The sequence below is a fragment of the Pistacia vera genome, unplaced genomic scaffold, assembly GCF_008641045.1.
Source record: "Pistacia vera cultivar Batoury unplaced genomic scaffold, PisVer_v2 Contig43, whole genome shotgun sequence".
NCBI classification, from domain to species: domain Eukaryota; kingdom Viridiplantae; phylum Streptophyta; class Magnoliopsida; order Sapindales; family Anacardiaceae; genus Pistacia; species Pistacia vera.
This window is the reverse complement of record NW_022196257.1, coordinates 582483-653951: the sequence shown is the minus strand read 5'-3', so window position 1 is coordinate 653951 and position 71469 is coordinate 582483. Positions and strand designations below refer to the sequence as shown.

The 71469-nt window shown below is 33.8% G+C and overlaps 6 protein-coding genes across 6 annotated transcripts; 3 read left to right on the top strand and 3 right to left on the bottom strand.

The window, feature by feature from the left end:
- Positions 1 to 3247: 3247 nt before the first annotated feature.
- LOC116143361 (ubiquitin carboxyl-terminal hydrolase MINDY-3) lies at positions 3248 to 10972 on the bottom strand. The gene is made up of 7 exons (XM_031428807.1): positions 10323 to 10972; positions 9473 to 9551; positions 8082 to 8233; positions 5925 to 6048; positions 5619 to 5804; positions 4633 to 4704; positions 3248 to 4531 (listed from the first exon to the last, which is right to left on the bottom strand). The coding sequence occupies exons 1-7, from the start codon at positions 10751 to 10753 to the stop codon at positions 3707 to 3709; spliced, it is 1869 nt and encodes a 622-aa protein (XP_031284667.1). The 5' UTR covers positions 10754 to 10972; the 3' UTR covers positions 3248 to 3706.
- A 6389-nt stretch (positions 10973 to 17361) lies between these two features.
- Positions 17362 to 21733, top strand: LOC116143386 (fructose-1,6-bisphosphatase, cytosolic). Its single transcript, XM_031428838.1, has 12 exons — positions 17362 to 17860; positions 18855 to 18902; positions 19033 to 19107; positions 19202 to 19263; positions 19379 to 19445; positions 19574 to 19687; positions 19937 to 20023; positions 20233 to 20303; positions 20383 to 20448; positions 20786 to 20872; positions 20989 to 21064; positions 21437 to 21733. The coding sequence occupies exons 1-12, from the start codon at positions 17702 to 17704 to the stop codon at positions 21542 to 21544; spliced, it is 1020 nt and encodes a 339-aa protein (XP_031284698.1). The 5' UTR covers positions 17362 to 17701; the 3' UTR covers positions 21545 to 21733.
- Positions 21734 to 22727: 994 nt separating this feature from the next.
- LOC116143388 (exocyst complex component SEC5A-like) lies at positions 22728 to 37468 on the top strand. The gene is made up of 21 exons (XM_031428839.1): positions 22728 to 23201; positions 24052 to 24203; positions 24596 to 24690; positions 26198 to 26392; positions 26626 to 26753; positions 26849 to 27007; positions 27530 to 27634; positions 28437 to 28511; positions 28848 to 28985; positions 29121 to 29312; positions 30127 to 30270; positions 31289 to 31415; positions 31490 to 31700; positions 32348 to 32463; positions 32556 to 32790; positions 34322 to 34415; positions 35834 to 35911; positions 36013 to 36069; positions 36148 to 36297; positions 36617 to 36832; positions 36978 to 37468. The coding sequence occupies exons 1-21, from the start codon at positions 22851 to 22853 to the stop codon at positions 37227 to 37229; spliced, it is 3270 nt and encodes a 1089-aa protein (XP_031284699.1). The 5' UTR covers positions 22728 to 22850; the 3' UTR covers positions 37230 to 37468.
- Positions 37469 to 37703: 235 nt separating this feature from the next.
- On the bottom strand, positions 37704 to 39864 carry LOC116143379 (sm-like protein LSM3A). The gene is made up of 3 exons (XM_031428827.1): positions 39667 to 39864; positions 38376 to 38471; positions 37704 to 38028 (listed from the first exon to the last, which is right to left on the bottom strand). Exons 1-3 carry the CDS (start codon positions 39781 to 39783, stop codon positions 37948 to 37950), a joined length of 294 nt encoding a protein of 97 aa, XP_031284687.1. The 5' UTR covers positions 39784 to 39864; the 3' UTR covers positions 37704 to 37947.
- A 2306-nt stretch (positions 39865 to 42170) lies between these two features.
- On the top strand, positions 42171 to 43946 carry LOC116143340 (beta-amyrin 28-monooxygenase-like). Its single transcript, XM_031428790.1, has 3 exons — positions 42171 to 43143; positions 43243 to 43430; positions 43548 to 43946. The coding sequence occupies exons 1-3, from the start codon at positions 42171 to 42173 to the stop codon at positions 43845 to 43847; spliced, it is 1461 nt and encodes a 486-aa protein (XP_031284650.1). The 3' UTR covers positions 43848 to 43946.
- A 250-nt stretch (positions 43947 to 44196) lies between these two features.
- Positions 44197 to 46608, bottom strand: LOC116143382 (WAT1-related protein At1g43650). The gene is made up of 7 exons (XM_031428831.1): positions 46312 to 46608; positions 46143 to 46205; positions 45939 to 46055; positions 45622 to 45859; positions 45380 to 45538; positions 44755 to 44906; positions 44197 to 44376 (listed from the first exon to the last, which is right to left on the bottom strand). The coding sequence occupies exons 1-7, from the start codon at positions 46518 to 46520 to the stop codon at positions 44226 to 44228; spliced, it is 1089 nt and encodes a 362-aa protein (XP_031284691.1). The 5' UTR covers positions 46521 to 46608; the 3' UTR covers positions 44197 to 44225.
- Between the last annotated feature and the right edge of the window lie 24861 nt (positions 46609 to 71469).

The following is a 71469-nucleotide window of genomic DNA, read 5'->3' as shown; positions in this document are numbered from 1 at the left end:
TTCGATTAAGCGAGGTGAATAGGTGGGGCTTGTTTTGAGAAATTTCAAATTTTAAAAACTTTCATTATTTATGATTCGGCCCACATATGTTTTAATCTTTTCATTTTAACCTATTTTACGTGTTTAATTAATCCTAACTATGCCACGTCATCTTCTCTAAATTAAAAAAAATGAAAAACATTTTCAAGGCCATTTTCTTAAATCGAAACTTCGGATGGCCGAGCAACTAAATTTTCTCCTTCTTAAGATCTCCTACTACCCTTAAAGAGACGAAAATTTATTTCATGTCAAATAAAATACACGACAGCTCCAAAAAGCAGTCTACTGATAACAACTCATATATTTCGATCTTTAACCCTAGTTAGTAAATACAGGTACGGCAAAAAAACGGTACGAGAATTATACAGGTATAATACGGTAAACGGTGAAAAATACGTTTATAAAAATTCGGCCATAAAATTCGGATACGGGAAAAATATAGTACGGGTATATACGGGTTTAATACGGTGCATTGTCAATAATATGTTTTGAAAAATACGGCAATATCAATCTTAGTTTTAGCATTTTTATGGACTACCTGGTTAAAATCAACATAACATTTCAAATGCAAAGTATTCAATTAACCAATAACACAAATACACAATATATAACTGATATTCAAATTATAGTCTCCAGACTCAAACACAATATTTAGCCAAGATTCAACTATAGTGTCAAATTAAACACATAAGTCATAACAGAATTGGGTTATGAGATGTGATAATTTTAACGCTACTGATGCGTGATTAAGCCCTCTTCTGCTTTTCAGGCCTTGGGATAAGAGGATTAAATTAATCTAGTACATAATCAAACTATTTTGAAGTATATTTATTATTGGTTAGAATTGGATTATATATTATATTGTTTATTTGAATATAGAAATAATTTTATTTACAAAAATAATAGAGAGTCACATATTTTAATAGGCTGATGACATTTTCTCAATCCAAAGGTGGCGAATCTACATTTTCCCACCATATATTAAAATTCTTACGTTAGTTTTAATGGTTAAAAACATTCTTGTCAGTCTAGTCTGCACAAATTTTATTATAAAGTTAATATTACTTAGCCCTAAAATACAAATAGATGGTAATTACCTCATTAACTTAGAAATTAGTCACTTAAACTTATCTTCATTTCTTATAAAATTTATTTTTATTAAAAATAGGTTATTAAATAAAAGAAAAGTTAAGTTTTATAAAAATAAAAATAAATAAAATGCATAAATTAATAAATAACCATTTTTTATAATTAAGAAAAAAATCAAATTTTAAAAAAAATATAAAAAAAAAAATTTGCCCCACCCCTTTTATCCTTCTCTCACACCCCATCACCACAAAATCCTCCACCCCCAATACTCTTTCATAATTCACACATGCTACGCACCTTCTCATCCAAATCTAACAACCCTAGCGCCCCACTATCTCGAAACCACTACGAACTCTAGCAGGGCCATCACCTCTAATTTCTTTTCTTCTTTCTCTTCTTTTGTTTTCCCTCTCTCATATTAGTTAATGTTTTCATGGATTTTGTCATTTTCAAGGTGAATTTGATGGTTGTTTGGGGCGCACTGCTGACTGCCAAAGAACTGAAGAAGAAGGACTGAACCAGATCTGTTTTAATTTTTTGTATAAACCCACCAAAACGACGTCGTTTTGGGGTGTGTGGATTTGTTTTTTTTTTTTTCAAAAATTCGCGAATAATTCGCGAATTATACGACAGATTTACAAAATACGTATACAGTGTTTTATACGTGAATTATACGGCTGTCTGTACAATCGCGTATAACAAGCGTTTTACTAATAGGCTTTAACAACGCAAAGCATCCAGAAACAAATTACCCCGCCCACACATGAAAGTGAAGCACTTCGGCTTGAACCTCCTCCAAATCGCACGTAAGACTTTTCTTCGAAGCTTTATAGTTGCGGTTATCAAAATTAAAAGTAAATTTACATCAACAAGAATTAAAGCATGAACAAATTATTTGGTCTCACATTTTATTATTAATTTTGATAACTGTAAATATAAAGTTTTGAAAAAAACAATACGGAAGAAGACAGAAATAGTAGGACTAAAAATCAACTCCCTCTATTAATGATGTATTACCCCTTTTTTTTTTTTTTAATCTTTGATGGCTTAATTTGCAATTATTCTAATGTTTTTTAATCATGTTTTTATAATAAATAACCTTAATTTCCCAATGGTATGAACTCATTTCAGTACAATGCGTGCATTCGTCGAATCATGATTCAACAATTCAATTTATAGAATAACATTATCTCAATAATGTAACTAAATTTCACGAGAAAAACCTGAAAATAAGCTTGAAAGAAATAATGGGTGCGTTTGGTTTATTATTTTGGATAGGATTTTGGGAATAATATTGGGTAGTTGAATAAGAGAGTATTACGAGGTAAAATTTAAAAATTTATAAAAAAACCCCTAGATTTACTAATTTAATTAAACATCCAACATATAAAATGACAAAAACACTCCCACCACCCGCAGTATCTGGCCGAAAATTGCGTTACAACACAGTCCGGTCGAATCTGCGTTGTAACGCGTCGCTATGGCCTTTTCCGGCCAGATCTACAGCCAAATGTGGTCGTCGACGGCCGGAAAAGGCCAAAGAAGTCCATCTTTAGCCGTCAGCGACGGCCAAAGATATGGCCGTCATTTTCAGTCAACGATGGCCAAGATGACCGTCAACGACTGCCATTTCTGGCATTTTCTGGCCAGATTCACTGTGGATCTGGCCGAAAAAGGTCAGATCAGTGAACTACCGACCAGTGGTCGTCGTGGTGTAGGCCGTTGTATAGATTCCGGCCACCACCGATGGTGGTTTCCGGAATCTGGCAAGTATAGATTAATGGGGGTGTTTTTGTTAATATTTAAACTTTTTTTTTGAGGGTATTTAATGAAATTAATGAACTTAAGAGGTCTAAATGTAATTAAAAAAATATAATAATATTTCTGAAATAATGTGTCAAACAATATTTGAAAAATAGGATTGAAAATATGGATAGAAATATTGAACCAAACGTACCCAATATTTGCTAAGAAAGCCTCGTGTAATTTAGAAAAGATAAACACCGAGGCAGTGGAGGCCGATTTCATGCCTGTGCCGACCTCATTCAAACACCCAAGTAAATTTTCAATGGCAAAGAATTGCAACAGAGAACGGATGCAATGTTTACAATATCCAGAGTTCAGGACCTCAAAAACTTCCTTAAAAAACAGAAACGGCTAAAGGGGGAAAAGTGCCTTACTGTTACAGCAATTTCAAAGAGGAAGACATGTTCTTAAGTTTATATTATTGACATTTCCCAACCGATTAACTTCACTTCCCTCACCGACAACAAAGGTAAGTAGTATGAATGAATTTTACACTAGCTATGACAGAAATCTTTTTTTTTTTTTTCTTTTTAGTATTTGACAAATCAAAATCGAATTAGAATGTGAAAGCTACAGCAATACACAGAGATATTGGTTCATGGCATACTTGACACCAGAAATGCCAGGGAAACAAACTCTTCTCATGCACCCGAAGGAGTGAATACGAACTAAAGAGGCACGCACGCCAACAGCTGCTTCATTTGTGGCTGCTTTTGTATTGGACTGTGTTTCAAGAGCATATGAAGGGATCCCAAGGAGGAATAACAACCATTCAGACTATACTAGGAGGATCGCCAACCCAATTGCAGATGGCACGCGGCCAGCGAGTTCTAATGCAGTCCACCAAAGGTGCATGTTGCGGAGGCTCGGGTTTAGCCACTTCAGTTTCTTTTCCACTTGATTCATTCCCACCAGATCCAGAGGGCACAACCACATCTGCCAGGAACTCCTCGGGAGTCCACCTTGGGGGAACTGAAACCCTCAATTTTGTGAGCCTAGGCCTTTGCACAGGAGTCTCACCTCCAGAGCTCAGTTGGCTGCCATTCAAATCTGATTTTGCAATTCCATTAAAATGATAAAGATCAAAAACCTTCTTGCCCATCAATCCAGTTGAATCCTTAAGGCCTCCCAAGTTCTTGTCTAAATCCAAAATAACCTGCCAGAACTCGCTCCACACAATGAAACCTGTGCTGCAAAGGTTATCAAATTTCTCACGTGGAAGTTTGACATTTGCCTCGCTGAGGACTTGATGGAAACCTTCCACACTAATAAAACCACCACCTCCACTCTGATCTTGTGCGTCAAAAGCTTTACGAATCTGTGATTCTCTTTCTTCCAGTTCATTCTCGTCTTGGACACTGGTATCAAGTGCAAATAGAACTGTATAATGAGACTCACTCCCAACAACCCATATTGGCCATTTTGGGCATTTCAGATTCTGGCCAACCTTACAGAAATTGAGGGATTCCAGCAGAGTAAGGAACCCAACTTCTACTCTCGTGGATATGCCTTTCAAAAACATGCCACCACCCAAATCCATCCTCCCATCAAATACGTTAGGAACAGCCTGACCACAGAGCAGTAGGTTCACAATTTCCTGTTCCATGACATAAATTTGGTTATTGATAAAGAAAAGAATACAATAGGGCTAATAACAGAAGCACTAGAAGAATTGACGCTTTATTGATTGTGTGATACCTGAGAAGCATGCCCAAATGGTGCAGTGACAAGAGGTAGGCTAGGGTCATCCCTGTCAGCTTGAACAGCATCCTACACAATAATTTTTTTTGAATGCTTTAGTAAACTCATATCCCCGTCACAAAACTTAGAGTAACCAAGCTTTGACTACTTTATCATGTCATATAGATTGAACTTAGAACATGAACACCTTTTGCCATACTTAGGCAAACCTCTCCCTACAGCCAAAACCTCAACTTTCCAACCCCACAAAACTTAAGATACAATTTGCCAAAACCATCTGTCACTCTCTCTCTCTAACAGATATCAAAATGTTGATTACAATCAACAAAAATAGCTCGCCTCTGCAGCAATCACTCAGCTAACTGTCTAGCCATGAGGATCAATGCTATCATTGGACATCAGTCTTGAATTTTAAGCAACACTATTTTTCAAATGCATGCACCCAATACCTTACATAAATGCATTCGAATACAAATTGATAAATAAGCATGAGTTTTTGTGGCTCTAACGCTTCGAAATTTCTACAGCCAAAAAAATCTGCCAATAAAATGTCTCAAAAATCTAATGCCCAAGAAGTCCAAATATTTGACATGAAGAATGAAGTCTATGTTCACATCTCCATTACTTCTCCCCCATATTGCCAGCTGTACTTACAGATTTATCTCAAAATTAACATCAATAAACTCATACTTTGCAGTTGGTGATTCAACTGCATGAAGACAGAAAGCTTCGCCTCCCCTCTTGCCTTTTGAGAATAAATCATTCTCATTATCATTTAGGAAAAATATCCAACAATTAATCACTTGGATACCTATGAAAAATTAAGAGTTTCATAATTGTCTACTCATGCATAGAAAATTTCATTCCAGCAAATGATCCCCCATTAACAATTAACCACCTTTAAGGTGAGGTCACTTGTGGCTAACAGGACATCATTAAAAATATTTAAAAAAAAAAAATGAGCTTTCAAGCTACAAGCATACCAGTCCTCTAGAGAGTAATGCAGAAATAAGGAATAGCATTGCCCCCATACGACTTTGGAAAGCAGGAATCATTGCTTCAAGCCTCTGAAGCACGCTTGCTTGCGATGTGTATGCATCCACTCTCAATACTTTCTGCAGATCAGAACCCGATTCAATTAAGAGACCTTCTAGTGCCTTTGTAATGACCTGTAAGATAAAACATAGAATCAATCAGCACAAATAAACACACAAAGTACCGCAAAAGCACACTGATATCAGCAAATTCTGCCATAAAGCACATTGATATCAGCCCAAGTTCAAACTGACCTCATCCTTCTGACTGTCTTCAGACCCCTCAATGTCATGTCCTAGCGTAGTCAAAGTTGCAATCACAGCCCTTTTATTATTTCCGCATAAAAACAATATCTCACTCATACTTTTTACCAGGGCTCTGAAAATTAAAAAAAAGAAAAAGTTTAGGAAATACAGCTCATTCCAGGATTGAATTGAAGAATGGCAGATATGGTTGTTAAAATAAAATAAGTAACCGCAATTAAAATCTCCTAAACAAACCAGATTGCTTTTAACTAATTTGTTAAAAATGGAAGTACATAATAATGGATATTTGTACAAGTTCACAGGGTAAACAACCATCAAGTTTGATTGAGATAATAGCAAACTTTCAAACTAGTACTCCACCATTGATATACCTTAAGTGCAGGCACATAAGGTATCACAATTCAAGTTTAACCTGAACCGTTTAAGATACCAGTGTCATTCATTTAAATGGAAAATCCACTACAAGAGTCCTAGTTACCCTATCAATATTAAATAACATAAAATGCAAGAAATATCTAACAAGATATTATAATATGCAAGTTATATGAGCATTTTATTTAAGTGAATTTTAAAGTAACGAAGATCACAGAAATTAAGAACATTTAGCACAGCCTAGACAAATTTATCATAATTCATATCACCAATATATCATGATAATAATAGATCAACAAGTGATAACTGATAAACAAGTGAACCACAATAACTGGGGGGGTCAAAAAACAGTGAGAAGCTGCAATTAATATGGACAACCTTTTTATTCTTAAGGGGTTGTTTGGTTGGGGGTTATCCCCCATTACTGAGGTAATGTCATCTTATATTACTTAGATTACCACGTTTGGTTGTTAAGTAATATAAAATTCCAATAATCTTCTAAAACTAATAGTAATTACTATTGGTTATATAGATGGTAATCTAATTCCCTCTATTTTCTTAGATATTTTAAGATTACTTGGTAATATTAATTTTGTTACAATTTTATCCCTTATTAATAAAATTGTTGGACAAAGATGCCCTTATTCTGAAATTAATTTACATGAACCTGCCTTTACAATTTTACCCCTAATTAATTAAGTTTTTGGACAGTAATGCCCTTATATTTCAAACAAATTGCAAGCCACCAAGGACCACCGTGCCCGCCAGCCAACCATCGCCGACAATCACCGAAATGGTGCACGACCGGCCGGATTTGATAGGCCATGCGTCGATCTGGCTATTTCCGACCAAATCGATGTTCGTAGATTTGGCAGAAAACAATCCATAGCCGTTAACGGCCAAATCCGTGGTGCACAACAGCCACAGATCTGGTCGTTAATGGCCATTGATCTGGCCGAAAACGGCCAAAATAGATCTAGCCGTTTTCAGCCAAATCAATGGCCGTTAACGACCAAATCTGTGGCCGTTGTGCACCACGGATTTGGCCGTTAACGGATATGGATTGTTTTCGGCCAAATCTACAGCCATCGATTTGGTCAGAAATAGCCAAATTGACGCATGGCCTATCAAATCCGACCGGTCGTGGGCCAAATCCACGGCCATATTGGCTCACAGCCTGCCAGATTCAGCCGGTCGTGTGTCGCTCCAACGACTACCGATGGCGGCTGGCAATGGCTTGGGGTGGATGAATGTGATTTTGTTATAAATTAAACTTTTCTATGGTTGGGGTGCTTTAGCAAAATTTCAAATATAGGAGATTAAAAGAAATGATTAAAAAAATAATACTAAAAATAATATTATATTAATATTTTAAAATGAGGGCAATTTAGTAATTTATATAACATACCCACCAATTTATCCTCTCAACCAAACATATCAATATAACATACCCATTAATTTATTCCAACCTAACCAAACACATTTTCCTAAACATTCCATGTAATCTTCAAGGTAATTTATCTTTCCATTAATATAACATTCCCAGTAATACAATATTTCCTGAACCAAACACACCCTAAGAGGAAACTATATTACCATCACTCTCTCGAAGTAGAAATACAAAGCACAAATGCAGTTTCTAGCTTACTTTATTAAGGGTCTATGGCTTTTCCCTTGAAAAACTAGAGTAATGGAACTTAAAATGTTAAATTTAACTATTAAATATCTTTACACAATCTAATGACGTAAAAGTCCTCATGAAAAGATAATCACCTCAATTTAGCATGTTCAGAAAGAGAAGCAAAATCACTCGTTGCGATGTATCGATTTTTTGAGAAACTCTTGGGACCCAAATTTTGCCGTGCGTTGGGTGCAACTTTACCTAATTCATCTGTGAAGAAAAGAAGGTATTTAAGAACAAATGCCTGCAAAACCAGAGAAAAGATATTGTCAACAATATCATTACGGAGATTATGACATGCTTCAAGAAATAAACATAAAAACATCAACCAAAAATAAAATGCATAAAAGAAGACATATCACAATACTGCAATATAATAACACATAAAGCCATTTTCAAAGCATAATGAATCTGCCAGGTATTACACGAATAATAGCAAGTTTACCATGATCTAGAAAATTCCCGTGAATTAATTCTATGTCAAGTTCAATACCAATAAGAGAATTCAGCTATAATGTATAATGTGCATGTGTTAATGGAGAAAACAAGAATAAGATGACCATCTTTTTCCATTGTAGAGGATTTCATAGACTTGTATTATTTATTAGAAAGCATGAAATGGATCACTTTTCATAGCAAAGGACTTATAAATTATCGTTAACAATACAAATAGTAATACCAGAGACACAAAGAAAATAATATGAAAATGCATACAAAGTGAACAAATAAGAAACTAGCCTGGGAAAAAAACCATTCTAAAGATTTGGCTACATATTTTAAACAGATTCAATTCCTCCAAAAAGAAAAAGGGTAGACTGAAAGTCTACTCTAAGCTACTTTACAGAGTGGAAATTTGCTGTCATTGTCAATCAACATGTCCATTGAAGGTTGAGGTTTATAATTCTTTCAAGAACTAGATTATGAGCAACCAAAGGGTTATGAAAGTAATATTTCCATGCCATAGAAGATCTTACAAAAAGAAAACACGACCAGATGCAGTTTATCATTCTCATTCAGAAGAATTTGTCCACATTTAGCAGAATTGGAATTTAAAAATAGGCAACACTACTAACACTAACTGACCATCAAATAAGGACCAGGCTTTAAAAATTTAAACACATCAATGATGCCAGATAAATTTGAACTGTGTATACTTAATAACTTGCAAGCGTATTCTTGGTCTCAAATGATACACTCAAAAAAACAAGGGTTTGAGGATGTTTTGAAGTGAACTTTCAAAAGATCTACAACAAAATTCTAGCAAACAAAAACACTAACATCATTCATTCTCATGAAATGGTAAAATTAGAAATTTTTGTTTTGAATTAGAGAAATAGCAGGTTTGAAAAGTGAAATGGTGAGTTAATACTAATTTGCATGTTATATTACACAATAGTTTAAAGCATTTGGAATTTGACAAAGCACAATTAATAAAAGTCATGCATCTATGCTACAATAAACTCATCAGAAATCTGGGAATTACTTGTATGGTTGCTAAGACGCCACAGGGCCCGCCTTCATGCTGCACTAGGCCCATAGATGTTTCTGGATCAGAGCTAAACCTATAGAAATGTTTTACATGATATCAGCCAATAAGTGCATGCAAACAAAATCTACCGTAAAATTATATCATTGAATTAATTAAAAGCAACTTGAACCTATATAAACAAAATGAAATTAGAAAAAATTCAAAAAAATAAGATACATAAACACAAGCAACCATTAAAACAGTCTACAAACATAAAGAAATGATAAGTTTTCGAGAGTATGTAATAAAAATTTATTACATGTATTGTTCTATTCTCTTAATTTTATTATTTGTAAGTAATTTATGAATCACTGAAAAAGAGTTAATGTATGATCAAACACACTTCTTGTTTCATCAAACTAACAATTGTACCGGTCAATCAATCAGACACAACCCAAACTTTATCCCATTATTTTTTTTTTAAAATAAAAAATTATATTATTCCAAATTTCTCATCCAAAAAAAGTATCAACTGATGTAACATTACCGTATACCAAGTATTTCATCCTACCATCCGCAAGATGGTGCCATATCGATTGACCATCTCTTAGAAAAGAAATTTGGAATACAGTTCGGGAAGAGAAAAGAAAATTGCAAATTCTGCATATAATCAACTTAGTTTCATATAAGAAACCAAAATTGCAGTCCATTTACTATTGATATAACCACAAAACAGAACTAAGCATTACCATCATCTCAACCCCAACACAACCAAACTCTCATTCAGCTAAGTTGCAGTTCACGTGACAAATATATCCACTAAGATTAACTTCTATAATCTCATTTAGCTACAAAACGACATTACCTGATGCCCTGATTGCTCCACTGAGCAAGAATGTCTTTTGAGACTCCACTGCCAAACAACATCGAAAACAACTGATTCGCTTCTTCCTTCCCCAAATTCCCTTCCTTTGACACCAAAACCTTCTCTTTCGAATCCCAAGCTTTCTCTTTCGTCTCCACAACCTTCTCTTTCAAAGCCAATTCGCTGCTGTTCACAATCTTAGGCGACGAAACCGATGCATTGGAAGCCACAAACACAGTTTTCGCCTCCTTCATCCGCTTCTCCGCCGCGGCAGCCATCAGCTCGCGCTGCGTCCTACGGCAATCCTCCGGCGAAGTCACCGGAGCTCCGACAGCCGCGTCCCTCGGCTTACTCCGCTTCGGTTCTGGCGGCGTGTGTTGCATGCTCATACGCAGAGCCATTTTCAGATCCTCCTCCTCTTGATCCGCCATAGATCACCAAAAAATCAACGAATTTAGGGTTTCGATTTTGGGGCTTTTTTGAATATCCCCTTCACTGAATAAACAAACCAATCGAATCGATTCAATTATACGATTTGAATTAAAAATTAAAGGATTCGGTTCAAAAAAGAAAAAAAAAATCAGTTAAACATTGAAAATTTGGAAGGAAAAATCCAAATTCGATTTAACGAAGAAGATCAAAAGAAATGTAATTACAATCCAGAACAGGGTCGAAAACGGAAGGTAAAACAAATTTTAGTTGCTGGCACGCTTGGAAGAGTGAACAAACGACGTCGTAACGAAGGTAACCCGCGAATCTTTTTACGTGTTCTAGTACCGAGATGACAACTGTGTCCCTGTGTCTGTTTTCAACAGTGGAGTGAGTAGGTGATTTGAAGAAACAGAAAGGGGTATAATGGTAATTTCGATAAATCCTTTCCTTTAATGGAGAGGAAAACGTTTGGTTTTGCGGTGTCAGAGAATCTATGCTTAGAGTAAATAATGGGGGGCCTGAGAGGAAGGTAGGAAGTGATCTGGTGCGTCAAGTACATGATAACGATGGGTTTCTGACCGTGCGATCTTGACTGATTGACGAGCAGCAAGGACAGTGAGGGAGAATCTTGATGGGAAATTGTGGGGTATGGGCGTGTAATAACCAATAAATGAGAGGTTGACTTGTAAATAGAAAAAAGAGTTAAAATCAATTTAGCTTAAGTATGATTTTCCTGATACCGTATCCGTATCAATATCCAAAATCCAAAGTTGGTATTAAATGGGAAAAAGAATAATGAAGAGTATGAAATTAAGTAAAAGTCTAGTGTAGTTACTCTGATAATCTATATAATCTCTGAAATTATTTTACAAATTTTATTTTCAAAATTTTAGAGCCCCTTTAGTTCACTATTATTACCCTATTATATTCCACTATCATATCCCAAAAACCAAAAAATGTATTTGTTTCAATATTCTCAAATTTTAATTATATTTTATTCCACTCTCAAAATATTAATAATTATATTTTTCGTAAAGATAATTCAATTTTACCTTTTTCAAAATACTATTCTAAAAAGTATCAAAATAGTGAATCAAACAGATTAATTCTTGCTCAATCTTTAAATTATAAAATAATAACCTATGATTGTCTATATGTCCACTTAAATCCTAAACCCTTTGAAGTCAAAGAGTACATGTATATATACATGAATTCATTATCACATCTAATACTAACTTGTACCTAAGGTCCACCTGGATCAAACATATCAATGATAATTATTGGTTCGACAAATCCAAGAAAGATAAAATCACAACTATCCTCAATCTGATTTTTTTTTTTTTTTTGGGTATTTGGGGTTTACGGGCCAGCTTGCATGCACCTTAACTATTCCCTCAGGACCCTGAAGCTAATGGTTATTCCCTCAGAGCCCTAAAGCTAATGGCCAGATAAGGCTCTAATGGCTACCCTTTATTAGCAATCATGAGGATCCAAACTCATGACATTTTGAGTAATACACTCAAGAGTCCCAAGCAAACCATCAAGCTACCTAGAGATAGTTATCCTTAATCTGATATTCGGATACACATTTCTTATCATACAAAATTCTACGGGTATAAGTTAAGGAGAAATTTGTCATTAAAGGTCACTCAAAAACCTAGGACCTTCATAACTTATTTCATTTACAAGGGAGAAACGTTCTTTCTTATTCTCCTAGAGTAAACGCTTATTTATCATACTCATCAAGTAGATTGTAGACCAAGTTGAGCATTGAATAGGACACATTAACAATCATTCTTATAACCATTGTTGAGTAGTTGAGTAGTCAACTAAGACTCTTGGGTATATTACTTAAGAGGTCTTGAGTTCGATTCACCTTTATTACTAATAGGAGTGGCATTGGAACTCTAACTCGACTAATAGTTTCAGGGTCTTGAGAGATTAGTTGAGGTACTCGCAAGCTAACTCAGACACCCCGGTCATAAAAAAAAATAAAAAATAAAATAAAATAAAATCACCCTTATTGTCCTTTTCTCTTACTGGCCAACCTGATATGCCTTGGACTCCAGAGGCCATTCCCTTCGAAGGCCCAAATCTGTTCCCTCAAGTAAGAATTATTGGCCCAACTGATGTTAATTGAGGCCCAAACAAAAAACTAACGTCAATAATTACAAATACAAATTTATAATACATAGAAAATTAATAAAGTATAGTATAATAAGAGGAATAAAAGGTAATATATATATAAGAGGAATAAAAAGTAAAAATAAAAATAAAGTAAAATATCCTATAATCATTTAATAATAGTACATAAATGAATACCTTTATAAAATACCGTCTTGAAATAAAAGTCGTTTTAAGCAATTGCACACATTTTAATAAACTATTTTTTTTAATGTAAACAAATTTTCTCTCTCTTACCCCATCTCTTATTGACTCTTCCCTCTTAAAGTGCGATGGGAAATTTTTTGGTTTTCTTGCCTATGTAAAAGTGTTAAAGTGTGCTACTCTTCCATCTCTATTTTTTCGCTACTTACCATGGCTGGACAATGTTATAGTAGAAGTGTGCTTAGGGAAATCAATTTGAATGTTCTTCCAACATTAGAAGTTACGAATGAAGTTAATGACATGGCTAAGGAAGTTAATATGCATGTGAACCGGAAAAAACATCACAAATGAACAAAGGCAATCTATTTTTGAATCTCTATTGAAGCGAAGTGTCAATGAACAATTGAAGAAAAACACTACATTTGAGGTGGCTTAATTATTTTCAATTAGTATGTGTATAGTCCAACGTATTTGGCAACGGGAAAAAGAAAATTAAGTATTGGACTCTAACACTAATGTATCTAGCAAAAAGCCACTCAATTGTGGGGAAAATAATGAAAAGAAAGAGTAATATGACATGTGGATAAAAAGGATTAGCCTTCATTTTCAAAATTTCTAGAAGCTGTAAAAGAATTGGAGCCTAAAATGGAGAGAAAGAAAAGAAATTGTCAAAGAGCAATGCAACGAGGAAAAAGCAATGATGAGAAAGTTGTGTTAAATGGTGTTTGAAAGAGAAAGAGAGAGAGAGGAGACGAGTGGCCAGGAAAGAGAAAGAGAGAGAGTAGACGAGGGGCTTGAGAAATAGAAAGAGAGAAGAGACAGGGCCATCCGTCGAGAAACAGAGTGAGGGTTGCGTAACTTTTTGGTCAAATGACATTTACTTTTAAAAAAAATAATAAGGTCAAAACGATTTTTATTTCAAAACAGATGGAGTATTACTCATCTAGAATATAATACCATGGGCCTTAAAAAAAGTGCATGAGATGTACAAAAGTTTAAAAACTTATAAGGGTCACATGTTTTATTATTAAAAAAATAAGATTACCAATTAAATAAATTATCGAAAAGATTATTAGAAATGTTAATTGCTTCACGTTTGGTTAGATTGGTAGGTATAAATAATTAATATGTTTGGTTGGGAGGAATTGAAAAATTATGGGACAAACTTTTACTGAATTGTATTTCCTTTTTAATATTTTATAATAATAATAATAATATTAATTGTTATTATTTAGGCTATTACATTTAAACTCCTTATATTTGATAATTTAGCTAAAATGGCCCAATCATAAACAATTTAAAAGTTAACAAAATAAGCCTAACCACCCAAGACGACTGTCGGCCACCGTCGGCATTCGTCTTGGGTGGTTGGGTGTTATGTAATTAGTTTTCAGTATAAGGGCATTACTGTCAAAATTTTTGATTACTTCATAAGTAAAATTGTAACAAAATTAAAATTAAATTTATGTAAAATGAGGGGTATTTCTATCCCAAAAAATAATTTATCGGGGTATAGAAGTAATTTCAGTCACTTGGTCTATTTGTTATTTGGTTGACATACGAGGACATTTCAGTCCGAAATTTTTAATAATCAAGGATAAAATGGGAACAAAATTAGGAGATAATAAAAAAAAAAAAATACATTTCAATCGGTATTTGAATTACCCATAGGTTTACGGTTTGCCTACAGTAGTCATTATTGGTATTTGAAGATTATCAGAATCTTGTTTTACTTTACAACTAAACATGATAATTTTTGGATTAAAAGATAGATTATTAGAATAATCATTTATGAACCCAAACCAAACCCACTGATAATGTAATAATCAAATAATGTTATACAATGATGTATAAGTAATATAATGATGTACAAGTAATAGATGGCATTGAATACAAGCCATCAATGAGACATTACTCTATCGACGCCAGTAAATGACAATTACTTTCTCATTCTTGAATTGCAATAACATATATAGAAAATTTCCCCCTTTTATCCAAATGGGTCTTGAATTATTAAATAATGACCAAAACTTCTTGTATCAACACTTTGCAAATTTATCGGAATCAAAAGCCACTTTTCAGTACAAGTAGGTGAGTCCATCACCTACCTGGACTTGATTCGAGTCCAAGTTTAAAAAAATTGTTTTTAATATTTAGAACTACTATTAAGATGGGGATGTAACATCTTCATAAATACAATAAATAAATAATTAATTATTGTCTATTTGGGAATAATTTTTCAAAAATTCACCAAAAAAGATAATATATCTGAAAATACACAAAAGAAAACCTCAAATTGTTATCTGAATATTAAATTTTAACATTTATTAAGCGTAAAATATATCTTAACAATTATTTGTGATATTGAAAATAAATGTATTTGTAATAACTCACTAAAAAGATGATAAATGCTTGCAGGAAAATAAAAAGAAGAAGAAGAATTATTCTAAATATGTTGATTCTATATGCTTAAAATGTTCTTTTATTCCATTTATAAAAATTCGGTATGGTGGACTAATGGAGGACAACTCATTTTATATAATCTTTCTTTTTATTTTTTTATTTTTCAAGTAGAATCAAAGTCAGTCTTTCATACTTTTTATTTTTCCATTTTTTTTCATTACAACAAAAATAGAGACAGAAAATATAAGTTTAATGGGCTATTCATTTTTATTTTTCAAAAATATAAATTAATAAACCCGAATATGTGGTCTAGTTTGTTAGGTTTATACATCTATATTTCACCTTATGAGGGGGAAAATAAGTAAAGTCTCTTATATTCTTTCAAAATTTGTCAGATTGATCTTTTAAATTTTCATAAAAATTATCTCATAAATTTTGTATAATTATTGAATCTATTGCAACTTATTATTTAAAAATTTAAGATATTATTTAGGATGCAAAAACAATTAAAGAACAAAAATAAATAAGTTACGGTATTTTGATATAGAATTCAAATTTTTTTTTTTAATTTAACAAATAAGGAATAAAAGTCTTATAAAAATTGTTTGACAATGAGTTGAATGTTTTCGAAAACAATTTTTGGATAAAATCTCAATACTCAATAAAAAATAAGAAAAAACGATTAGTCGTTTTCACAAATTATTTTTAATCCAAAAACAATTTTCAATTATTATATCACAAATATTTTCAAATATTAAGAGAATTAACTGAAAAATTTGAATTATATTTTAAAATTTAAAAGATAATTTTGAATCATATATCAAACAGACTCTTAATATTCCATTTGGCTTTCAAAGAAGATTTTCATGCTATCATATCAAGGAGAAATCAATATTTTGCTTATGAATGATAATATTTTAGTTATATGAAAATGCTATAATGATACTATAACAATTAAGGGTGTGTTTGATTTATTATTTTGGATATGATTTTGGAAATAATATTGGGTAGTTGGATAGAGGAGTATTACGAGATAAAATTTAAAAATTTATGAAAAAACCCCTAGGTTTGCTAATTTAATTAAACACCATAATATATAAAATGACAAAAACACCCCCACCACCTGTAGTGCCAGATTCTGGCCACCATCGCTGGAATCTAGCCGGAAAAGGCTAGATCGGTGAATTTCCGGCTATTTCTGGTCGGAAGGTAGGTCGTTGTACAGATTCTGGCTACCACCAACGGTGGTTGCCGAAATCTGGTAAGTATGGGTCACGGGGGTATTTTTGCTAATTTTTAAACTTTTTTCAGGAGGTATTTAATGAAATTAATAACCTTATGGGGTCTAAAAGGAATTAAAAAAATAGGCTAATATTTATGGAATAATGTGCCAAACATTATTTGAAAAATCAGATCCAGAATATGGATAATAATAATGAACCAAACACGCCCTAAAATATCAACCTAATAAGGTTTCATATTAATTGTGATTAATTATATCATAAAATTGACTTATCACTAACAATTAATGTAACAATATATGAATAATAAATATTGGTTTATAACACAATCATACAAACTCTCTCATAACAATAGTTTGTAATTGGTTAGCTCGCAATTAGATATACGAAACTTATAATGAATAAGTAGGACCCAATTGCTAAATAACCAATTACAAACCCCCAATATCGAGGTTGTAAGAGAAAGTTTGTGAGATCAGGATATAAGTGTAATATATTACCCTTTTATATGAATTACTCATCAAGACGGGCCTCAAGGCAAAGTAAAAAGTATAAGGGCCCTCTGGGAGAAATGCATATGAGTCAAATCAGGTACAAGAATAAAGAAAATAAAATAAAATAAAAAATTGTCTTGAAGTCCGCTACCTCGTTCCTCTTCAACAAACACGCAAACCAACACAAACAACAACTCGTAACCGTCGAATCAGCTTATCGTAATCGTAGTAGAAGAAGCCGACGAAAATCGTTAAGGGTATCTTCAGTCACGACCACCAGCCCTCTCTCACACTAAACTCCCGCCACGTGTCCTCCGAAACTTCCATTTCCTCTCGATAACATAATCCCAATCCTCCCCCTCTCCTCTTCTCCAATAATATATATTCACTTCACTTTCTTCTCTCCAACGCATATTATAATTACCCTCTCAATTTTGAACACAAAACTCAGCGTTTTTGTTGGCTTAGGAGAGAGCAAGAGATGGATCACGCGGCCGATGCGCACCGGACCGATTTAATGACCATAACTCGTTTCGTGTTGAACGAGCAGTCAAAGCACCCGGAGTCACGCGGCGACTTCACGATTTTGTTGAGTCACATTGTTCTTGGTTGCAAATTCGTTTGTTCTGCTGTTAACAAGGTAGTTTTTCTTTTTCTTTTTGTTTGTGAATTTTGAGAGGTTTGGTTCGTGTGAAGAATTGCTCTTATCGTGCTTTTTTAAATTTATAATCTAAAGGTGTTTTGAGTTTTGTTTGTTTATTTTGATTTCTAAAAGTTTACGATCTCTTGGAAATGTTAAAAGCAAAATTTACTTAAAACTTATTTGCGTTCGGGAGTTTGATTTTATTGTTTGTTGTAAGTAAAACAAAAAGCACATTTATAAAAGTACTTAAAAATCGCTTTAAGTAAATGCATTGAAAAAGCTTTTTAAAAAGTCACATATCAAATGTTTATGCAAACACACACCGTGTTTTATTTTTATTTTTAAAATTTTACTATTAGGGAGTATTTCAGACAAGCACAACATGACTAATACAAAAACGTTTTTTAGTTATTGAAAGCGCTTTAAAGCACAATATTCGTATGCAATATTATGTGTGTTCTTTTAATTGAATCCTAGAGTAGAAGAACAAGTGCCCAGCTCTTTTTGTCCACTGGACCGTGAGCAAGAGTAAAAGAGAAATGTAACGAGCAGGATTTGCCTAAAGGTTTAATATTATTATATTTTCATTTTATTAATACTTTGAAGTTTTGCCAGCCAAGAATTGTGGGATGTCCCTTTTTTCAGCTATAATTGTGGGTCAAATGGGCATTTGGCGCGTAGAAATTGATTTTACAGTCAATAAAAGTGAAATATGAAGGAATTTTTTTAAAATACAAACTGTTATATGAAAAATAGCTTGCACTACTCCAAATGGTAATGTATTGAAGTTTCTGTTATGTGACTCAATGGTTTGATGGCTTCCTGAATAGGGTATGAATCTTCAAAATAAATACTCTGATGTTTCCTGGTTTGTCTTAGTCAATTGTGGTAATCAAAGTGAATTATATGAATAAGTGATCTTTTATGATGCCTTTTTCAAATTCTTTGGTCTTGTAAGTTTTACTCATTTTTAGTATATTTACTTTTGCAGGCGGGTCTTGCCAAACTTATTGGACTTGCTGGAGAAACCAATGTTCAGGCAAGTATTTTGGATCTAAGCCTATGCTCAGTTTTATTGTTATCTGTATTTATCTTGTTTTGTGAACTATCTGTTTATATTCTGCGGGGTTTTGCTTTAATACGAAATTACTTTCCTGTATTGACTAAAGGGTGAAGAGCAGAAGAAATTGGATGTGCTTTCAAATGAAGTTTTTGTTAAAGCTTTGGTTAGCAGTGGCCGAACAGTAAGTCTTACTGATTTATCTGTTAATATATTTAAACTTAATTAATGTTAAGATTTCTTTTTTTTCATTTCTGAAATTTGGGATCTCCTGCCAGTGCATCCTTGTCTCTGAAGAAGATGAAGAGGCAACATTTGTGGAGCACTCTAAGCGTGGAAGGTGCTTCCTGTTTGACTCTGCTTTCGATGTTTTATTGTCTGTTAAAATGTTGATTTTCTACATTCTATACTCTTATTAATGTGCACTCACTTTGAAGATTTTTCTGATAATGTAGGTACTGCGTTGTTTTTGATCCATTGGATGGATCCTCTAACATTGACTGCGGCGTTTCCATTGGAACGGTTTGAACCCTCGTCTGAGAATATGCTGTATCCAAGTTGTTTCATTGAAATTCTGTACTGACAAGATATAAAATGACTATTGTTCCAGACTAAATTGATATTGCGTGATTGTATTATCTTTCATCTAGATTTTTGGGATTTATGCAATGAAAGATAGCCATGAACCAACTCTAGATGATGTCTTGCAACCTGGAAAGAATATGGTGGCAGCTGGTTATTGTATGTATGGAAGTTCTTGCACGGTACAGAAAGACTGCCTTTCTTATGTCTAGATGTTTTTATTTAGTTGGTTTGAATTTGAAAAGTATGTGTTAGAATGTTATGGTCATCTTGAATGGAATATTTTTGGCTGAAAGGATTACAGTGCTTTATGAGTTCTTGCACGACACTATATTCAAACTCATTTAAGAAAATAATATATTTTTTTTTTCTACCTATAAACTTGCACTGTATTTTTTTCGTACTCATTTTAAGGAACTAATATTTTGCAGCTTGTATTAAGCACTGGGAGTGGTGTCAATGGGTTCACCCTCGATCCATCTCTTGGAGAGTTTATACTTACTCACCCAGACATCAAGGTATATCTGCTAATATGGTATTAGAAAAAACTATGCATTCTTCCTTTATATTAGCCTGGCGACACCATGCGTGTGCCTTTTTATTGAATGAGAGAGGATCCACTTTCCAAATTGCATGTACATTGTAAAGGATTTGTGTCATCTCTGTTTGTAAAGCCTCTGTTATTTGAAGTGTTGACTGTTTGTCTTTCATATGCCTTTAAGCTTAGATTCCAAAGAAAGGAAAGATTTACTCTGTAAATGAAGGAAATGCTAAGAACTGGGATGCTCCAACATCCAAGTATGCTGTAATGATTTTAGTAATCTCTCATTTTTCTGCTTATACTATGGTGTAGTTTCCTGACATCTCTTAACATTAGGTTTGTGGAAAAATGCAAGTTCCCTAGCGATGGTTCATCACCGAAGTCTTTAAGATACATTGGAAGGTATTATATATTCTTAATCTGGCTAATATTTTTTGCTGTTCAACTCAACTGTTTAGAGGTTATTACTTATTGTCTTCTTATTGATTATGTGCTGTCATTTGATAAAACTATGTTGGTGATAATTGAAATATATTTTCAACACATTTTTTCACTTAAGTTTTGACTTCTCAGTTTTGTTCTTATGCTTCAGATATGAAATCTGTTATCTATAGGCATTGTTTCGTATTTGAGCAGCACAAAATAGACCATGAATCTGCAGCTGCAAAGTTCAGTGTTCTCTCTGGTTTTGACTTATTGTTGATTCTCTAGTTTCTGACATTACCATCATTTATAACAGTATGGTTGCTGATGTCCATCGCACATTACTTTATGGAGGTATCTTTTTATACCCAGCTGATAAGAAGAGCCCCAATGGGAAACTACGGTATGTTATGTGTAGTTACAGCTTCATTCAAGCCTGATATAACATTCTGTAGTTGCGAATTTTTTATTAACATTGACAGTATTTTTGGTAGTGCTAACTTGATTTGTGTGGTACAGTGTTCTCTATGAAGTCTTCCCCATGTCGTTCTTGATGGAACAAGCAGGAGGTCAGGCTTTTACTGGCAAGCAACGGGTATGAACTTGTTGATCTTTCTTATAGTAAAACTGATTTGCATCAGATTAGATCTATTATGCCTACTTCAGTATGCCAAACCTCTGTTTTTGGTAAAACGATGTAGAAATTTTCCGCACCTTCCCTATGTTCTGCTCAGAGGAACTAAAACTTGCTCTAAAATTTTGTAATTCCTTGGCTCTGAAACAAAGTGTCTTCTGGGAACTTCAAATGCCTGAAGCCCTGTGAAATTGCTTCACGCATATTTCTTGATAAAACAATTATTTCCGAGGGAAAACAAAAACCCCGTAGCGAACTTATCAGTGCCTTCTGGTGCTGAAGATAAATTTTAAACGTCTGGTTGAATATGAACTGACGCCATTGCTTTGGCAGGCGCTGGACTTGGTTCCGAAGAAGATTCATGAGCGGTCTCCAATATTTCTCGGCAGCTGTGATGATATAGAAGAAATCAAAGCATTGTATGCAGCTGAAGCGCAGTAGTAACGAGCTTATCATGACATGTTTCATGCCATTTACCTTATTGGATCTCATTTCTAATCATCTACTTGTGACATATCCTCGCCTTTAAGGTTTCTATATGTACTGAAATGATACAATTCATTGGTGGCCAGCTGATGTCCTATTGATACATTTCGAATAAATATATAATAATATTTTGTGCAAAGTTTATATCAGAAGTGATATGACAAATATGATTTTTTTTTTTTTTTCAGTCTTCTATTAAGATTGACTTAATTAATAACATTATTATTATTAGTACTATCATGCTTCCTAATCTATATATATATTCGTCACTTAGTTCGTAACTACCGACAAAACTTGAGCTTCAGTAGGATTCTATTTTGGGCTTCTTTGAAAATTATAGAATGACTATTATGCTAGTGATATTTCTCAAACTTCTTTTATGGACCATTCTTTATACTGTAGAGGTATTCCTACTAATGTAATGCACGGACATAAAATTAGTAATAATATAAAAATTTTACGATTTATTCTTACAAACTTTTTTTCGTTTAACATTTTATAATGATCAATTCATAAATAGGTCTCGTTTGCTCATTATAGGTCGTGTATGTCAATTTACGAATTGACTAATTACGAATTGTCACATCAAAACTGTGAAAGAAAGTTCATAAGATTAAATTGTAAACCAATCTTTATCCTAAATATTTTTTAAATTACCCTTCAATTTAATTTCTTTATAACAAGTTTTAATTCTTTGTTTTCATATTATAAAAAATTGCCTTGTTTATATGGTAAGGTAATTTTATTTAATATTCTTTTAATGTATGTCATAAAAATAACAAAGAAATTTTTTTAATTATTCAACTATATATTATTTATGAAAAGACAGAAGATTCTATTACACAATTATTTGTAACACGCAAAACATATATTAACATTTCCCTATCATTTATGAATAATAATCGCCTTTCAGTCAAATTGAACCAAAATTATATACAAGGGGTGATGATGATAAAATTCAAAAAAAGTCTATGATAATTCTTTCAATCTAATTCAAAATTTAAAAATATAAATATGATCCCGTTGTAAAAATTTATGAAAATCCACGTGTTGACATTTCAACCCGCACAACCAAACTTCTTTTTCTCTTCTTTCTTCCTCTTCAATCTTCATAACCAACAAGAAAAGTACACACGAAGGCAAATAAAAACAATAACCATTATCAACAAAACAATTAATCCAATTATTAATCAAATAATAATAATAACAATAAAAACAAGCAAATCATCCTCAGATCGGAGCCGAACCTTAAAGAATTACAATGTCGAGCGACAGCGACGAGGACGAGCTTCTTCAGATGGCCTTGAAGGAGCAAGCTCAGCGCGATCTCAACTACCAGAAGCCTGCCTCTCGGAAGCCCGTCGCGAATTACGTTCAGCCTCCGAAATCGTCTACGGTGGCGGCGACGGTGAAGTCCGGGAGACCGCCGGCGAAGAAGTATGAAGAGGAGGAGGAGTCTGAGGTGGAGATGCTGAGCATCTCGAGTGGCGACGAGGAGGTGAGTAAAGATCGAGGATTTACTGCTAAAAATAGAGTGAGAGGAGGAAGGCGGGACGACGACGCATGGGACGGTGACGAACCTAATTGTTGGAAGCGCGTTGATGAGTCCGAGGTAGGTATTTTCGTAATTTGAGTGAAATGCTACAGTTCCGAAATGTAAATTACTGTAACGTTGCTGGATCGCTGGGTTATGATTTAATGATAGTGTGTAATGTCTTATTTTTAGTAACGTTCTGAGGTAATGATACTGGAAATGACTCCTATACTTAATTGTTGGAATAGCGTTAATGAAACTGAGGTAGATATTATGGTGATTTAAGTGAAATGGAATGAAATGCTACTGTACGCGCTGTAAGTTATGGTAACATTTCCTGAGGTATCATGATAGGAGTAATGATAGTGTTTGATTTTTTGGCATAAGAACAGCATAAAATTTTATAGTAACATACAGTATACGATTATTGATTTTTGCCAGTACTCAGTCTTGCTCTGCTATTTTTCATGCTTCTTTTCAGTTTGTTTTGTATTGTTTCTTATTCCATAAGCTTGTTTTGTTTATTGTGGTCTAGTATTTTATTTGATTTGGTTGTTGTTTGAAGAGAAATGATGGGGTGGTGTATTTAAGTTGAGGTATTGTTATAAGATTTAATAGGTTTTAGTAATCTAGTACGTTATCTTGGTATGTGGAATGTTATAGTGGTAATGTTGAAGGTATAAATAGTAAGGATATGTGAATTTTACAGGATGTTGTTTTAATATCATATAATATTTGGTTGATAAATATTATCATTTTTACATTGTAATTGGGAAATAATAGTACTGGTCCCCTTCTTTGAAACATGCAGATTAGCTAGATGTTTAATGTTTTTTCCCATTTCGAGTTTGGCATTACAATATGAAGGTCTCAGTCTGCTGCTTGGTATTCATGTAAATATAATTGTGCATTTGTGCTTATGCTTCAGCTTGCTCGTCGAGTTCGTGAGATGCGGGAGACAAGAACAGCTCCAGTGGCTCAAAAATATGAGCGGAAGCCGTCTGCCATTGGTGGGAAGGGGCTTCATACTTTGTCATCCTTACCACGTGGCATTGAATGGGTTGATCCACTGGGATTGGGGTAAATAATCTCCTCTGTCATGGTCTTCAATTGAAACTCGTAATTTCTTCTTATTTGTGTGTAAAGAATTTTCTTAATTGGTGCTTGTTATGCTGTTTTATTTTTTGTTTGGATGCTTGTTTAAGTGCATTATTTATGGACCCCGTTGCGTGCTGACTGTCTTAAGTATTGCCAGCTTTTTGAATTTTGATATCTGTTTATAAGAATTTGAGTTTAAGTTATTTGGTTGTTGAAACGTGATTTCTTTCCCAGTCATGTCAGGATAATCTGTTTCTTTAAAGTGTTAGTAATAGTTGAACCTAAAAAAGAGAAAAAAGTATATACTGGTGGCAATTGTACGAGTTCAGCTTTTTCAGAATGTTAGCCTGATATAGTTTCTTCTGTTCTGACAGGATAATAGACAACAGGTCGTTTAGATTGATCTCTGAGAAATCGCCACATACCCCATCAATTCCTGATAGAGAATTTCTAGATAGTGGCAAACGCGGTATTTCATTTTTTACTCTTACATTGCACATTTGGTAATTTTTGTGTAAATTCTAGGAATTTCATATTATTTGTTAAGTTAAAGTTCATAACTTCTTTTATATGTTGTTCTTATGTTATCAGTATTTTTAATTTATATTCCTTGAAATGCATTATTGCATCTTATAGTTTTCCTCTCCGTATTTAACCTGGCTGAGAGTCAACCAAATTTGATGTGTATTTATTTTCTCACTTTGTAGCATATTATCAATAACAAACATCCCTCTATCATTAAGGTTATAATGTTTGTAATATTTCCAGCAAGTTGTTTATCTTTTTGGGAAAGATACTGGAAACCCTTGAAGCCTCTTCAAAACAGAAAACCTGAAAAATAGTTTACATCCTTAAAATCCCCCCCAAAAAATATCAAATCCAATGAGACCAGTTGTTAAGTTCTAAGAAATGTTTGTTGGAAATGTTTGTTGCTTGGACAAAATTATCTTTTGAATTTTGAAAAACTTAAATAATGTTGATGTCTCATCTATTCTGATCACCATTTATTGAAGCATGACTAAACTACTTCAAACTTTATGAAAGGATCTTAAAAAATGAGAGTCAATCAAATTTAGCGTTTGTAGAAAATTTAAGGTGACTTTGTTTTAGGATGTAATTCAGACAGAAAGCAAGGGAGAGAGACAGATTCTTTATTCAGTGGGTATAGAAAACTCTTAAGTTGTGAGGAAGAGAGAGAGAGATTCTTCGTTTAGGTGGGCATAGAAAAATTAAGTTGATTTTGTGAAAGGATGTGATTTAGAGAGAGTGAGAGATGGTTATTGTAGTTCAAAAGGTGTGATGGCTTTCATGTTCAACATTTCTTCACATAATTCAATGAAGGCCATAGATTGGACCTTGTAGTTTTCCCCATCATGTTAAATTTATATTTTAGTCAATTTTGAAGTGTAAGATTCTTGGTTTTAATGGGTATAGAAATGTCAGGGCAGTTTCATAGAAGAATTTGATTTAGAGAGAGATGGTTATCATGGTGAAAGGTGTTATGTTCGATGTTATTGCATAATTTCTACAAAAAGCATAAATTTAACCTTGTAGTTTTCCTCTCCACATTATCCTACTTGTTTGAAAATTAAACTCCAAAGTGAGAAAGAGAGAGATTCTTGATTTAGTGTTTGTGCGTTTTTAAAGGATGTGATTCAAGAGATAGTTGGTTAGGTGGGTGAAAGCTGTAATGGTTTCCAGGTTCAATGTTTTGTTACATGATTTCTAAATAGAGCATAAAATTGACCTAAGTAGTTTCTTTACCACGTTTTAGCCTATTTGTTAGTCAATTGGATTTTGAAGTGAGAGAAAGAAAGAGAGTTGTTCTGGGTGAAGTTTGATGGTTTCATGTTTAGCGTTGGATTGCATAATTTCAGAAAAAGCATAAACTGGACCTTCTAGTTAAGTGTAAGGGTTTATATATATTTTGATGGCTATGATATATATATATATATATATTTGTTGAATTTCTGCAGAGAAATTGATGTACTACTCCGAAGGTTTTGATGCAAAGCTGTTTCTATCTCGAATTCACCAAGATACTAGCTCAGCAGACTTGGAGGCTGGTGCTCTTGCTTTAAAAACTGATCTCAAAGGACGGACCCAGCAGAGAAAAAAGTTGGTTAAAGACAACTTCGATTGCTTTGTCTCTTGCAAAACTACCATTGATGGTATGTGATTGTATTGTTTGGATTACCTATGCTAATTTTAATTATAGAAACAGAGCCAAGGTTTTTGGAATTGAAATCCATCTTCTTTCGCTCATGCTTTTGTTGTGTGAAGCTTATAGGTATATTAGCTGCAGGCAATAAGGGCTCACTTATTATTTATATATTTAAAAGAAGTAACATAATTAGTTTCTGGCTTATTGGTTTTGACTCAGAGAATATTGATTCTTGTGCAGATATTGAGTCAAAATTGAAGCGAATTGAAGACGACCCTGAAGGTTCAGGGACATCTCACTTATTCAATTTGATGCAGGGAGTAAGCTTGCATGCTAATCGTGCTTTTGAACCTCTATTTGAGAGACAGGTCAGTAAGATGATTTTACAATTTCTTGGAAGTTCACACATCTAGATTTAACCTGATTACAAGTTCTATTTTTTTCTTGAATGACCACATTTTAGGCTCAAGCTGAGAAGATAAGGTCTGTCCAAGGAATGCTTCAGAGGTTCAGAACGTTATTTAACTTACCCAGTACAATTCGTGGGAGCATTAGCAAGGGTGAATATGACCTGGCAGTCAGAGAATACAAGAAGGCGAAGTCAATTGCATTGCCCTCTCATGTATGCTAGAAATCTAACTTTAAGTCATACTTTTTTGTTAAGGTTGATATTTGCTGTCTAATTTGTCAAGTATTTGACTGTCAACTGTTTGAACATTGATAATTTGAGTATTTTATTCAACATCTGTGGCATGCCTGCATGTTGTTATTAACGTAGCTTGTGTTTGCCAAATAAATATTAGTGAATTATAATTTATCTCATTTCAAAATTTTCTGAGATAATTAATGCTGTGCCATAATTTTTGGCACATTTTTCATTTTATTGCTGATATCCGAGTCCAGACTTGGAAAACTTTGATGTATTTTGTCTCGTCCTAAAGGATTTTATATTATGTTCCAATGTTGTCTTATTTGATATCATAATCTTTAAGACTTCTAGTGGTAGCTAATCCAATCAAACTTCTTTTTTATAGCAGAATGCTTCTTAATAAAACTTCTGATCTCACTATTTATTGAATTGTTTTCATGACCATGCTTTTTTCCTTCTTAAGAATATATCCTTACATTTACATATTACTCTCAGGTGAATATACTGAAACGTGTTCTTGAAGAGGTTGAAAAGGTGATGCAGGAGTTCAAAGCCACACTTTTCAGGTCTATGGAAGATCCACAAATAGACTTGACATATGTAAGCTTATGCTTTTGTTATTTATGACTCCTTAATTGCGCTGAACAGGATGTCAAACAACTAAAATTTTCTTCTTTGTACTGCAACATGTAAAAAAAAAGAAAAAAAAGAAAAAAGAAAAAAGAAATTTACATATTGCTATATAAGGACTGAAAGATTGTTCATAGAATAGACTAAACAAGTTTAGATGGTAAAGGGAACAAGGGATAAAGAGAAGAATGAGTTAAGTGGGTAGTTACTTTATGGGTGCTATACTTTATTGAAAGGCCCTATTTATTATAAGTTAAGTTGTGTTCATATTTTCCCTTATTTGTTACACATGTGTGATAACTTTAGGATGAGCAAAAGTTCATATTAATTTCCTTTTAATGAGTGTTCCAGATGTGCAGTCCTATATTGTTTCCGCTTATGCGCTTGGTGACTAAATATCTAACATAAAACATATATAATTCAGTAGTCAGTAGAGTGTTTCGGAACCTTTAATGTGAATCAATCAAGGCGATCAGTCCTGCATATATTATACTGTTAACTTCTAATCAAAAGGATGTGAGCATAACTTTGCTTGCACTATTTCTAAGGCTGGGGCCAAATAGAGTGGTTGATGGTTTGGCTCAAATCTGCATTGTACTAATATGCTATCTATTTACTCTGTATATAATATCTTCATCTCATATTTGTTGAGGATTAATCTTTACTTTTTATTATTGTTTTCTCATATTTGTTGAGGATTAATCTTTACTTTTTATTATTGTTTTCTTTCTTTTTATTTTTGGGTACTAAAAGATAGTTCTTTTTATTGTAGCTTGAGAATACTGTGAGGCTGTTACTGGAGCTGGAACCTGAGTCCGATCCCGTATGGCATTATTTAAATGTACAGGTCAGTAAATATGGAGTTACCCTATAATTTAAGTGAACCTTTGTAAAATCAGTGTATTCTCTCTAAGATTGAGTATTTGTACCCTTAACAGAACTCTTCCGGTTCTGTAGCTGTTGATGATAGTCCTGGCTAAGTTGCAAACCTTTTTAGCAATGTGATTACCTCAAAACTGATCAATTGTTAACCTCTAAATGATCTCTTATCAAAATTAAAAAGAAAAAATACAATTTAAATTTAATTCCAATATAAAAATTAACTTTTTTATGTTGGAAAAGTATTATGATTTACTAGCAAAGGTCAACTTTGTTGAACTCTCAAGGTTTATTGCTTTAACAGAATCACAGAATTCGAGGTTTATTTGAGAAGTGCACCATGGATCATGAAGCAAGGATGGAAACTTTGCATAATGAGTTACGTGAAAGAGCTATGACTGATGCAAGGTGGCGGCAAATTCAACAAGATTTAAACGAATCTGTATGTGAAACCATTTAGAGTGATAAATGTGATATCGACATGAGAAATAGCCCTTTATGTCGCCAATGAAGAAACAAGAATCCATGTGTTAATTCTTGGTAATTGCATCTTATGTTTTCTTTTCATTGTTGTCAGTCAGATGCTGACTACTCTCTTACTCTTGGGAACAACCAACTGCCAGTAGATTCACTGCCAGTGGAGTTGACTGGTGAAGAGGTTGATGCTCTTAGAGGAAGGTATATCCGAAGATTAACAGCTGTACTCATCCATCACATACCAGCTTTCTGGAAAGTTGCGCTTTCTGTGTTCAGTGGAAAATTTGCAAAGGTATTATGAATATTTTCTGTTGTGTTGACTTAATGGGGATATTATTATAGTTGATATAAATTAGCTTTTGAAAATTTGTTGCACCATGCATTGATTAACCTTTTATCTCATTTGGCCTGTATGTTCTGGCATTGTTTTTTCCTCTTATGGTTTCATTTTATTGAAGGGATAATATTGATATGAGTTGCACTATATTTTTTTTAACCTTTTTTGTTAGAAAGCTAACTCATTAAATATTTGCTTCGGAGATGTTAATCTCCAAGTCTTTGGAAGAGAGAACAATTTCCTTAAAAGGTTCATTAATAGGTCAGTATCATCTGTTATGGCCGCAAATTGTTGACAGTTTTAATAATATGATGCCAATTGTATCTTCTATGTCAAGTGGGAAGCAAGCATCAAGAGAAGAATCTCATTGTCTAGTTTCTAAATCATTTGAAGCTGTTAAAATGATTGAGAAGATTAAGGAACTTGGTTAAATGCTTAGCATCAGGAATGAAGTTCATTTAACAATCCTATGTTTTCTTATTGCAGCATTGGTCTTGAGCTGTATCTGATGTATTTCCACATATTTCTTTATTTGGATATGTGCTTGCTTGAGGTTTATAGGATATGAAAATGCATGTTGCAAATATTAACCTGTATACCCTTAGCTTTGTAATCTTTTCACCTTGCTTCCACATTGTGAAAAAAAAATGTATGCTTGCATCTATTTTCATTGATATATATTTTTCTTCTGTTGGAATATTGAATATTTTTTTTTTCTTTTTGAAAGAACTTGGTAATGTCATTCTGATTCTGGATTTTTTTTTCTTAGTCTTCCCAAGTTTCTTCTGAGTCAAATAGTAATACTTCTGCAAATAAAGCTGAAGATAAAATTGGAGATGGGAGGTATTCGGTTCATTCTCTTGATGAAGTTGCTGGAATGATACGCAATACATTATCTGTGTATGAAATCAAGGTGAAAATGTGCTCATGCTTTTCTTTTTTTTTCATAAGTATTATTTGTGGCTTGAAAAGTGGTAATGGAAAACTGTGGCTGTTGCTTTTGGCATACTCACTGATGAGTTTCACTGGAGTTTCTTTTTTTTTTGGTTTATCCTGGAAGTTCTTTTATTTTTCATGTGATTTGGAAATTCTATTGAACAGAAAATGTATTTCAGTTTTACTTTGGCTTTGATAGTGTACAAATAGACACAGTTCACAGTACAGGTTTTATGTATTTTGAGTTAGGTAAAGTTTTTTCATTTCAAAGGTTTTATTTATATTGACAGAACTGAAGTTTTAAGCTAGATTAGTGTTTGGATTCGTGACTTTCCAATTCCTGCTACCATTATACTCATCTGGACTTAATGTGACATATCTGAAGTTTAAGTTTGACTAAATTAGTAAAGCGAACATAGAATGTATTAGAAGAGTATGAAAATATGTACTCTTAAGAGTTTTATCATGTAAGCTTCCCTTATGTGTGTTGAAGGGGAGCATCATTTACACTGAATGGGTCAAAACTTGTGTGTTGCCTTATTTTTTCTTGGTATGGAAAGGTTCTATTGCTGGAGGTGTCTGATAAATGTGATGGGAATCCATGAAGGATTAAATAAATTTTCAATCTGTAACTTTCTTTTTTAGTTCGTTTAAGTATTGTTTACATTTCAGGAAGTATCTGAGAATCATATGTCACATATGGCATCAGTGTAGGTGTTATATGTGCTAGATAGATGAAAAGTTTTTTATGGTCTAATATAGAATGATCCACAGTTCTTTACTAAAAGGCATGGTTTAATGCTTATTAGCATCTGTTGTTTCTAAGAGCTGAACTGTCAAGTCTGAGTCTGTCATGTTCTAATACTAAATTCATGGCAACACAAACACAAAAAACATGGAATTTAGCATCTTTTATTGAGTTGGTGGTGCTTCTGCCTCTTCTATTCTGCTATTTAATTAGGATGGTGGTTTCAAATAGTTTATTCTTGACGTAGGTTCACAACACATTTCGTGATCTTGAAGAGTCAAATATTCTCCGTTCATACATGAGTGATGGCATAAAGGAAATATCTAAAGCATGCCAAGCTCTTGAAGCAAAAGAGTCAGCCCCCCCTATTGCTGGTATTAAGCGTATTCTCAGTCTTTTGTTTGGTTACTTCTTAATCAATTCTGATTGTTTGTTCTTTGTCCCACAGTAATGGCACTCAGGACACTTCAGGCCGAGATCACTAAGATTTACATTGCCAGGCTGTGCTCTTGGATGCAAGTTTCCACAGATGGAATATCAAAAGAGGAAATATGGGTGCCAGTATCCATTCTTGAAAGGAATAAATCTCCCTACACTATCTCTTATTTGCCCCTAGCCTTTCGTTCAATTATGAAATCCTCAATGGATCAGATCAGTTTGTAAGTCTCTAGAGCTTTCTATTACATATTTTCTGTATGGTAATCGATTTTGATACTCATGAGCTTGCTTATGACCCATCTCTCCACATGACATTTCTCTATGACATAAGTGTTGAGGTCGCGTTCAAACCTTACTGTGTTTTAATAGTAGAGTTTTTATTCCCCATATTAGCTATCGATATTCTCATGTAGAAGAAAGAGAAAAGACCTTGTAAGGCTTGATCACTTGCAAAATTGGAGTTGAACTATGAAATTTTTAAGGAAACAAACATATATCATCAAGCATTTCCTGGCTAGTGGTGATAAAAATATCAGTTGCTGACATTCTTATCATGCCTAGCGTGTGGCATGGTAATAGCAGTTTTTACAAACACACCGTGCAGAATCTTATCAAAATAATAATAATAAGTTAATGGTATTATGTTCCATGGTTAGTTTAGTTTCATTGTGTGATGAAATCATATGTTTATCAGCTATATTTGGAAAATTGGGAACTAGACAAAATACTACCATGTAGTAAGCATATTTTACTGGTTTCCTCTACTATATCCCCACCCCTCCATTTCTGGAATAAAGGCTTCAAACAAGTTCATGATATACAAGTCGTGCTTTCTCTCTCTAATCATCTTGTTTTACTTTTTCCTCAGGATGATTCGGTCTTTAAGGAGTGAGGCTACAAAATCAGAAGATATGTTTGTGCAGCTTCAAGAAATTCAAGAATCTGTTAGACTGTCTTTTTTGAACCGTTTCCTAGATTTTGCAGGTACTGTTGACAACTCACTATTTGTCCTATTTTTGGAAGCACTTATAAATTCCAGTTAAATTTTTAGGCTTTCGCTTTTGCACATTAATCAGGTCATTTAGAGCATGTTGCCAGTGAGCTTGCTCAAAACAAATCAACCAAAGAAAATTCGGTTTTACAAAATGGATATTCATCTGAACCATATGGAGAGTTATCGTCTGATCTCCCAGGAAGTGTTGTTGATCCACATCAACGTCTGCTGGTTGTCTTAAGCAATATTGGTTACTGCAAAGATGAATTATCATCTGAGCTGTACAACAAGTACAAACATATCTGGCTTCAGTCTAGGTATGTAGTCAATTCCTTGTCATACTTCCTTTATTGGAAAACTATAAGAACTTTTAGAAGATGCATAGCATTTTCCTTTGTGGTGGTCAATGTTTTCAATATTGGAACATTGCTGAAATATCATTCAGTATATGTTTGCCTTGCATATTTTATGGTTAACAGTTTATCTAGTAATACATTATTGTATCATCAAAGCATAACTTTTATCGATGGTTTGATGTGTAAAAAAAGCAAATGATAAAGTTCAAGGTTTTGACCACTGGGTCATCCTTTTCTTTTCCTCATACATTGACTTCCTTCAATACTTATTGACGTAGAACATCATTCATACCTACACACGAATGCTGGATGAAGGTGCAAGACTTGTAACTTATCCAGGACTTCTGCTTTCGTTCTTCTTTTTTAGCATTATCTAGAATTTTTTTTCCTTATTTATGTAGCTTCAAGATTTCTTAGTTGTGGTAGATTTCTATTACTCAGTTGAGGTTGGTTAGAAATTCTTTGTCATTGAGGATCTTTGATTATATAAATAATGGCCATATTTTTATATTGGAGACAGACTTGTTATTTATGATTAATGAGATTAAAACAGCATTGCTTTCTCCCTCAATTCCCTTTTAAGTTTCTTCATTTTCTATTTCTCTCTTGCTCTTTCTTTGTTAAAAATAAAAGACACAAAGGTCTATTAGTGAAGAGAAATATGAGTCATAAAGATGAGTCTTGTTGAATTTTTGATCTTTTTTTTAAATTGAAGGTGTTTTGTTTCATGATGGACATGCAGCTAAGATTTTTTTCAAATCGAAATAAGATGCGGAAGTATATGTTCGTATCTCTGTTTAAGTTTGATTTGCTCCTTTGCTATCTATTCTGTCTGTATCTGGGTTTCTGGTTTGATTTACATTACATGAAAGGGGCCTATTAAATTTGGTAGTTTAAGCTTTTTGGCCAAGTGGTTTCTTAAAGTTTCATTTCTTCAATTTTATAGGATATTTGTGATATTTAGTATTGTCATGTCTATTAGTCTTGTGTAATTCCCTAATGTAAATCTTTTAAATATCATTAATTGGTCATTCTTATATGCTTACTAGCATGGACTACTGATGATGTTATTCAATACAATTAACATATGATATTATGAGATCAAATTCAATGATGATGTCATTCTAAGCGGAAGGAATTGGAACCATCCTAAGGATTAATCCAAAATTATCCAACCCCAATCCTACTTACTAAGTTGATCGGCTAGTCTTGTTAGAATAGAATTTTATTATTAACGGATGTCAATGTGGACAAGCTTTGTCCCCATCGGATGCATGTCTGGTGTAACTACCCCAGCCTACTCCTTTGCGTCCTACTTTTAACTAGTTTTTTTTAAGAAAATATTCTCTTTCTGTAAGTTCTGACATTGCCAAGTTACAAAAGGGTCGCATTATATTTTTATTATTTATGCTTCAAAAGTGTGTGGCTAATTCTATCATGTAGTCCATCTACTGATGACTGTTATTACCATGCTTTCATTGTTCACTGCTAGGGAAAATGATCATGAGGACGGCGATATACAAGATTTAGTGATTTCTTTCTCTGGACTTGAAGAGAAGGTTCTTGAACAGTATACATTCGCTAAGGTAAAGTTACAATTACTTCTTGAAATTATATGGAAAAGTTAACACTGCTGATGAACACATGGGGCACAGTACCGTGCGGCTTAGCTGAATAAGGTTTTATGTTTTTGGTGGCAGTTCTTGATGAATATTATCTGTGTGCTTTTCACCGGACTTTTTACCATGTGAGTTGGAAATGTAGTCAAGTGGCCTTATGTGGTGTAGTAGGATATATAAACCTAAATTTAGTTAATCTTTTAGATCCTTAGGAGGTGATAAACATTAATTTATTGGAAGACCCACTTTAGTAGCAATCTCTATTGTACTCGATCCAAAAAAATGGTCGATGTACCTTGAAACATGGTTCAGTTGGGTGCATTTGTGTTACAACTGAACTTGTTATGTAAGGAGGCTTTTTAAGAAGTCAAAAAACTAATGAGAGGAGAGCTGTATGAATACTTTATGTGAGCCTTTCTGCTGGGTNTGGAAGACCCACTTTAGTAGCAATCTCTATTGTACTCGATCCAAAAAAATGGTCGATGTACCTTGAAACATGGTTCAGTTGGGTGCATTTGTGTTACAACTGAACTTGTTATGTAAGGAGGCTTTTTAAGAAGTCAAGAAACTAATGAGAGGAGAGCTGTATGAATACTTTATGTGAGCCTTTCTGCTGGGTGCTGTCATAACTGGTGCAATTTTAAATTGTAGCTGCATGGAAGCTGATTCATGTAAGGAGGCTTTTTAAGAAGTCAAGAAACTAATAATTCAGTGTTCTCTTTCTTTCTGTTTTGGTTCTTCAGAAGTTATGAGAATGTCAACATTCATAGATGTTTTAACTGATACTTAGATTGTATCCAAGATATTTTTGTTGTCCTTTCTTTGTTCAACCAATTGATTTAGATGGCTCAGTAACGATGAAATGGCATGAAATTGTCTGATTCATGTTATGAAAATGTTCAGAGTTCTGACTTCTGACTTGTCATTTTGTAAAACTGGTACCATAGTGAGAAATTATAATTTTGCACCTTATGGAGCTAGTTTCTGTTGCTGCTTGCTTGCTTCTTTAGAAGGACGCTAGCCATCTGTAGCACTTAATATACTACTACTGGTTAAATATGAATTTGAGCCTCAAACCAAACCAATAATATTCTAGTCAGTGTTTCATAGTGAGAAATAATAGAACTTAACTATCTAAAATGAATTTAAAAATCAATATTCTTTCTTTCTGTCTTCTCTTTCCCAAAATTTTAGATGGTGTGGGTCATTCATTGCTTTTGAATGTTACTATTTCATAGTAAATGACTTGCTGAAAAAGGTCCTAATCTTTGAGTTGTTATGGGAATAATAAGGGAGGTAGTTTTTGCTCAAAGAGAAGTAATACAATCACATGCTGTGCTTTTTTGGACATTCTGGGTCATCTGAAATTTTGCATCTTACTGCAGGCAAATTTGATCAGATCCGCAGCCACAACCTTTTTGTTGGATTCTGGTGTTCAATGGGGAGCTGCACCTGCTGTCAAAGTGAGGAATTAGTGATTGCATGCTTGGTTTCTGCCTTCTTTTGATATTACTTTGACAAACACGTTATAGTGAAGCACCTTTAAAATGCTGATATCTTGCAGGGTGTGCGTGATGTAGCTGTTGAATTGTTACACACTCTTGTAGCTGTTCATGCAGAGGTATTTCTCGTGTATCTTATGAGCTGTAAACATAATAGCATTTTTAGCTCTGGTTAAGTTGTTTACTTTTTATCACAGGTCTTTGCTGGTGCTAAGCCTCTCTTGGACAAGACACTCGGCATTCTTGTGGAAGGTCTGATTGATACTTTTCTTAGCCTTGTCGATGAACACAGATCTAAAGATCTTAAGTCACTTGATGCAAATGGTTTCTGTCAGCTCATGCTTGAGGTAATATATGATGTTCTAAGTTTCTCTAAGTGTTCTTCAATTCAACTGTTTATATCCTTGGAAATTCCTTCTAGCTGCTATTACTCGTGCACTACAATGAAAACTTCTGTGTAAATGTTACGGTTTGTGAATTTTTTAAAAATAATTATACTGGTGAACTTCATATATATTTAGAGAAACTAAATTGTTAAGACTTCCTAGGTGATAGCATTAAAAACACAACTATAATACGATGGACCTTTCACTGACATCATTTTGTTTTTACTTAATATTGTATTGTTCCTACGGTGGTTTATTTCTTCTGACATGTCTTCTGCAGCTTGAATATTTCGAGACTATACTGAACCCATATCTTACACCTGTTGCAACGGAATCTCTAAAGTCTTTACAAGGCGTGCTATTGGAGAAGGCCACTGAGAGTGTCTCCGAGGCTGTTGAGAATCCAGGCCATCATCGCAGGCCAACTCGCGGGAGTGAAGATGCCCTTGCAGATGAAAGACAGCAAGGGATGACTGTGTCTCCAGATGATCTAATTGTAAGAATCTTCATTCTTGTATAAAATATTCTTGTAGTGTTAATTTACTATTTAGAAATCCACAATTTAACATATGGTTGATGCAATGTTTAAGCTTGTGTTTTTAAGTAAGCTATACTGACAGCATGGTTGGGATATGCTGCAGGCTCTTGCGCAGCAGTATAGCACAGAGTTGCTTCAAGCTGAACTCGAGAGGACTCGTATCAATACAGCATGCTTTGTGGTGTCGATTCCGATGGACTCTTTGCCAGAATCAGCTAAAGCCGCGTACGCGTCCTTCCGAGGTTCAATGGATGCTTCAAGCAGACCCTACGGAGCAATGGATTCTCCCAGTAGAAATTACAGAGGTGCACAACCAACTGGATCCCCTAGTTTTTCACGGCAAAGGCGCAGATAAAATTTAGTGTGTAAACTGTAAACCAACAATTTTTGTCAACATGATTTTCCCAATCCGTGTGTATGCTTAAGTGTTGTATTTTAATTGTTCATACATTTTATTGAATGAAATCAGTATTCTTTCTATTGTAAATCCCACCTTACGAGTATATTTGATTTTGGAATGTTGCCCCTGCCATACTTTGGTTATATTCTCTGACCTTGATTCAGAAATTTCATTATCAAATTATAATTTGATTACCTTTATGTTCAGTGGTTTCTGGTCTGGGGATTATATTCTTACTTGTTTTGTGAATATCACAAAGACAAAAGAGATGCTACACAATTGGAATAATATAATATTCATGGTTAACCGTCAGCCTACACCATAAACCAAATGCCCAGATGTGCGGACGCCGCAGAATAGGTTTATTCAGAGCATATGAAATCGCTTGGTTTTACAGATATTAGCTAGGCATAATCTTAACATCACTGCTAAACAAAAACTAGAACTGGTAATAGAGCGCTTACAAAGTGATCCATCATACGATTTTCCATACCAAAATTACGATAGTACCTAATAAATATTCATAATAGTCTATTACAGGGTGATCTAGCAAATACGCGATCAGCTGGTAACATTGAAGATTGGAAAAAGGTTAAAAAGAGCAACAGCAGCAAAGCATTAAATTTGGGACAGGTAAATTCTTCTTAAAGAAGTGCAAATCTACATTAGAAAATCAAGCTGTCCTTAGTGGAGGAGAAACCAGTATAACTCCATCTCCTCTTACAAAGAGAAATGGAACAGTGCGCTTCGTGGTCTGAAAGAAAATAAGCAATTTAAGTAAGGTTAGCATCCAAAAACGTAAAACAAGGGAAAATCCCTTTATAATATAGACAACTAAAACTCTTTACTTATATCTTCGAACAGGTGACCATCTTTACACAATTTTTTTCTTCAATTGGGAGGAGACAAATTCCTCATAACACATAAACAAGCAAACTTGTTCACTTTATTTCAATTAAGAATTTTAAACATACGAAAAGGTAATATTGAACTTTCCGGCAATCAGATATATGATCATATAGGGGAATTTCCCCTTCACCCACTGTTTCTATGATAATGCCATATAAAATTCAGGGAACGAAATTTAAAATTACAACATACCCGAACAATCTCTTCATAAGTTTCATCATCTATCTCAACGGTGGTAACAACTTCTTCAACATCCCCAAGTATCATATTTAAATGCTGATCATAGGCCTGTAAAGCTAGATTGTCAGCCAAAGAAAGGAAAGACTACTCAAAAACCATAAAAAAATATTAATCCAATTTTAGAAGGGTCAAAATTATTGCGAAACATCTTTGCTTTTTTGAAAAAACAATTATTCTGTAAAACTTAAAAATTCTGTGATTTAGTTGTCGTAAGGTCTATGTTTTTGTAGAAAAAAATAGTCCGGTTGAAGAAATAGAGAAAGAAAATATATAATTTTCTTCTAAATGTCCCACCACAATGTTTCAATTTTATTTTTTTTCTTTGAAACAAGGGCAACTGATCTATTTCCTCACATTGGCTCCGACAATTAATTAACATATCTCTCAACTCAAAACAATTGAAGTTAAGCAACTTAGTCTTTTTTTTTGTTTTTTTTTTTTAATAACCCATGAATAAATCGGTGTTTGTATTGTGCATAAAACAAAGAACTAAGGCAAGAACTAGGTTATGCAACAATGTTGCCATCCACAAATGCACAAAAAAGATATGAACTTATATATTATCCTCTATGCATATATTAAGATATCTGAGAATAGACAAACTCATATGATTGTTTGACTACGATATCAAATAAATTATATAAATCGCTACAAATTAATACAATAAACTCATTCTCCCATTGCACATTGCTTCAAGAACCCAAGCAATGAATGCTCACACGCAAACCTTCATTTCAAAACTCTCATCCAAAAATTGCTTCAAACCATACAAAATTAGCTACCTTTCCTTGCTTTAACAATGTAACTCAAATTAAAAGTAATCTGCACTACCATTAGAACTCTAGTAAAAACCAAAACAAAACTTATAAACCGAAAACTTCTCAGTTGCTTTAGTATCTTCAACCTCCGCAAATTTCATTTTGTTTTTCACACTCTCCTAAAGCTTTAAACTTTATCTCGTAAAACACATAACTCATTGAAACAAAAAGAAAATTTCAAGTTAATCACTAAAAAAATTAGATATAAAACTAAAACCCAATAGTTTTGGCATCGTCTTATATAAAACCCTAGGGTTACCAAAGTGGGTTTCTCCAAATTTCAAGTACCCAATTCAGAAAAAAGAAAAAAAAGAAACCTAGAATCTATTAAACAAACACCCAAATACCCAAAAATTAAAACTCCAAAAGAAAACCATAAAACAGAAGGAAAAAAAAAAAAAAGGAACACAATGAATGAATCATACATGGAGTTTGCCTCGGAGTTCACGGTCGGATCGGAGCTTGACGTAAATGCGCTCGTCGAGGCTGAGTCTGATCAGATCCAACGGCTCCTTAACGGCGCTCTCTTCTTCGGTTGCCATTGTTTGTGGGTTTCTTCTTGATTTGGTTTCGTTCAGCAAGTTACGTTGCAACAATTAGTACTCGCCTAGGACCCGAATATCACACTGGGTTCCCGTACCCGCCCATCTCAATTAACCTCTAAAACGGGTTTAAATTTGATTTCAATATTAGGGGTAACTTAGAGGTTTTCTATAATTTTTCTAACACCGCTACGTAAGTGTTGGAATTATCACCATTACCTCCTCTTAAGTTTTCTCTTACTCATGCTAACCACCATTCTGTTTCCCTATCAGTTGATGGACTTTTCATTTAGAGTAAACCACTTTTTCCCACCCAAGGTTTGCCTTAATGACCCTTTTCACCCAAAAAATTTTAAAATATCACTTTCTCACCCAAAGTTTATATGCCAACCAATCACCAACTGATTCCAACATCTTTGCAACCTCACACCACTACCATTCTCTTTCTCAATCATTACTCACCAAAGCCTCTCAAACCTTGCTCTCGTCGAACCTGCTAATCTCCAACAATCAAGTGATTTGTGAAATGCGTAGCTACTCTTCTCAAGTTAGATTCCAATCAATCCTAACCACCAAAATCCAACATGTCACAACCAAAAGACTCATCGACATCCCCTCTTCAAAAGCCCCAACAACCTGGACCAAGTTTACTCTTCGTTGACCGTTGAATCGAAAAATGTATTCTGGTAGTAAACGGAATATAAACTTTGGGTGGGAAGAGGTATTTTGAAACTTTTTAGGTGGAAAAGTGTCATTAAGGAAAACCTTGTGTGGGAAAAAGTCATTTACTCTTTCATTTATTAAACAATGCAAGGGTATTTTTGTCTTACTAACAAGAACCATAACATCACTAAAAATTTCTACTAGACCGAACCAAAGTGTACTTAGGTTAAACCTCATAGATGAAATTTGCTTTTCTTGAAAAAAGCTTAAGTGGGATGGAGATTCATAATGTGAATGTTAGGATCATTCACTAAGCGATGTGGCATGCGACAAACTTCTCACTTGCATCAAATCCTGGCTCTAATCAAATAGATATTGTTCGCTTTGGACTCACACTCACATGTGTTCGTATTTGAGCTTCATGAAATGTTCTTCACCTAAAACACATCTACTTAATTAGGATCCAAATCTTATAAATTGTATCCCAAACTCATTCGTTAGATGATGCAGGATGTGGCACCTTATTTATGAAATCATTTTATGCAAGTTTTTCTCATCAATTAAAGGCATGTTTGAGAGGTACAACGAAGCAAGATTATCTTTGTTTGAATCTCTCATGTTAAATTGGACTTCATTGTGAATCCAAAGTACTCCTTATTCGACATATTGATAGAAGCATGGGCCTGTTTTCTAAATTTTCATACTCCAGGTGTTGAAAGACATAACAACAGTTGTGTTAATAACTCATCTTTTTTTTTTAATAACCGAAGTATCTGAGTCAGTTTGTGCACACCTCAACTAATTTTCAAGATCTATTGAATATTCTACAAGCCCAAAACCACCAAAGGACCAGGTAATCGCTCATCTTTCAAACTTCTCTTTCCGTTACTTGTTTATATATTAAAAAGGAAGAAAAAGAAGTCGTATATAATCATAAACATATTACAATTAACTATTCGGATGTTAATTCTTTTGTCCTTAATTATATCACATATCAATTTGGCATGTTCAACAAAACCAGAACATCACAAACAGAGGGAAGACCGAGTAAATTTAAAATTACAGCTGGATTTTCAACAATTATTTAATTAGAAACATGAAACTATTTATGGATTATACTACAATGCTAATCAAATAAAATCACTAGGAGACCTTGATGTTCACATTTTTCTGTATAAAATTTAAGAAACTAAAGCTGCTCAACTCCTTCTGAGCTATCAAGAATGCAGTAATCCCCATTGATAATTTAGCCATTAATTGATCCGCATAATTAAAATAAAATCATGATGAAAGCAACAAGAAATTGTTATATCGACACAAATGGGCAAAATCAAAATTGAGTCGGCAAAAATATAGAGTTGCAACAAGGATTAGTTGTCGTTTACAATAATACAATTACAATGTGCTATATATCCATCTATATTTCTCTTTCATTCATCTTAATCATCGACAAATGTATATGGATTTGTGCCTTCAATTAATTGATATTTATAAGTGTTGGAAAACAAAATTACAAATTTTTTTTTGTAATTTTCAATATATCAAACTTCATTGAATTTTTGTTTTTACTGTTAAATAAAATCAATAAACTATTTATTGTTAGAAGCTAACAAAGATCCATGTATTAAAAGAAAATGCAATCTTTCTCTAAGTTGGCCTATAAATATCCTCTGAATGAAGCCTAATTGCTTCAACTTATAATTGAATCAATCTGAGCTAGAGCTATGGAATTTGTTCTCCTTTTCCAACCTTTTCTACTTGTATTTACCATATTTCTATCTCTTTTCTTTCTCTTTTATGTGTTGAGAACCAAACCCACCTCCCAAAAACTTCAACTCCCTCCAGGGAGCTCAGGTTGGCCCTTCATTGGTGAAACTCTTGAATTTCTTTCATTGGCCAAGAAGAATTGCATTGAAAAATTCATTTCTGACAGGCAAAACAAGTACTCCTCCTACAACCTTTTCAAGACCTCATATATTGGTGAAAATTTCGTGTTTTTATGCAGCACAGAGGCAAATAAATTCTTTTTCTCCAATGACACCAAGCTTTTCAAGACTTGGTTCCCCAAAAACTTTGACAAAATCTTTCTCCACATTCATAAACTAGATGTCACAAATGAAATTGCGAAAATCCGCAAACAAACTTCCACCTTATTCGGTCAGCACGACGCTCTCCAAAATAATGTAACATACATAGATGCTGTAGCCAAAGAGCATTTGAAAGTGCATTGGAATCGGGAAGAGGTTAAGGTTCATCCTCTAGCAAAGAAATTCACGTTAGCCATATCGTTGAGATCGATTTTAAACATTCAGGATTCGGAAACTGTGAAAGAACTGGAGAATTTGTTTAACTGCTTAATGACTGGGATGTTTTCGTTGCCTATAAACATTCCAGGGACAAAATTTAACCGTGCCATTAAAGCATCAAGGGAAATTCGGAAGAAGTTTGAGGGTATTATTAGGCAAAGGAAGATTGAAGTTTCGGAGAAGAGTAAAAAATCATTTGATTCATCAAAAGACTTGTTGTCAATGTTACTAATGGACGGAGACAAGAATGAAGAAGGCGCGGTTGAATCGGATGTTGCCAGTAATTTATGTGGATACTTTGTTGCTGCCTATGACAATACAAGCACAACCATTGTTACCATTGTAAAATATCTGGCTGAGTTACCTGAAGTGTATGAACAAGTCTATCAAGGTACGTACGTTAATTAATTAAATGAGTGTTTGTTTGAGATTGTTGTAGCTTACGAAATAATCACTTAATTATTTTATTATTATGTGTATGCAAATTAAGAGCAAATGGTGATAGCAAATTCTAAAGGACCGGGGGAGCTTTTGAATTTGGAGGACATAAATAAGATGAAGTACTCTTGGAATGTTGCAAGTGAAGTGTTGAGATTGCAACCACCATTTTCAGGATTGTTCAGAGAAGTTCTTACTGACTTCAACTACGATGGATTTCTAATTCCCAAGGGATGGAAGGTAATGTACATTATCTCCTGCAAACGTCTTGTTTTGTTTAAAATCCAGACCTTTGTTCTCGACATCTGTATCGAGAATGTTGATGCGAATTATTTTCCATCATGCATGCTTTGACAGGTACATCTGACTGTGCACGCCACCCATAAAAGCTCAAAATATTTTCAAGATCCAGAAAAATTTGACCCTTCAAGGTTTGAGGAAAATAAGCTAGTTCCTTTCTCATATATTCCATTTGGAAGAGGTCCTCACATGTGTCCTGGAAAAGAGCATGCCAAATTACAAATACTTGTTCTGATGCATAATTTAGTCAAAACATTTAGATGGGAGAAATTAATCCCAGATGAACCATTGATCAGGGACCCCATCTTAGCTCCGGCCAAAGGCCTTCCGGTTCGCCTTTATCGTCACAAACCGTAGCCGGAGTTAGCATATTAAATTAAAGTGTACGAATTTGTATTGGCTTTGTTATAAATCTGTGCTATTTTTAATCATTTTTCAATTGAAATATGAAGAAGTGTTCCCATGTAATTGAATTGAAGCTGATTAACAATTCTGCAATCCGAAACAACTTCTTAATGATTTGTTAATTAGTTGAAGATTATATATAAATATGTTCATTGATACAAAGTTAGAATAAAGACAAAGGAAAGATGACAGGCTATATATCTTTTTGCAAGCTAGCTCTAGTGGCAGTGGGAATGGAAACTGCTTTGGTAAGTCTTTAATTACGGCTTTGCATATCATGGGAGTCATTGGCCTTGGCTGTATTTATGTCCCATCGATTAAAATGAGTAGTCAGTGGTATGTTGTAGTAGCGCTCTCCAATATGGTTTCCTCTTTGGTTTCAGGATTTTCTTCGTCATTTGTTACACTTTTTCCTTCTTCTTTTTTCTTTCCCCACAACACACTGTAGAGACCAACAACCAGCAAAACAGCCCCACCAACACTGCAGTCCAGACACACAATATTAAAAAATGGAACTTGTCAAATGTCATGATTTTACACTATTTATTTCCTACCTACTACAGTTCTAACCTCAATATAATCCAACAATGCCAACATAATTGATGGTTTATATTCAATCAACATTAACTCTGTACTTAAAAGCATACGTTAAAAACAAATTTACACAAAGAATACTAATCTTAAGAAGAACGAAAAAATATATATAACTGAAATTAAAAGCACGTGTTAATAGGACTATTTGTGTATAAGTAAAATGAGTTTGTGCGAAGTACAGTCATATATATATGAAAGCATGTAAACATTTATATTTCTGAATGTTTGTGTTATAATTGTAGCAGAAAACGAGTTGTGTGTAGACCTTCCCAAGTAGAGGGTCTCTTTCCAAAAGAATGCTGAGAATATTGCGGTTATAATAAGAGCAAATGGTGTGAACATTGCTGTGAAAAGTGGCCCCTTTTTCTCAATAGCCCAAACTTGCAGCCAATAAGTAATGCCATTGACAATCACACCCTGCCATATTAATTGCGCTATACAGTCAGTTAAGAAGATGCAGCAATAACTTACAAACGCAACAAAAAAGTATCGACTTGTGGTTTGGCTGATATGATACCTCTGTGATATTTTAGACTTTTATGAAATGTATACTGTGTAAAACATATATATGTATGTTGTAAATTGTAGTGTGCAATAAAGTTGTCATTTTATGATGGATATGGTGTCATTCAAGAAGATATTGTTTTAATGGTTTGAAGGTCCAATCGGGAAAAAATCTCCAAAGGTGTGACATTTGGATATGGTTCATATTGCTTATTGATCTCTTTAGTTGATTTGATGGCTTGAGCAATCAAGTCTCTCCAGTGTAGCAAAAATATCATCATCATAAATGTGTATCTCAGTATGATTGTATGAAGATACTCTTAAGATTAAATTAAAAAAAAAAAAAAAATAAGAGTTTTGTATAGATGAAAATGAATGAAACTTACACAATAGGCCACAGAAAGAAGGTTGATATTCCATCCAAGTTTCCACGCTGATGGATTTCTCTCGGCCGCAACAGCCCAAAAAGCTGACTGTATGCAACTGAAGAAACATTGGAGAGTGGTAAGACGTAATTTTGCTGGATATTGCTTAATTATTGGACCCTGAAAATTACCAAGATCACACTTATTAAAGAGAAAAAACATAAAAAAGAAAAAAAAAAGTCCATTGTGTAAGAGATGAAAACCTGCAAAACAAGCCATAAAGACCAGGCTGTGTTTGCTGAAATCATTATCAGAGCACCTTTGATCCATTCTCCTAAAGAACTATGTTTTGATGATGAATCTGGAGTGTTTGGATGCCAATTCATGAATGGAAGAGAAGGCCCCTTCACAAATGCAAACACTAAAGCTCCTGAAACACTTACAATAGAACCCAACACCTTGGCAATTCCATAACTTTGTCTTATGGGAATGCTTTCCATCCTGAAATTGTAAAAACCATTACTTTGTACTCAATATAAAAAAAAAATTAAATTGAATTTATATATCTTGTTTTATTTACCCCAAGAGACCAGCCAAGACAAATGTAATGGCAGGAATTGTGTTGGTGGTAGCTGCGGCAAATGTGGCTGTAGTATAGTTGATTGCAACATAGTAGAGATTTAAACTTAGAGTAAGCCTGCAATTTTTGCATTAAAAAAATCAATAATATTCAAGCTTTGATCGATTGCGAAATGTCAAAATAAAACTGGAACCAAGTTCATACCCAAACAAGGAAATCAAGAAAATCTTGCAGAGCAAGTAGTATGATAAAGGAGAAGTCTTCTTACTGCAAAATTACAAATTCATCTATTTAATAAGTCATGATCATCATATTAATAAGCTTCAGAAATTGAAAGTGATTGAAGGCGAAAAAAGAAATATATATACACAACCTTTCAAGAAAGAAAGCAAATGGAGCTAAGGCGAGAGAAGCGAAAGCTTGTCGATAAACAACGAACACGAAAGGGTTCATTCCTTGAGCAACTGCTGCCTTGGAGAACAAGGCCATGCCTGCATAAATTAACTGAACAAGCAGCATGGCAATGTAAGGCTTATGATTCTCCGAGATCAATACATTATTACAGAAAATTAAACTCTTCATATTGTTGCACTATTGAATTTTTTCGGCCTCAAGTGGGATAATTTAATTTGTATTGTTTAGACTGATCAGAAGCACCTCAATATATAGAGAAGAGAAGCAGTATGGGTAGCCTTCGTTTATTTATTTTGATTTTTATTGCGTGATACACTTTTTCCAAGTTTGCTTGTCAATTACTATATATGAGCTTTCAGTGTTAAAGTGGAATCAAATTGTAGCTCAAATGACACGATTGAAAGTTCTAAAGGGAAGGCAGTTGTGCCACACATCTAGACAAAGGCCATGGAGGACCACTGAACACATTGGCCTTCCCTAAATTGTATTTCTTTTACGAATTCCACTATGATTTGCTTGCAGTAAAGTCAAGATGCATTTTATTTTCTAGATTATTTGTAATAAAACGTCAGCTAGCTTTTACCAATTCATGAGTTCTTGGTATAGCTTTATCTTTTAGAAATGTAAAGCTTGTCTAAATTACGTAATGCGAAGTTTATTTGTAATAAATGAGAATCTTGAATTTATAGGTTTTACTTACAGTATAATCTTTGAGTTAATGTCAATAACGTCTAGTATCAAGCTTTTATAAGGGGCGGATAATATCACCTAATAGCCCATGTGTTAGTTTGATGGCAAGTGAATTAAGAATACTATTTTTATCGTATTTACTGCACAATATAAGAATACTAGTTGAAAGTCTCTCGCGTTGTGCAAGTTGCTTATGGTATTGGTTTTGACACCACGTTTGTTTGAATAATTGGATATTTCAATTAGTTGATATCTACTATTAAGGTACATACATTGTATAGGTCTATCAAATTAAAGATTTTAACTATATATAGTTTTACATTATGATTTTATTGTGTGATGTCGTTTTTTAGTGTCAAAATGTCTTACGTTTTAAAATGATGTCACTTCATTCATTATTTTAAATAACTTGTCATTTCTTTTAAGTCTGATTCGACCACAATTGGAAGGGTCTACAATTATCCAAATTCATCGTATGATATATCAAATTAAAGTCTTGTCTATCTAGTTTCCAAATATTCAAACCACTCATAAATTGGATTTTTATTGAGCAAATTATGGCCTATTTATTACAAACCGTTCAGTGGAAATCTAGAAACAGGGGAAACAAAAATATATGTGATGATAAAATGAATGGTTCGGCAGCAGATCTACAATTATTCAAATTCAACGTATAATATATCTATCTGTCTAGTTTTTAAATATTCAAACCTCTCATCAATTGGACTTTTGTTGAGCAAGTTATGACTCATTTACTACTGATTATTCAATGGGAACCGAGAAACAGGGGAAACAAAAATGTGTGTGATGATAAAATGAATGGTTCAGCAGGGGGTCTACAATTATCCAAATTCATTGTATAATATATCAAATCAAAGCCCCATTTGTCTAGTTACAAAATATTCAAACCGCTCCTCAATCAGATTTTTATTGAGCAAGTTATAGTAAATTTACTACTGACTGTTCAGTGGAAATCGACAAAACTAGGGAAACCGAAATGTGTGTGATGATAAAATGAATGGTTAGGTAATGGGTCTATAGTTATCCAAATCCAGCGTACAATATATCAAATTAAAGCCATGGATGTCTAGTTTCCAAAGATTCAAACTGCTCATCAATTGGATTTTTATTGGCAAATTATGACCAATTTACAATTGACAATTAAGTGGAAACCGAGAAATAAGGGAAACTGAAATGTGAGTGACAATAAAATTAATGGTTCGACAATGAGTCTACAGTTATCCAAATTTAGCATATAACACATCAAATTAAATCCCTTTCTATCGAGTTTCCAAAGATTCAAACCGTTCATCAATTGGGTTTTTATTGAGCAAGTTATGGTCAATTTACTACTGATTGTTCAGTGAAAATCGAGAAACGGGAGAAAGAAAATCAAGAAACGGGAGAAACCAAAATGTGTGTGATGATAAAATGAATGGTTCGGTAGTGTGTCTACAGTTATCCAAATTTAGCGTATAATATATAAAATTAAAGCCATGTCTGTCTAGTTTCCAAATATTTAAACTGTTTGTCAATTGGATTTCTTTCGAGCAAATTATAGCATATTTACTGCTGATTGTTCAGTGAAATCTGAGAAATAGGGGAAACCAAAAAGTGAGTAATGATAAAATGAATGATTCGGCAGTGGGTCTACAGTTATCCAAATTCAGTGTAAATACATCAAATGAAAACCCTGTTTGTCTAGTTTCCAAATATTTAAACCGTTTGTCAGTTGGATTTTTATTGAGCAAGTTATAGTAGATTTACCACTGACTGTTCAGTGGAAACCGAGAAACAGGGGAAACCAAAATGTATGTTATGATAAAATGAATGGTTCGGCAGTGGGTCTATAGTTATCCAAATTCAGCATATAGTATATCAAATTAAAGCTCTATCTGTCTAGTTTCCAAAAACCAAATCATTCGTCAACAGGGTTTTTATTGAGCAAGTTATGGTCAAGTTACTACTGATTGTTTAGTGGAAATTGAGAAATGGAGGAAACCAAAATGTGTGTAATGATAAAATGAATGATTCGGTAGTATGTCTACCGTAATCCAAATTTAGCCTATAATATATCAAATTAAAGCTTTGTCTGTCTAGTTTCCAAATATTTAAAGAATTTGTCAATTAGATTTGTACTCAGGAAGTTATAGTAGATTTACTACTGATTATTCAGTAGAAACCGAGAAACAGGAAAAACCAAAAGTGTATGATGATAAAATGAATGGGTCGGTAATGGGTCTATAGTTATCCAAATTTTTCATATAATATTAAAAATTAAAGCCCTCGCTGTCTAGTTTCTAAATATTCAAGCCTTTCGTTAGTTGGAGTTTTATTGAGCAAGTTATGACTAATTTACTACTGACTGTTCAGTAGAAATTGAGAATCGGGGGAAACTGAAATGTGTGATGATAAAATGAATGATTAGGCAATACAGTTATCCAAATTTAGTGTATAATGTATGAAATTAAAACTCGGCTGTCTAGTTTCCAAATATTCAAACCGTTCATCAATTGGAGTTTTATTGAGCAAGTTATAGCCAATTTACTATTGGTTGTTCAGTAGAAACTGAGAAACAAGGGAAACTGAAATGTATATTATGATAAAATGAATGGTTTGACAGTGAGTCTACAGTTATCCAAATTCAGTATATTATATATCAAATTAAAGTCTTGTTTGTCTAGTTTCCAAATATCAAACCGTTCGTCAATTGGGTTTTTATTGAACAAGTTATGGTCAAGTTACTATTGATTGTTTAGTGGAAACCGAGAAATGGGGGAAACCAAAATGTGTGTAATGATAAAATGAATTATTCAACAGTGTGTCTACAGTTATCCAAATTTAGTTTATAATGTATCAAATTAAAGCCCCGATTGTCTAGTTTCTAAATATTCAAACTGTTCGTCAATTTGAGTTTTATTGAGCAAGTTATACCCAATTTACTACTGACTGTTCAGTAGAAACTAAGAAACAGAGGAAACCAAAATGTATGTTATGATAAAATGAATGGTTCGGCGGTGGGTCTACAGTTATCCAAATTCAACATATAATATATCAAATTAAAGCCATGTCTGTCTAGTTTCCAAATATTGAACCGTTCGTCAATTGGGTTTTTATTGAGCAAGTTATGATCAAGTTACTACTGACTGTTCAGTGGAAACCGAGAAACGGGAGAAATCAAAATACGTGTGATGATAAAATGAATGATTCGATAATGGGTCTACAGTTATCCAAATTTAGCATATGAAATATCAAATTAAATCTCTGTCTGTGTAGTTTCCAAATATTCAAACCGTTCATCAATTGGATTTTTATTAAGTAAGTTATGGCCAATTTACTACTGAATGTTTAGTGGAAACCGAGAAACGAGGGAAACCAAAATGTGGGTTATGATAAAATGAATGGTTCGGTAGTAGGTTTACAGTTATCCAAATTCAGCATATAATATATCAAATTAAAGCCTTGTCTGTCTAGTTTCCAAAGATTTAAACCGCTCGTCAATTGGATTTTTATTGAGCAAGTTATGCCAATTTACTACTGACTGTTCAGTGGAAACCAAGAAACAGGGGAAACCAAAATGTGTGTGATGATAAAATTAATGGTTTAGCAGTGAGTCTACAGTTATCCAAATTTAGTGTATAATATATCAAATTAAAGCTCTATCTATCTAGTTTCCAAAGATTCAAACCGCTCGTCAATTTGATTTTTATTGGGCAAGTTATGACCAATTTACTACTTACTGCTCAGTAGAAACAGAGAAATAGGAAAAACTGAAATATGTGTGATGATAAAATGAATGGTTCGACAGTGGGTCTACAGTTATCTAAATTCAGCGTATAATATATCAAATTAAAACCCTATCTGTCTAGTTTCCAAAGATTAAAACCGCTTGTCAATTGTAAAGATTTACAATTCTATAATACAGTTCTAAAGAACTTATTGGTAATGAATAATGGTTCAGCATCTGGTCAAAACAGTATTGTATTCACTAAAAAAAACCATTACAATATTACAAATGGTAATAAATAATGGTTCGGCATTAGGTCTCTTGTAATTCTATAGTATAATCTAAAAAGATTTGCATCCTTCCTCTTACAATTAAACAAATGGTTTGGCTACTTGCTACAATTCTATAGGGCAATGAATAATTGTTCGGCAACTGGACTCTTGTAATGCTATAGTAACATGTAAATAGAGTTAAATCTTCCCTTTTACACTAAAACAGTATAGTTCGACTTCTGCCTCAAAATGTTTCCAATGAATAAAAATGGTTCGACATCTGACTACAATAACATATTTGTCAATAAATTGCAACAACGCCTGAAAATTTTTCATTTCTAACAAAACTTATATAGCAACAATAAACAACATTTATAGAGGCATAGGTAACTAAATACATTACCTTTGGTAGCACGTAATTCGCAACAATGGCAACAAATATTATGATTCGACTAAAAGTATATACCTACATTAAAATAAAATAAAAGGTTTAATAATACACTGGTCAAACCAAAAGAAAACAATTACAAATAACAATTAAAAGTTCAATACCTCTCTTCACATAAATCATGCAACAGATTGTTAATATATATATCAAAGAAACGTATCCTTCAAGTGATACAACATATCTCTTCAAATTCAGGAAAATCAACAATACACCTTATCAATTCATTAATGTTTGCATTTATTCATGCATATTAATTATAATCAATATTAACTATACATCTACCCTTTCAAATTTTGTGCCCTTTCACACCCCTCCACATTCAATTAGAGAGAAAAAATGAAAGCCAATATAATCATAAATAATTTATCATGAATGTAAACGTATAATCATACATCATTTATCATGAATGTGAAGAGTTTCTATTGATCTATTTAATCTAATAATAATAAAACATTTAACATCCGCAAAACATTGAATGTATATGTTATTAATAGTAATAATACAAAATAGCATAAACCAATAACATGGTGACTTGGAGCAAATATAGTTTGAACCAATAACATGCTGACACTTGTAGTAATTATAGAGTCCTATGTGGCGTTCAAATAGCAAGTGAATCAAGATTATATAGATATATAGATTGTATAGTACTAAATAATATAAAACAATATTTGATGTTAATTTTGTATTGTGTTGGCTAATATAAAGTACAAGTACATTATGTATACTCACTTCAAGAATTTATAGCCAAATGGCGGTCAACACCATGCCAATAACAAATAACAACCGATGTTGATTATGATGAAATAGGTAAGGGGAACAATAGTACACTTACAACCCAATCTCACAACTCTAACGTAACAGCTCGCAATTGGTTTTTAATGAATTTTCCCATCTGACCGATTACGAGCCGCCACGTCGGGGTTATGAGAGAGAGTTTGTAAGATTGGGTTGTGAGCATATCTTTATTATGGTATGGTAAGGGTCGTCGAATATGTCAACAACTATTGTTAATACAGAAATCTAGCCACTAACTGGCAACAGTATTTTTCAAATTTTCGTTGAATTGAATTATTATAGTTAAACAAATTATTAGTTAAAATTTTAAGAATTTATTATAATTATTTAGTTAGACAAATATTTTTAATAAAAAATAATATACAATACAGTGACGCAAATGGATTTATAAAATGATTGTTGATATAGAAATCTGCACCAACCAAAGAATTCCGATTGACCCTGTCAGAACCGGAATGGATATGCATGTGATTACGGATAACCAGCAGTAATTGAATAATAAATGCAATAAAGTAAATGGTAGAGAGATTTTTAAAGTGGTTCGGCAAGTTAGAACTTGAGCCTACGTCCACTGTTATCTTATTGTTTTTGAGAGCTTACAAAGAACAGTATGATTTCTAGGAAAATTTGCTTAGAACAATTGCCCAGCCCCTCTGAAAACAAGTTATGATGGATTTATATAGCATCCATTTACATGATAGAGTTGAAATAAGATTCAAATACGTAGAATTAGAAAGTTGCATGATCTTCGGCTACCTTAGTTGGAGTCTAAGTCAATCTGAATATCTTCCTTCCAAATTGAGTTAATCTAAATATTTTCTCTCCTAATAGGGAATTATCCTCTCCAAATTGACCGCACAACAATGATATATTCTACATGTCATGAGCACTAACGTATGCGCATGCCATTTAATTTGGTGGCATTTGATTTAAGTGCGTATAAATGTTGAAGACTAAGAGGAGAATTATTGGTTCCCAATTTAATTGGGAATATATATGACCCAACAAAATTAATCCCAAGTTTTAATTACTCCTATTTAAGATATTTGGACGCAAATTTCTGTAAGAGAAACTAATGTGCGTTGCTTAATCATCCTATTCATATATCACACATCTTTTATCTGCCATGGGTTGAGGGGACGTCACTACATATTATATCAGCCAAATTTTTGGGATCTGCAGCTCAACAAGTCATGTGGAGATGTTGAAGGATGAGTTAATTGTTTAGGTTTATAGTCCAAGTTTTGCAGTTTAAAGGAATGCGATATACCTCTCCTAATTGTAATATTCTGGAAGGAGAAATAGACAGTTTGAGGGTAGAATCTAGACTTTTAAAATTGGGAGAATATCGAAATGAGAGCTGTACGTTCTGGTTTTTAAACAGAAAAATCCTCTCAATTAACCAATTATGTAAACGTTTAAGGTTTAGAATACAAGATCTTAGACCATAGTTTATCAAAACTCATAGAGGAAAAAGTCTTTCTCTCATGTTGAAGGAGTGAATGGTGGCAATACATAATTTATAATTGATTGAAGCAAGAGAATTATTGGAAATGGTTTTGAAAATTGTAGGGGACAAAATCTGTAAGTGCTTTTTTCTTTGAGATTCTGTCGAGAGATCTGTTTCCCCTGATGGGAAATACCAGCCAAAACACACCATGCTGCTGATGAATATATAGGATAGCTTTAAATTACAAGAATGGAATTTCTTAGCTAGTGGTGGCAAAATTATGATCTCCGGGGGGCATATATGTACATATATAGAAAGTAATTCAAATAATAACAAGCCAAAAGATATAAGAAAAAAAATTGAAAATGAAAATTCAAGAGTTTGTGGTTTACAATCAAGAAGTTTAAACCAAAAAGGTCCCATGTGGATCAGCTTTCCAAGAAGAAAGACAGATAAAATAAACAATGTGATCGAATTGAAAATGGCATGCCTGGTTAATTGCAATAGCGAAAGCATCTCCATTCATATCCTTATCAACCCCAATAATGGTTAATTCACTGTGGAAATATGACAATTGAATTTGAGCGCATGTGATAAAAGCGATTGACCATCACTTACTCCACAAGAAGTAGTCAAGTTTATCAGTTGCTCTTGTTCGTCCAAAGTTTCCAATAATATTGCCACCATATATATGGTTTTCATGTATATATAATTGACCAGATTAATTAGTGGTATCCCATTATGTTCAGACACAGTTGCAATTTAGTCAATGAAGAAAATCATGAATATATAGCAAATTAGTATCATAATGCAATTACTTCCTGTACATCATTTTCATGGAATAATATAATTTGAGAATGTGTTCTACTGTGTGATAATAGTTGAGATAAAGAACATATCATTTTCTGAGAGAATCAACATGTTAATTTTATTAGGTATATATTGCTATTACAAATGTCAATGTGGGTTACAAAGGGTTTGATTTATGGAGATGGGGAGCCCTACCATTAATTATACAGAAGCCAACTCAGAGACGGCTAATCTGCAGAGAGAATATATTGATCATTTCTTGATCCTTAGCTATAGGAAAATCTCTCCACTCAACTATATATATATATATTAGAAAAAAAAACCTCAAATCTTTCTTGTTTTGATTAATTGAAATTAAGGTAATTAAATATGTAGTCCTCCCCCAAAATATAGCCTGTATTAGATGGACTCTCTGGTAGCTTTACAATTTTTCATAAAATAATCTTTCACATGCTAATTAAAGAGATTTTTACGTATAACAAATTTTCTTGTAGCTAAGGATCATAAAATAATCATTAAGTTTTAAAGATTGGAATAAACTTCATTTGAAATTCATCAAATACTTTAAGTTTCTAAAACTATTAAAAGAGTGGGAGATCCACCTTTAATTAATTTTTATTTGAAATTAATTCTGTTGATAAATATGGCAGCTGGCTACAGCAATATACAATTTGGGGCATTAATTGAAAGGCATTCATTTATTGACCCAGTCAACTTTAATTTGAGCAAAGGTGTGGCTCATTTGGCCATAATAAACATTTGACAAGTGCTTTTGATCTTTATGATTGCAAGTTCAGTTCCTCACTATAGATAATTGCAACCATCATTGAGTGGTATGATGTTAAAAGAATAAAAGAAAGCCACATAAGCTTTTGAGTTCGAGTCCTCCCAAGTATTAATAGAGATAGTCATTGGAACTTTTACTTGTTCTACAGTTTCAGAGTCCTAAAAAATTTAGTTGAGATACACGCAAGTTGACCCGAACATCTCTGGTGATAAAAAAAAAAATAATAATAATAATAATAATAATTGGGTTACACAACTTTTAATTTTTATCCTCTTCATCCATCTACAGTCTCTAATCCAATCATTAATCATCCATTAATTTTATACAATTTTATCTAATCAACATCACTACCATTAATTATCATTAATTTTTGCTAACTAATTATGAATGATATTGGTAGATTAGAATATTTCTCATAGTGAATAGGCAAAAAAAAAAAATGTATATAGAATTGTGTTTGATATTTTAAAATTGTGATAGTGTTGTATACTATTTTGCAATGGAAACCCACCAAGAAAAAGCTCCATGTCTGTCTACTATATGAGAAACAAAAGCTTTTAGGTCGATTTTCCGATAGCACATTCATTGATAATGTCAAAGGATTTTTCAACCAGAAAAGTCATATCAATAAAGGATCATCCTATATTGAAAAAAAGAAAAAAGAAAAACTAGGAATATTTATCAACTTGATCATACCAATTTTTAAATTCTAAAAGAATCTTGTATCTCCTTTCTACGGTGTATATATATATATATATTTTCATTTAACTACCTATAATCAATAACCATCTGCGCTTTACCTCTTAATTGCTCAGCTCTATTCATAACCATGAATGCTGGCGAAGAGTGTGGACTTTTACTGGGGGGTATCAATTGCTTTTCCAGTAATTCCGGTATTTGCTTACTGAATTCCTCCTCTGCATCAGGAGTATAAGGATAGGATTTGGTCACTATTTTATCATCCTTCCTTTTCAATTCAAGTGAAGCATATATACCATTCCTTTCCCATAACTTTAATGGTTGATCATCAAAGCATGGAGAAAGTTCTTCTTTAAAGGATTTTACAAGTTCCTCAATCCTTAAAGAGTTCTTTTGGCTCTCGTTTTCAACCTTCAAGATTTTTTCCTTATGTATGAATTTATCCGTGCTCTCAAGGTATGCACCAGAGGGATCATCCTCCTGTGATATACCTCGTGCGATCCGGTTTGTATGATAACTAGGATACAACCTTTGAAAGAAAACATTACAAGTCTCATCCACTTCTTCTGCATCAGAAGATTTCAACCACCAATTCTTTGTTTCCAAAACTTGGAAAACAATGTGATCTTCTTCTTGCCTTAGTTTCACCGGTCTATTCTGATTTGAGTCAAGCATTCCTTTGACGGCTTTCACCTGTCTGAAAGGATTGTTTGAATATATGGTTTTGCCTTTTGGGCTTAAGCAGGCACCATTAATATTCTAGAGAAAAATGGATAAAGTCTTTAGAGATTTATCTAACTTTTGTGTAGTCTATATTGATGATGTTCTGGTTTTTAGTAAAACCATAGAAGAACATGTAAATCATCTTAGACTAGTGATAAAAAGGTTCCTTGATAATGAAATAATTCTATCTGAAAGAAAGGTAGAATGGTTTAAGAACAAGGTGAAGTTCTTAAGCGTTGAGATAGGTGAAGGAGGTATTCAACTCCAAGAACATATTTCAAAGAAGTTGCTGAAATTTCCAGATGTGCTAGAAGATAAGCACATGCTACATCAATTTCTTGGATTAGCCAATTACATGCGCAAATATATTCCTAATCTCCCATTTCATCCATCATCTTCATTTTGAATCCCATTACCTCGATCTCCTTTTAAGGGGGCCTTGTTATAATTGAGTGCCCTGCTTTAGTGTAATTGACAAGGGGGCCAAGCTAAATTTGGTAATACCCAAAATAAACAAATAAAAGGAGATCGGGGTCGATAGTTGGCAAGGAGCTTGATCCCATGGAAAAAAAGGGATAGCTGCATTTGAACTTGAATTCTGGAAATAATTCGGCACCCAACATTAATTTGGATTAGTTGACTACACTCACCTAATTATATCATATCAGAAAATATCTTCTAATAATATAAAATATAGAAAAATTAACTTTGATAAATGTATTATATCATACATATGTTCAATTTTTACCTACTCAGAACGTAGAATAATTGTAAATTTTAATTTCTGTGTATGCATGATTGTGGTCTAATTGTTCCCATACTCCAATAACAAAACACAAAGGTGAAGAGATCTCCATTTCCACTATATATAATGTTTACGATATTTGAGTGAGGCAAGATAAAATTAATATTTATACACACACTAAAGAGTGTCTGACATGGGACAAACATGTGAACCAAACACTTTACAGATACTTGCTCTTTATCTTTTAGGCGTTGAAATGGGTAAAAGATACCACAACAGTCTCTTCAATCATGCAACTTCTTTCCTTCTTTACTTCCTCCCTTCTACTTTTTTCAGTTTTGTAACTTATTCTTTCAAAAGTGTTTTACAAAAACACTTCCAAGTGTGTTTCTTATGCATTTTAAATCCACTTTACAAAAATATACCGACATCGATCATGTGCTTGCTTCTCTACAAAACACAATAATTAATCCTTTTAATCAAGACTTAAAATGAGGCGAAATAGTCAAAGCAGTGAAGCCACTTATCATTGTTAGTGCTCCATTAATTTCTCCATAAACTTTAAACATGCTTTGTTGGAGATCGAGAAGAACCTAAATCAGTTAAAGAATCCTATGATCCAAATATAAACACACTAATTGAAGTCTGAATAATGGGAAATAAACTATTTCTTACGCATTCTTATATATATATATAGTGGCCTATAGGGTCATTATCTTGAACACAACAATGAAACATTTAAAAAGCTTTTTTGTTTTGACATGTAATGGAGAAGAACCCTAATAACTAATTGGTTATTATGTTTAATATCTATCCATATACAGTTAGCTTACGAAAGTTCTACTCCTGGCTGACGTTATCTTTCTCTCAAAAGATGGAGGAGTGATGTTCAAATTAACTGTGTTGTGCAGACTTTTCAACGATCAAATTTGTGCTACTGTTCATACATCGCGTCAAAATCTAATAGTTATGCTCGGCTCATGTGTCATCTCCACAACAAATGACTTCATCAGAAAGATTATTAGTAGTAAGCATGAGTGTTCAATTTTATGCATGGGGTACCTAATTCAGATTCAGATTACGAGAGATTATGCTGTAATCCACACTATAACGACAGCTCTCGATCATTCTCAGTTGGTGTATGAAAAGGAGAAATCACCTCCGTTTTGGGGGATCAACCATTCACAAAAAAAACAGAAAACCCACTTACAGAGAGTTGATCCTTGTTTTTACGTTTTTTTTCTCTGTAATCAGTTTATGTGTAGGCAAACATAAAGCAATAACATAATAGTGGACGTCAACTTATTCTTAACTCGTCGAACTACTTTAAAAATTGTTTTATCCTTTTATTATCTATTTTTTAATTTGTTTTTAGCTGGTTATTAACTATGCACACATCTTGTCCAATCCCGTCAAGGTCGATTGGACACCTCTAATAGTTGCGTTTCTGCATATCAACACCTTGATTAAAAAATAAAAGAAACTATGTAATATAAAATTTCTCGAGAACATACATCTACACTTTATGAAATAAGATATGAAGAGGCATACACCAAGATGATTATACGATGCAACAAATACGGGCGTATATGAAAACGCTTATTGATAAGTTACGATGAAGGAGACAAGGAACATGATTTTATAAACCATGTGCTCTTCATGTTCACATTTATAAACTGTTCTTGGATAGCAACAGCAACCCACTGTGATTTGCACTATTCTGAAATTGTTACATTATCTACAGGAAAAAATAAAAACCACTAGTTTGACACAGTGGACATTGTCCTAGCTGTAATTATGTGATATGGATACCTTAAGTCTCAATCATATAACTGTATAATAAGGCATAATTAAGAACAGAATCGATTTCACGAGACAAAGGTACCTGTCTATGTATGCTACATGAAATCAAATATGGTACATGTCTATATCTAATCTTCAAGTATCACATCAGCTTATTGACGTGGTGCTTCTAATGTGTTCTAAAATTTTCCCACTTTCACATATTAATAATATCGTAATATGAATAATCCTTGTAATAGAGAGTGGAATGTCTCTATCCAACTTGTTAGTTAGTGTTTGATTATTAAGAAAATAATTAATATTTGCATTTAATTAATTAATTATGTATGATGGTTATCAAATTCAATCAATCTATTGTTTCTTCAATTAGGACTTAAACTAGAAATATCGATATTTAGTAGCACTATCCTCGTGGGAATGATACTCTACTTATCACTTTATTACTTTTTGCGACTAGTGCACTTGCTACATTTGCATGTTGTAGTTACAACGCATCAGCGTTCAAACATCTTGTTCTCACGAGTTGTCTAACAGCTTCTATCCTTCCTCCCAAAGAATCAACAACCTGATTCTTTTCGACTAGAAGCTTAAACACCTCGTTTGCTGTCTTATCCCATCATTGGGGAAGCTTAGCAAAGAAAGTATTTTTCATGACTTCTTGTGTGCCACCAGGCAACCGATAGAAATATCATCTATATTCGCAGACGAAATTTTCAAACAAACACATGTCACAAAGCCTAAGCTTTGTCAAAGCTTCTAAAGCAACTACCTCTGCGAGATTCCTACTGGTTATGTTTATCCCAGTAAATTCTCGATAGAGCATATCCTTGAAGAGTGCAAAAATAGCCTCTGCATTCTTCAAGTCCCTCACAGTATCTAACAGACTTGTACTAGCTTCTAAACTTCTCCAGAAGCTTCCTGCAGTTCCAAAACCCTTATTTTTTGCATGAACCCAGTAACAGTTTCTCATGCCTTAATTGCATCCGTAACATTCGTGACATAATCGATGTTTAGGAAACTTCAACTAGACGGTATCTCCACCATTCTAGGTATTGCCCTAAGTATAAACTCCGACCTTATCTTTGTGGGATAACTTTGTTTATATTCGGGTTTGGAGATTTCCTTAAGAAATCCTTCGAAAGAATTTAAAGGGTTACGAATTCCTTCAAGCGGGTCATCTTTAAACTCAGATTCCCTGAGTCTAGAGATTAGCTCATCAAGCTCTGCCATTTTAGGTCCTGGAGTAATTTTCAAACCTCCAGTTTCTTCCCCTTTCCTTTGTTTCTTCATTTCTTCCTCATAATACCTACTGATTCTTTCAGCATCAGAGGTAGAAATTTCCAGAATATCAACCTTCCGTTTGCCATCCGCTTTAGAAACAAAGTCTTCTTCCTTTACTCCTTTCATAAAGAGCTTTTCCGCCTTTTCCCAATCACCTTGGGTTTCTTTGGCCATGAACTGTGCATACCCTGGAGGCAATCCATGATATTTTTCCTACAGACTTGCCATATTAGTAACAGGTCTTTTTACCATATTACGGAAACGTTTCGGCCGGTTCTCCTACAAGAAATTCTCATATCTGTACAGGTTGAACATTATAGTTCTCTTTTAATGAGGAAGAAATCGTGTAAGTGAAAGTGTCGACTTTTCTATTCAATACATAGAGCGTTTGTTTAACCGCGTCTAGCATATTTGGGTCCACCATCGCTTCCTGTGCATCGATTTCCATTGTATCGATCCATCCTCTATTCAAAAGGGAAAGCTTGGGTTGGTAAGGTTAAGAGTTTTTGTGCAATTTATTTGTTCACTTTCAATTGTGGATTTGTTTTTGTTGAAAAATTGCTTGAATTGTGTGATTGTGGATGTTGGTTGAGAATTTGAGGATTGAGTTGATTGTGGAGTGTAGAAATTGTTGATTTGTATTTAATTTGGTGTTGAGGAAGTTGAGTTTGTGTGTGAAGTGCTTTTAGCAAATTTGGGAGTGTTGAAGAGGAAGAGTAGAAGAAGATTATTGCTGAAGCACTTTTTTTTAGTTTTTGTTTTTATTCTTTAGTGTTATAAGTAGGAACTGATGTTGATTTCCTAGTTTTAGCTCTTTATTTGTTTTGTTTAGATTTTAGGTTTAGTTCAATAAGGTTGAGATCAGAATGTAATTCTTTCATATTAATCAGTGAGGGTATCTAACACATTTGACACCATAGACTTTTATTTGTTTGACAGGTGATGATGATGATGAGGAAGCTAAGGAATGGATACCAGGATTTTGCACAAAAATAAACCATTATGGATAATCAGGGGAGTATCTCGTAACCTTTACTTTGTTTTTCATTCCTGGATGTGCATGATGTGACTTGGGGACACTGTCATTTTATGTTTGGGGGTAGGAAAATGTTCAAAAATTTTGTGTCTAGTTTGTTTGTGTGTTTTAGCTTGAAATTGTGTTTCTTTTGTTTTAAGTTAATTGATTGTTATTGTTTAGTGTGTTTTTGTGTGTTATGTTCTTGTTGCCTAGATGAATGCATAAGTCTATGATGAAACTAGAATTGATTGGATATTATTTTTGGAAAATGTTAAGCATTGCTTCAAATTTAGGTTGGTTGACTTGATTTAGCTTGAGGTTCGTTGAGTGGTTCAACCACCATTTCACTCTTTGGCATGCTTAAAAACATTTTATGCGGTTAGGTGAAGTCTTGATAATGTTGGTGGACTCTAGAACCTAGTTAAGAAGTGCTTGAGGCGAAATTCTAGGATTAGACATTGTTGAGGAAATGATTTAGGCATTTTTGGAACGTTTGAGCCTTTCCAACCGACCCATGAATGAATCTTTCCCTAGTCACCCATTTGAGCCTATGAGATTATCATTACCTTATTTCCTTGCAAACCAAAAATTGTCCAATCCCTATATCTAAACACATCATACCCTTTAGGAGAATTATGGACCTAATGTATGGCACAAAAGAGCTTTGAGAGGTGTGTGAATAAGTGATAGAGCAAATCTTAAGTTTGGGGGTTACAAAAAGGACAGGAAGAAGGGGCAATAGCCCAATGGTGTTGTAAATATTTGTAATTTCAAAAAAAAAAAAAAAAAAAAAAAATAAGAAGAAGAAGAAGAAGAAAAAAATTTCTTTAGTTCAATTCAAAATAAAAAAAAAAAGAAATGATAAGTTGAGGGTTGTAAAAAGGTTGACACTTTGATTGATGGTTGAGAAAGAAAGTGGAGATTGATGTAGCTCTTAGTGTTTGCATGAGGAAAACCGAGTTTACTACTTTGTTATCCTATCATTTTCTTTGGAGCCCATTACCCGAGTCTAACGTTACAAGCTTGCAAAAACCTAATCTAGTGATGTCTAGCACATAGTGGAGAGTAGTTCGATACTTAGGCTATGGAGTGTACCACCATTTGATAAACTTACATTTCTGCATAAAATAATCCGGGAAGTTGGAAGGTGGACTGAAGTGGGGATTACCTACTCAGGGGACCGATAGAGAAAGATGGTCAATTCAATTTATGACTTCTTGGAGTGTGTGAACATTTTTTTGTAATAACGTACCAACAATTTTAGAGATGCATTGTGATTCAATCTAGGTATTTTTATTCTTTTTGTTTTGATTTTTATTCCCTTTTGCTCGAGGACGAGCAAATCTTAAGTTTAGGGGTATTTGATAATCCTATTTTTCCTATGATTTTGCATTGATGTCGATAGGATTTAGGATACTTCTCATACAATTGGGCAATAATTGCTACATAATTCTATAATTTGTCTTTGCATGCCTAAACGTAGATTTTGAGCATAAATGATAGTTTTGAGCGTAAATTGTGTAACTTGAGCTTGAAAAACTCGAGATGACCTGAATTTAGAAGCTTTGGAAAGCTAAGAAGAAGAGCTACAACTTTCATGTTTTGGGTTTTTCCTAATTCTGACTGGACAGGGTGACAAATTGGCTTGAAGTCATGAAAAGTACGCTGGGAAATGAAGAAAAACGTCTTTGGGTGTTCTTCCGTATTTCTGCCATAACTTGAGCTGTAAACCTCGGATTGTGCGGATGCTTGAACGAGTAGAAAGATAATTTAAGGGCTACAATTCATTAGTTAACACTTTTCAAGATTCAGATTTATCATGCTCAAATTTGGCCCGAAAGTTCCTCGCCGCGGCAAAACCTGCATCAATGTAAAAATAAAACGATGCATTTTGGCTTGCGGACTTCATCCTTAAGTGAGAGGTATAAATTAGAGTGAAAAAGAAGAGAAAAGCGCTTGGTTCGTCATTGGGAGGCAACTCTTGGAAGGAGAAGAGTATTGAAGATTTGGACTTCAAATTAGAGAAGATTTCTCCATCTTTTACTTGTTTTTCAATTATGAATCTTGATTCATTTGTTTTGTTATTTATTTTGTTTTGAGTATGAACTGAATTGTTAGCTAGGGTTTGATGTATGTAACCTTGATACAATGATTCAAATTTATATGAATTGATTATTTGAGTTTTAGTTTCATGATTGAGTGTTTATCTCTTTGCTTGATGAATTTGGATTCTTGATCACCATTCAAAGTGTGTTGTTCACAATAAGACTGAAAAGTGATTGTGATTGTGCCTCTTGGGATAATACATAGATTAAGCAAACGTAGAGATAGGTTTAGCGATCTAGGAAATTAGATAGAATTCATAAAGCTTAAAACACTTTGAACTATTAATCTTCATTTGCTGGGTGCGGAAGCTTAATAGGGATTAGTAGGGAAATGTAGCTTGAGAAGGTATGTTTTACAACTTAGGGAATTCGATTTTCAATCAAGGAATTAGAACTTGAGTATAGATTCTATGTTTGGGTTAGAGTATCTGGGTGAAATCAACACCTAGCATTTTTTTAGCATTGTTTAATTAGTTAAGTTGTTAGGTGTGTTTGTTTAAGTGCTTATCAGCACTATCCTCGTGGGAATGATACTCTACTTATCACTTTATTACTTTTTGCGACTAGTGCACTTGCTACATTTGCATGTTGTAGTTACAACGCATCAAGTTTTTGGCGCCGTTGCCGCGGATAGTTGATTATTAATATTGATAGTATCTACTGTAGTGCTAAATTGAAGCTTTTATTTCATTTTTGTAGTTAATCGTAGATATTGTATAGTCTTAAGCTTCAGTTCTTTTCTTTGTAGTTTTTATTTTTATTTTGTAGTTAAGCTTAATTAACTGTTTCTTGTAGTGCTTGTGGAGATCATGGTAGAAGTACATAGAATGTTGATGGATTATGCCATACCAACGGTGCAAGAATGCAATTATGGTATTACAAGGCCACCTGTTGCAGTGAACTTTGAGATTAAGCCGACAATAATTCAGATTATCCAACAGTTAGTCCAATTTGATGGAAATTCATATGAAGATCCAATTTTGCATATCGCTAGCTTTCTAGAGATATGTGACACATTCAAGGTTAATGGAATGACTGATGATGCAATTTGGTTGAGATTGTTCTCATTTTCACTGAGAGAGAAGGCAAAAGGTTGGCTCATGTCACACCCAATTGGGACAATCACCACATGGGACGATTAGCTCAAAAGTTTCTTGCAAAATACTTCCCACCAGAGAAGATGACAAAAATGAGAAACGACATTATCTCTTTCATGCAAGGCAATGATGAATCACTTTATGAAGCTTGGGAGACATGCACAGAGCTGTTAGGAAATGTCCATATCATGGTTTACCGTTTTGGATACAAGTCCAAATATTTTACAATGGGTTGCTACCAAATATTCAAACCATGGTAGATGTGGCAACAGGCGGAGCCTTAAATAACAAGACCTCGGAAGATGCTTATGGATTGCTTGAGGTGATGGCCAACAATAACTACCAAAGACCTAATGAGAGAGCAATGCCGAAGAGAACAATGGGTCTACATGAAGTCGATCCGTTTGCCCCATTATCTGCACACATTGCATCACTTCAAAGCCAATTGGGAGGTATGAATGTAAATTCTATTCACTCACCTTTTATAACTTGTGAATTTTGTGCAGGAAACCATGGGAGTGTGGAATGCCAAGATAGAAACCAATTAGTCTTCTCAACAACCGAGCAAGTGAATTACATGGTTAGTTCACAAAGGCTGCAAAATGACCCCTTCTCCAACACCTACAATCCTGGTTGGGGGAACCACCCAAATTTTTCCTGGAGCAATCGAATCAATCAATTAAATCAAAGGACAGTGCCCTACCATCAACCAGTGGTGAATCATCAACCATGTGAGCAAAGAATGTCGAAATTGGAGGATATGTTTGGGAATTTCATGCAAGAAACCATAAGATTTATGAATGAGACACGCTCAAACTTCAAAAATCAAGGAGTGTCCATTCGAAATTTGGAGGTTCAAGTGGGGCAATTGGTTGAACAATTGACAGAGAAATCTCAAGGTTCTTTGTCGAGCACAATGGTCACAAATCCTAAGGAACAATTAAATGTCATAACATTGATGAGAGGTCTAGTGTTGAAGCAACCCCACAATGAAGAAAAGTGGGAAGAACATGAAGACAATACTAATGAAGAGGAAAATCTTAAAGCGGAAAGGTGTGCAAGATACTTAGGGGAATTTCAACCAAGCAACTCACCTCACAAGGAACAATTTGAGGAATTTAGTGTAAATGCGCACAAGTCAAAATTGGTGTTGGAAGAGACTCCAAACATTGGACTCAATCAATCAACATCTCATCTCAAGTACGCATATACGAATTTGAAGTTTCGAAAAGATGCTTATGAGAATGTCCGAAATTCCAAAGGAAAGACCAAGAGGTGGCAATGGGAAGTGAAGAACCCCATAAGGATCCACATTGATGAAAGAATGAGAAAGTCGAGCTCCCAACTATAAACAAGCGCTTCTTGGGAGGCAACCCAAGTGTTTTCATTTGTTTGTTGTTTTAAATTTGTTTAGTTGTTTTATGAATTAGAATGATTTTGATTTTGTGTGTTTTTGGGTGTTTCAGGTGAAATATCGAACTAAGGCGAAAAAAGGAAAACTTCCAGCTCTTTGCCGAGGTGACGTGCTCTATGAAATTTTGCGAAATTGAACTAAGGGAATTTCGCCGCAGCAAAGAAAGTGTTGTATGCTCTATAATTTTTTGCCGCGGTGAACCCTCAGAATCTTTATAAACCCACCTTCATTCTCTCCATTTTGCGATTTCAAACCCTGGCCTCCAAAGAATTTCATTTTCTCTTCTTCGATTTCTCACCTTTTTCCCTCAAAAATTCTAGCACCATTCCACTCCCTTACCTCTTTAAACAATCATGCACCTTTCAATTGCCCCGGTTTAACCCATTTTGAAGAAATTTTTAGCAACCCGTAGGTTTTGAAAATTTTGAGCTTTCTTTGTGATTTTTAATGAAATTGGAGCAATTGAAGGTTGGAAAGCTTGGGCTTGGTAAGGTTAAGAGTTTTTGTGCAATTTATTTGTTCACTTTCAATTGTGGATTTGTTTTTGTTGAAAAATTGCTTGAATTTGTTGATTGTTTATTTTGTTTGAGAATTTGAGGATTTATTTGATTGTGGAGTGTAGAAATTGTTGATTTTGATTTAATTTGGTGTTGAGGAAGTTGAGTTTGTTGTGTTGAAGTGCTTTTAGCAAATTTGGGAGTTGTTTGAAGAGGAAGAAGTAGAAGAAGATTATTGCCTGAAGCACTTTTCTTTTTAGTTTTTGTTTTTATTTCTTTATGTTTTATAAGTAGGAACTGATGTTGATTTCCTAGTTTTTAGCTCTTTATTTGTTTTTGTTTAGATTTTAGGTTTAGTTCAATAAGGTTGAGATCAGAATGTAATTCTTTCATATTAATCAGTGAGGGTATCTAACACATTTGACACCATAGACTTTTATTTGTTTGACAGGTGATGATGATGATGAGGAAGCTAAGGAATGGATACCAGGATTTTGCACAAAAATAAACCATTATGGATTAATCAGGGGAGTATCTCGTAACCTTTACTTTTGTTTTTCTATTCCTTGGATGTGCATGATGTGACATTGGGGACACTGTCATTTTATGTTTGGGGGTAGGAAAATGTTCAAAAATTTTGTGTCTAGTTTGTTTGTGTGTTTTAGCTTGAAATTGTGTTTCTTTTTGTTTTAAGTTAATTGATTGTTATTTGTTTAGTGTGTTTTGTGTGTGTTATGTTCTTGTTGCCTAGATGAATTGCATAAGTCTATGATGAAACTAGAATTGATTGGATATTATTTTTGGAAAATGTTAAGCATTGCTTCAAATTTAGGTTGGTTGACTTGATTTAGCTTGAGGTTCGTTGAGTGGTTCAACCACCATTTTCACTCTTTCGGCATGCTTAAAAACATTTTATGCGGTTAGGTGAAGTCTTGATAATGTTGGTGGACTCTAGAACCTAGTTAAGAAGTGCTTGAGGCGAAATTCTAGGATTAGACATTGTTGAGGAAATGATTTAGGCATTTTTCGGAACGTTTGAGCCTTTCCAACCGACCCATGAATGAATCTTTCCCTAGTCACCCATTTGAGCCTTATGAGATTATCATTACCTTATTTTCCTTGCAAACCAAAAATTGTCCAATCCCTATATCCTAAACACTTTATCATACCCTTTAGGAGAATTATGGACCTAATGTATGACACAAAAGAGCTTTGAGAGGTGTGTGAATAAGTGATAGATCAAAATCTTAAGTTTGGGGGTTGTAAAAATGGCACAAAGAAGGGGCAAGAGACCTCAATGGTGTTGTAAATATTTGTTAATTTCAAAAAAAAAAAAAAAAAATAAGAAGAAGAAGAAGAAGAAAAAAATTTCTTTAGTTCAATTCAAAATAAAAAAAATAAGAAATGCATAAGTTTGAGGGTTGTAAAATGGTTGACACTTTGATTGATGGTTGAGAAAGAAAGTGGAGATTGATGTAGCTCTTAGTGTTTGCATGAGGAAAACCGAGTTTACTTACTTTGTTTATCCTATCATTTTCTTTGGAGCCCATTACCCGAGTCTAACGTTACAAGCTTGCAAAAACCTTTTAATCCTTAGTGATGTCTAGTCCACATTAGTGGAGAGTAGTTCGATACTTAGGCTTATGGAGTGTACCACCATTTGATAAACTTTACATTTCTGCATAAAATAATCCGGGAAGTTGGAAGGTGGACTGAAGTGGGGATTACCTACTCAGGGGACCGATAGAGAAAGATGGTCAATTCAATTTATGACTTCTTGGAGTGTTGAACATTTTTTTTGTAATAACGTACCAACAATTTTAGAGATTTGCATTGTGATTCAATCTAGGTATTTTTATTTCTTTTTGTTTTGATTTTTATTCCCTTTTGCTCGAGGACGAGCAAATCTTAAGTTTAGGGGTATTTGATAATCCTATTTTTTCCTATGATTTTGCATTGAATGTCGATAGGATTTAGGATACTTCTCATACAATTTGGGCAATAATTGCTACATAATTCTATTAATTTGTCTTTGCATGCCTAAACGATGATTTTGAGCATAAATGATAGTTTTGAGCGTAAATTGTGTAACTTGAGCTTGAAAACTCGAGATGACCTGAATTTAGAAGCTTTGGAAAGCTAAGAAGAAGAGCTACAACTTTCATGTTTTGGGTTTTTCCTAATTCTGACTGGACAAGGGTGACAACTTGGCTTGAAGTCATGAAAAGTACGCTGGGAACTGAAGAAAAACGTCTTTGGGTGTTCTTCCGTATTTCTGCCATAACTTGAGCTGTAAACCTCGGATTGTGCGGATGCTTGAACGAGTAGAAAGATAATTTAAAGGGCTACAATTCATATGTTTAACACTTTTCAAGATTCAGATTCTATCATGCTCAAATTTGGCCCGAAAGTTCCTCGCCGCGGCAAAACCTGCATCAGATGTAAAAATAAAACGATGCATTTTGGCTTGCTAGGACTTCATCCTTAAGTGAGAGGTATAAATTAGAGTGAAAAAGAAGAGAAAAGCGCTTGGTTCGTCATTTGGGAGGCAACTCTTGGAAGGAGAAGAGTATTGAAGATTTGGACTTCAAATTAGAGAAGATTTCTCCATCTTTTACTTGTTTTTCAATTATGAATCTTGATTCAGTTTGTTTTTGTTATTTTATTTTGTTTTTGAGTATGAACTGAATTGTTTAGCTAGGGTTTGATGTAACCTTGATACAATGATTCAAATTTATATGAATTGATTTACTTTGAGTTTTAGTTTCATGATTGAGTGTTTATCTCTTTGCTTGATGACTTTTGGATTCTTGATCACCATTCAAATGTGTGTTGTTCACAATAAGACTGAAAAGTGATTTGTGATTGTGCCTCTTGGGATAAATACCATAGATTAAGCAAACGCTAGAGATAGGTTTAGCGATCTAGGAAATCTAGATAGAATTTCATAAAGCTTAAAACACTTTGAACTATTAATCTTCATTTTGCTGGGTGCGGAAGCTTAATAGGGATAAGTAGGGAAATGTAGCTTGAGAAGGTATGTTTTACAACTTAGGGAATTCGATTTTCAATCAAGGAATTAGAACTTGAGTAATAGATTCTATGTTTTGGGTTAGAGTATCTGGGTGAAATCAACACCCTAGCATTTTTTTTTAGCATTGTTTAATTAGTTAAGTTGTTAGGTTGTGTTTTAATTTCATTATCATTAATTTATATTTTGTTAATTTGTATTTAATTTGTTAATTTTCCATCAATCCAATCTATTGTTTCTTCAATTAGGACTTAAACTAGAAATATCGATATTTAGTAGCACTATCCTCGTGGGAATGATACTCTACTTATCACTTTATTACTTTTTGCGACTAGTGCACTTGCTACATTTGCATGTTGTAGTTACAACGCATCAGCGTTCAAACATCTTGTTCTCACGAGTTGTCTAACAGCTTCTATCCTTCCTCCCAAAGAATCAACAACCTGATTCTTTTCGACTAGAAGCTTAAACACCTCGTTTGCTGTCTTATCCCATCATTGGGGAAGCTTAGCAAAGAAAGTATTTTTCATGACTTCTTGTGTGCCACCAGGCAACCGATAGAAATATCATCTATATTCGCAGACGAAATTTTCAAACAAACACATGTCACAAAGCCTAAGCTTTGTCAAAGCTTCTAAAGCAACTACCTCTGCGAGATTCCTACTGGTTATGTTTATCCCAGTAAATTCTCGATAGAGCATATCCTTGAAGAGTGCAAAAATAGCCTCTGCATTCTTCAAGTCCCTCACAGTATCTAACAGACTTGTACTAGCTTCTAAACTTCTCCAGAAGCTTCCTGCAGTTCCAAAACCCTTATTTTTTGCATGAACCCAGTAACAGTTTCTCATGCCTTAATTGCATCCGTAACATTCGTGACATAATCGATGTTTAGGAAACTTCAACTAGACGGTATCTCCACCATTCTAGGTATTGCCCTAAGTATAAACTCCGACCTTATCTTTGTGGGATAACTTTGTTTATATTCGGGTTTGGAGATTTCCTTAAGAAATCCTTCGAAAGAATTTAAAGGGTTACGAATTCCTTCAAGCGGGTCATCTTTAAACTCAGATTCCCTGAGTCTAGAGATTAGCTCATCAAGCTCTGCCATTTTAGGTCCTGGAGTAATTTTCAAACCTCCAGTTTCTTCCCCTTTCCTTTGTTTCTTCATTTCTTCCTCATAATACCTACTGATTCTTTCAGCATCAGAGGTAGAAATTTCCAGAATATCAACCTTCCGTTTGCCATCCGCTTTAGAAACAAAGTCTTCTTCCTTTACTCCTTTCATAAAGAGCTTTTCCGCCTTTTCCCAATCACCTTGGGTTTCTTTGGCCATGAACTGTGCATACCCTGGAGGCAATCCATGATATTTTTCCTACAGACTTGCCATATTAGTAACAGGTCTTTTTACCATATTACGGAAACGTTTCGGCCGGTTCTCCTACAAGAAATTCTCATATCTGTACAGGTTGAACATTATAGTTCTCTTTTAATGAGGAAGAAATCGTGTAAGTGAAAGTGTCGACTTTTCTATTCAATACATAGAGCGTTTGTTTAACCGCGTCTAGCATATTTGGGTCCACCATCGCTTCCTGTGCATCGATTTCCATTGTATCGATCCATCCTCTATTCAAAAGGTTTCTACAATAACCTTTTTTGAAGATTTTCCATGGAACGTATAATTACATAGCGCAATTAGGATAAACTGCTAATCCTTGGACCAAA

Coding starts and splice junctions, on each gene's coding strand:
- LOC116143361 (XM_031428807.1), bottom strand. CDS start 10,753: ATGGCGGATCAAGAGGAGGAGGATCTGAAAATGGCTCTGCGTATGAGC. Junction 8,234..9,472: donor GCGTCTTAGCAACCATACAA/GTAATTCCCAGA, acceptor CTGGTTTTGCAG/GCATTTGTTCTTAAATACCT. Junction 6,049..8,081: donor TCTGAACATGCTAAATTGAG/GTGATTATCTTT, acceptor TTTAATTTTCAG/AGCCCTGGTAAAAAGTATGA.
- LOC116143386 (XM_031428838.1), top strand. CDS start 17,702: ATGGATCACGCGGCCGATGCGCACCGGACCGATTTAATGACCATAACT. Junction 18,903..19,032: donor CTGGAGAAACCAATGTTCAG/GCAAGTATTTTG, acceptor TATTGACTAAAG/GGTGAAGAGCAGAAGAAATT. Junction 19,264..19,378: donor GAGCACTCTAAGCGTGGAAG/GTGCTTCCTGTT, acceptor CTGATAATGTAG/GTACTGCGTTGTTTTTGATC.
- LOC116143388 (XM_031428839.1), top strand. CDS start 22,851: ATGTCGAGCGACAGCGACGAGGACGAGCTTCTTCAGATGGCCTTGAAG. Junction 24,204..24,595: donor GTTGATCCACTGGGATTGGG/GTAAATAATCTC, acceptor CTGTTCTGACAG/GATAATAGACAACAGGTCGT. Junction 26,393..26,625: donor TTGCAAAACTACCATTGATG/GTATGTGATTGT, acceptor ATTCTTGTGCAG/ATATTGAGTCAAAATTGAAG.
- LOC116143379 (XM_031428827.1), bottom strand. CDS start 39,783: ATGGCAACCGAAGAAGAGAGCGCCGTTAAGGAGCCGTTGGATCTGATC. Junction 38,472..39,666: donor AACTCCGAGGCAAACTCCAT/GTATGATTCATT, acceptor CTAGCTTTACAG/GCCTATGATCAGCATTTAAA. Junction 38,029..38,375: donor CTTATGAAGAGATTGTTCGG/GTATGTTGTAAT, acceptor ATTTTCTTTCAG/ACCACGAAGCGCACTGTTCC.
- LOC116143340 (XM_031428790.1), top strand. CDS start 42,171: ATGGAATTTGTTCTCCTTTTCCAACCTTTTCTACTTGTATTTACCATA. Junction 43,144..43,242: donor GTATGAACAAGTCTATCAAG/GTACGTACGTTA, acceptor ATGCAAATTAAG/AGCAAATGGTGATAGCAAAT. Junction 43,431..43,547: donor TAATTCCCAAGGGATGGAAG/GTAATGTACATT, acceptor ATGCTTTGACAG/GTACATCTGACTGTGCACGC.
- LOC116143382 (XM_031428831.1), bottom strand. CDS start 46,520: ATGAAGAGTTTAATTTTCTGTAATAATGTATTGATCTCGGAGAATCAT. Junction 46,206..46,311: donor TTTGCTTTCTTTCTTGAAAG/GTTGTGTATATA, acceptor GTAATTTTGCAG/TAAGAAGACTTCTCCTTTAT. Junction 44,377..44,754: donor GAGACCCTCTACTTGGGAAG/GTCTACACACAA, acceptor TCTGGACTGCAG/TGTTGGTGGGGCTGTTTTGC.